The sequence below is a fragment of the Prionailurus bengalensis genome, chromosome E2 (genome assembly GCF_016509475.1).
Source record: "Prionailurus bengalensis isolate Pbe53 chromosome E2, Fcat_Pben_1.1_paternal_pri, whole genome shotgun sequence".
NCBI lineage: Eukaryota > Metazoa > Chordata > Mammalia > Carnivora > Felidae > Prionailurus > Prionailurus bengalensis.
Genome location: NC_057352.1, coordinates 35,197,381 through 35,267,421, shown reverse-complemented (window position 1 = coordinate 35,267,421; position 70,041 = coordinate 35,197,381). Strand labels below are relative to the sequence as shown.

At 51.8% G+C, this 70,041-nt stretch overlaps 2 protein-coding genes across 2 annotated transcripts in view; one reads left to right on the top strand and one right to left on the bottom strand.

Moving 5' to 3' along the window:
• LOC122494264 (testis, prostate and placenta expressed) overlaps positions 1–4,619 on the bottom strand; it is a 7,239-nt gene extending 2,620 nt beyond the window's left edge. The window contains exons 1-4 of the mRNA XM_043599314.1: positions 4,532–4,619; positions 3,551–3,775; positions 329–390; positions 1–63 (exon numbers count right to left, since the gene is read on the bottom strand). The exon at positions 1–63 is cut by the window's left edge and continues 112 nt beyond it. Of these exons, the coding sequence (XP_043455249.1) occupies positions 1–63; positions 329–390; positions 3,551–3,773 (348 nt within the window). The 5' untranslated portion in view covers positions 3,774–3,775; positions 4,532–4,619. The remainder of the gene's footprint in view (positions 64–328; positions 391–3,550; positions 3,776–4,531) is intronic.
• Positions 4,620–9,482: 4,863 nt separating this feature from the next.
• CNGB1 (cyclic nucleotide gated channel subunit beta 1) lies at positions 9,483–59,674 on the top strand. The gene is made up of 27 exons (XM_043599313.1): positions 9,483–9,592; positions 11,626–11,801; positions 13,869–13,926; positions 14,224–14,296; positions 15,109–15,229; positions 15,334–15,376; positions 15,575–15,611; positions 17,240–17,315; positions 17,605–17,644; positions 18,000–18,183; positions 19,656–19,731; positions 21,294–21,330; positions 27,115–27,277; positions 28,193–28,276; positions 34,078–34,165; positions 34,860–34,896; positions 40,847–41,006; positions 43,935–44,042; positions 46,145–46,302; positions 47,353–47,511; positions 48,484–48,692; positions 49,660–49,710; positions 49,973–50,059; positions 51,996–52,060; positions 52,916–53,038; positions 58,091–58,232; positions 58,966–59,674. Exons 2-27 carry the CDS (start codon positions 11,634–11,636, stop codon positions 59,206–59,208), a joined length of 2,790 nt encoding a protein of 929 aa, XP_043455248.1. The 5' UTR covers positions 9,483–9,592; positions 11,626–11,633; the 3' UTR covers positions 59,209–59,674.
• The last annotated feature ends 10,367 nt before the right edge of the window (positions 59,675–70,041 follow it).

The window sequence follows — 70,041 nt, the reverse complement described above, 5'->3', positions numbered from 1 at the left end:
GATGGGTACCAGCTTTCCCTCATGGCACCTGTTTCGGAGTCTCCGGCCGGTTTCGGTGATGTCCTGCCGGGCGATGGGAGTCAGGGCCGCGTGGTAGGTGCCGAAGCCTGGGGGGCGACCCAGACCGCCCCATAGACAGGAGCTGATAACTTGGCCCATCTGACCCATGGGCCTGATGGAGGGCCTTGAAGCCCCTAAAGGAGATGGGAAGGGGGAAGGGCCACAAGCAGGCAGCTGGAGAACCAGAGGTACTTGGGGCTGGGCACAGGCAGGGCCTTCACACCGTCTCCCCTGAGCAAACCCAGGGCCAGAAGCAAAGGACACTCACCAAGCACTGCAGAGGTTTATTGGGGACACCGAAAAGTGTGAAGTAGGCGTTGTCAAAGTCATCTGAAGAAAAAAAAGGAGGGAAGAGGTAGGTGTCTCCTCTACTTTGGACCCGAGTCCTACTTCTGGGAATTTATCCCACATTACAGGTACACAACTGGGAAATGATATGAGTAAAAGATCTACCCATTTCAACATTGTTCATAAGACAAAATGGCCGGGAATAGCTCAAGTGTCTCATTCAAGGACTTGTTAAATACACTCTGATACATCCTCGCTATGCAGCTACTCAAAATAAACAGGAAATTCTCGATACAAGACCTCCAAGGTGCAGAAGAGTATATGCTGTATGCTACCTTTTGCTTTAAAGCACAAAACTGAGGAGATTGGAGGCAGAGAAGAATATACATTCAGGTCATCACCTTAACCATGTCATCAAACTTGGCATCACGAATAGCAGGATAACAACATTATGTGCCTCCTGCTGAAGCACTATGGCAAGCATGCAGGATTCTGGCCAGCGATGTTTTACCTGGTTAATCAAGCCACCCCATCCAGCTTCTCGTTTACAGAAAACAGTCAAGGTAAACAACACCCTAAGGAAACAATCACTCGCATTCACAATGTAGGACTGTCTATCATGTAACTATTTTGAACTCTAAAAAGTCGATATGAGGGAAAAATGGAAAGTGGGCAGACTATTTCAGACTGAAACTAAAGATATGTAACACCCAGTTGCAATGCACAATCCTAGATTGCAGTCTGGTTCCAGAAGGAATTTTATTTTATTTATTTATTTATTTAATTTTTAATTAAAAAAAATTTTTTTTTTAACATTTATTTATTTTTGAGACAGAGAGAGACAGAGCATGAATGGGGGAGGGTCAGAGAGAGGGAGACACAGAATCTGAAACAGGCTCCAGGCTCTGAGCCGTCAGCACAGAGCCTGACGCGGGGCTCGAACTCACGGACCGTGAGATCATGACCTGAGCCGAAGTCGACTACTTAACCGACTGAGCCACCCAGGCGCCCCTTTATTTTATTTTATTTTATTTTATTTTATTTTATTTTATTTTATTTTATTTTATTTTATTTTATTTTATTTTATTGTTTTTTTTTTGTTTTTGTTTTGTTTTGTTTTTTTGAGAGAGAAAGAGCACGTGGGGAAGGGCAGAGAGAGGGAGAAAGAGAATCCCAAGCAGGCTCCAGGCTGCAAGCACAGAACTAGATGGGGCTCAAAGTCACGAAACTGTGAGATCATGACTTGAGCAGAAACGAAGAGTTGGACGCTCAACCAACACCCAGGTGCCCCCAAAAGGATTTTAAAGCTATGAGATATCTTTAGGGGTCATTTGGGACATTTAAATATAGACCACATATTATGTGTTAGGGAATTATTGTTAACTTTCCTAGATGTGATAATGGTATTGTGTCACAGAGGAGGCTGTTAGCAGTGGGAGCTGCTTGCTGAAGAGTGTGGGAGAGTGTGAGTGTGTGTGTGTGTTAGAGAGAGAAGAGTCAAATATGGTAATACAGTACCCGAAGCAGGTGGAAGGCAACCGGTGTCCATAGTATTATCCTTCCAACTTTTCTCTATGTTTGAATACACTCATAGTAAAAAGTTAGGGAGCAGAAGTATATATATTTGTATTTGCATTAATAAACAATGGAAGGATACATTAGGAACTAGATGGACACCTGTAAATCAGCAGAGGTGGAGAGTGGAGGCGGCGAGGTGTTAAAACGTACATTATTACAGCATTTTGAATTTTGAAGCTGTGACTTGATTACTTTTATTAAAAGCATATACTTGCCATAAAATACATATCTAAATCAAGAGCGTTCCCTAAAAATGTAAATTGCTGGTTTCCAAGAGCCTTCCCACGCAGCAGTTAGTGGGAGCCCCGTGGCTGCTCCCTCATAGAGGGACAGGTGGGGGGACCCCACTTCACCTTTCATCCCTCCCTCCTCCCCACCTCCCCACCCACCTCTGGCATGTCCCATCTTGGCCCCTGCAGGGCTCTGCACGGGACCTCTGGAGGTCTCCATGCAGTCTCTGACACCCTCACCCCACCTGTCACCTCAGCTGCAACCTGGGCCTCATTCCAGACTCCCTGCTCTTGCTTGGCACCCACTCTGTTACCAAATCCTGTTACTTTATCTCCTAAATACCTTCCCAAACCCTCTCCTGTGGCCAAGACACTGTCACTCCTTCCTGAAGACTGTCTTCCCTCCCGGTGTCTTAACACCCAACCCCCTTATCCACCTCTGGTCCCTCTGGGCCATCCTCCACCCCCTCCCCACCCCCAGAATGCTCAGACTTCTTTTCTGCTTCAGGTCTTCAGAGGTTCCTCTTTCTCTCCCAAGTCCAGACCCCTGAGCTTAGCAACAAGGCCCTTTCTGAGCTGTGCCCTTCTCCCCTCCCCAGCTCTTACTGTGATCACCAACTTTACCCTTTGGCTCAACCAACCACCCCCCCCAAGTTCACCCAACACCTCCTGCAGCTTTTCTTTCCCAGGCCCCTGTACATGCTGTTCCCTCTAGCTAGGACACCTTTGCTTCCCCGCCGCTGCAGCTCAGTGTCAGGCACCAAGCAAGTGCTTAATAAATGTGTGGAAATGAATGTGTATTCCTGCATCCATGCATGCATTCATGCATTCATTCATTCATTCATTCATTCATTCATTCACAGGCACCCCCACCTCCACACCCAAGCCGCTCAATGGATGAAGACTTACTCCTTGGGCCTATGTGGCCTTTTCACCCCGAAGACGCTCAGGTCCTCCTCCTATTCACGGTAAGCGTGAGGAGGCTGTTCCTCTTTTCCATCTGGAGAGCAGGTTGGGCAGAAGCTGTCATTATTGCTTTTATTATCACTCCTACTACTGCGACAACTGACTTCTGCACAGCTCTCTCTCTCTGAATAACGACCGCCACATTATTGTTGCGCACGTACTATGTACCGGGCACTACGTTAAGTGCTTCTCTTGGCTTGTTTTAATCTCACGATAACCTTGCGAGGCAGGCGCTGTTATCATCCCCATTTTCCTGATAGGGAAGCAGAGGCTCAGACCTAAGCAGAGCTGGGACTAGCCCTTTTAACGTTTTCATGTGCCACCGACGGCCTTGCCCTCTACCAGGGCTCTCCTTGAAACCCTCCACCCACTCCTTTCCCAAAGGCCCAGAAGGGCCGCGGACACCAGCGGCAGCCAGGTGGCCTGACCTTTGCGGCAGTAGGTGGTGGAACGGCAGTGCTCGTCCGAAAGACAGGCCCTGACAGAGTCCATGTCCATGCGGCGCAGGCTGGGCAGGGCCGGGTGGTACAGCTGTCGCTTCACGCCAGCCAGCTGGTTGCGCGTCCGCGCCACCGGCAGCGAGATGGTCGGGGACCCGTACACGTGGGTGGAGCCGTCCTCCCAGGGCACCAGGTCGACGATGCGGGCCATGGCTGGGGAGCAGAGACACCCCGACCAAACACTCTCCTGAGGGGTAGCGCGACCTTGGCCAGTGCGGATTTATCTACTCGCCCAACGGTCATGGATGATGTACCCTCGGCTAGGAGCTCCCCATGTGGTGTTAGGGACACCCGGACTCACGCACGCATGCGCAAACACACAACGTGCTCAGGGCTCTGGCAGGTGAGCACAGGGTGTGTGTGGTTGGGAACAGTCTAAAAGAGGAGGCGTAAGAGTCTTCTATTCTTAAGTAATGATCAGGAAGAAGCAGCAGCAAGTGGGTTCAGAATTTATCTCAGTCTGCCCCTGGGTAGCTAATTATGGACTTCTGGCCTTAGCTAAAGTGCCTGGCATTTACTCAAAATTCTACAGGGAGATATAGGAAAGTTTTAAATAAGGGGAGAGGCATGAACTACAAGAGATATGAACTACAAAAGCATTGCTGGTTACTCAGTGCCTCCCTTTAAAGAGCGGCTATTCCCACAGCCTTTCGGTCATTTAAACGTTAGGAGAATTTGTTGAGCCGGCTTGCTTTCTTCCTGACTCAGTTACAGGTGCGAGAGGGAGGTGGGCGGTAAGTGGGTAGGAGGAGCGAGGACCTTGGACCATGGAGGAGCAGGGAGAGGGCAAGGTGACTGGCCTGAGGAAGCTGTCTCAGGGGGTAGGCCTGCATGGGGAGGATGGGGAATGGGGCGGGGAGAAGTGGGGGGGAAGGGACACACTGCTCCTCACCCACCGACAGTGGCTACCTTGTCTGCAGGGCACAGGCCCCAGATGCACAGGCCTATGAGGGTTTTCTGCTCTTCTGACTACTCAGTGGGGAGAAGAGGCAGGAAGATGGGCTGGCCTCAGAGCCTTATACAGTAGGAGCACAAAGGAACATTCTGCAGAGACAATGCCCACTGCAGCCTGATTGTGAAGACGCCTGCTCCTCGGCAACCCTGGCAACTAACTGTAGGCTCTGAGGAGAGGAGCCAGCTAGCAAGGGTGCTGTGAAATGGCCCCTGCTTTCGGCTTTCCTGAAGGTTGCTGTCTCCCAAGCCTTAGCACAAGCCAGGCATGTTGAGAAATGTCTGAAAGGAAGTGGGCTCCCTGGAGGCAGCCATACGAGGGCTAGCCAGGGCAGGCTGTGTGATCCTGGACTGGTCGCTGTCTCTCTCTAGGTCTCAAGGCTCTGTGTTAGGCAAGACCCTAGGTCCTGCCATGCAGGGAGACTGTGGGCTCTCCTGGAAACCTGAGGGCACTGCCCTGCCTGCCTGCCAGCCCTTGGGTCTCCAAGGGTGGCGATTAGCAGTGGCCAGTATCCAGGGTCAGCATAAAGGGATCAGGGAGAGTGGTGGCCTCAGCAGGATAGGGATTAGCAGGTGATATTCTAGCCCTGGCCCACTGGAGTCCTGCAGCCTCCCTCCCTCCTTCCCAGGAAACAGAGGTCATGAGTGCCTAAGCCCAGCACCTGAAAGCCCCGGGACCTGCCCACCATCCTGGTCACAACCATTGGTGATGGACCCCACATGTGAGGAAATCCTGGGGAGAGTCTGACTTGTTTGCCTGTATTGGCATATGCCCCACATACACCTGTCCAGGTGCTGAGAGTGACAGGTCCAGAGACCCCTCCTGTGAGGTTCATGCAGGATTTGGCTCCCTACCTGCTCCACCTCCAGGGCTCCATACAGCCCCCAGACAGCATCCCCCAAGCCCTGCTCCTCAGAGAAGACTTTCCTGGAGTTGAGTCTACTCACCACCCCACCTCCAGTTTATTTTTCTTTTAACGTTATAAAATATAAAAAAATACAGAGAATGCATAAATATAGAATGTAACTAATAATTTATAAAGCGAGAGCTCGTGTACTATTATTCAGGTCAAGACAAGAGGTACTACTTTGCAAAACTGATTAGCAGTTTCTTAAAACATGAAACATAAAATTACCATATAACAGCAATTTTACCCCTAGGAATCTTCCCAAGAGAACTGAAAATATATAGGTCCAGGCAAAAACTTACATGCAAATGTTCACAGCAGCATTATTTCAAACAGCTAATAAGTGCAACAACCCAAGAGTCCATTGACTAGTGAGTAAATAAATTCCACCATGGAATACTCAAGAATTAAAAATTATTATTGTTTATTAAATTTTTTTATTGTTTATTTATTTTTGAGAGAGAGAGAGAGATACAGAGCATGAGCAGGGAAGGGGCAGAGAGAGGGAGACACAGAATCTGAAGCAGGCTCCAGGCTCTGAGCTATCAGCACAGACACCGACATGGGTCTTGAACCTGTGAACCATGAGATCATGGCCTGTACCGAAGTCAGACGCTTAACTGACTCAGGGCCCCCCAAATTAAAAAAAAATTTAAGTTTATTTACTTATTTTGAGAGAGACAGAGACAGTGTGAGTGGGGGAGGGGCAGAGAGAGAGGCAGAGAGAGAGAACCCCAAACAGGCTGCATGCCACCAGCACAAAGCCCAATGCAGGGCTTGAACTCATGAAACCGTAAGATCATGACCTGAGCCGAAACCAAGACAGATGCTTAACCAACTGAGCCACTCAGGCACCCCGGAATACTCAAGAATTAAAAAGAAATGAGGTATTGATATATGCTCCCATGTGGAAGATCCTCAAAGACATTTTGCTAAATGAAAGAAGTCCGACAAAAAACCAGTCTGCTTGTTGTATGATCCATTTATAGAAAATGTCCAAAAAAGGCCAATTTTAGGGGACAGAAAGCTGATTAGTGGCTGTCGGGAGCTGTGGCTGAGTATGGGGAGTGATTCCCATGAAGCATGAAGGGTCTCATTGGGACAACAACGGCAATGTTCTAGAACTGGATGGTGCAGGTTGCAAAGCTCAGTCAATTTACTAAAAACCATTGAGCTGTACAGTTAAAATGGGAAAATTTTATGGCTTATAAATTATACCTCAGTAAAGTTGTTTTAAAAAATTGATGCCAGCTAAAGAAAGCAAGAAATGATGCCAGCCCCTAGAAGCTTCCACCTGCTCCTCCCCAGTTCCAACCCCCTGCAAGAGGTAACCGCTCTCTGGCTGTATAACATCACCACATGACTGCTGCTTTTCTTTTTCCTCTTACTACCTACGTGTGCAGCCATAGACAAGACAGGCTCATTTTGCCCCTTTTGAACTTTGTATATACGGACATTGGGATCTTTTGAGCCTGGCTTCTTTCCCTCCATACATATGTGCACATGAGGGTCATCCAAACTGCTGTGTGGCCAAAGTTTGCTCATGTTCCTCACCCTAGAACCCCTTACTCTTCCCCCAGTCACATCTGGCTTTGCCCACTCCCCAGGGGCTCCGCTGCCTCCAGGTTGCTCAGCCCAGGGAGGAGGGCACAGACCAAGCCTCACTCATGCAGGGTCCCGTGCCATTACTCCTCCCCCAGCGCCTCACTCCCCTTGGCTTGCAGCATGCTCGCTTTCTGCTCTCCCATGTGCCAGAGGGCTCCAGGGGCCATCTTTGTCCCCTTCTCTTCTTTAGTTGCATTGAATTTCCCAGGGGTTCTGAATCTGGCTTGTGGCTTTACACAGCATGTAGAAGCTGAGCTCATGAGTCCAACATTTCTTTTCTTTTTTAAATTTTTACAGTTGATTTATTTATTTTGAGAGAGACAGAGACAGCATGAGCAGGGGAGGGTCAGAGAGAGGGAGAGAGAGAATCCCAAGCAGGCTCTGCACTGTCAGTGCTGAGCCTGACGTGGGGCTCCAACTCACTGACTGTGAGATCGTGACCTGAGCAGAAACCGAGAGTCAGATGTTTAACTGACCGAGCCACCCAGGTGCCCCTAACATTTCTATCTCCCCAAACTCCAGACACACACGCACAGCCCTCGCCAGCTACTGCACATTTCTACTTGGACGTCTCTCAGACATCTTACCAAAGTAAAGTTCATGATTTCCCCTCCCCTCCAAACTCTTCCTCCCACCTCCCAGCTCCAGGCTTCCTCTTTTGGGTAAGTGGCACCACCTGCCACCCAGTTGCCCGAGCTGCACCCTCAACACCTCCCTTTTCCTCCCCCTCCCCTTTCTCTCTGCCTCTGCCACCCACCAGCCCAAGCCGTGTCACCTTTGCATGGGCCTCCATCCAGCTAGAGGCGAGGGTGAATATCACCGATCTCACCAGCCATTGCTTGGAGGCCGGGCAGAGTTGAAGAACTTGCTGTCCCCAGCCAGGGCCTGGCCAGAGGTGCTGTGGGAGGAGCCCTTATCCCCTGCAGCCTGGCATATTTATGGAGGACACACAGGGGCCACCTTGAGCTCCGTTATTGCTGTTGGCCCTCGCTGGCAGAAAGAACATCCTCCCATGCCAGCCACCTTGGGGAGTTGCATAACAGGGGCCATGCACGAGGCTCTGGGGAGGAGTGATCGCGTGGGACTGTGTGTGAGTGAGGCTTGGTCTGTGGCTCCCTCCCTGGGCTGAGCAACCTGGAGGCAGCGGAGCCCCTGGGGAGTGGGCAAAGTCAGATGTGCCTGGGAGAAGAGAAGGGGGTTCTAGGGCGAGGAAAATAAACAAACTTTGGCCATACACCAGTGTGGATGACCCTCATGTGCATATATATGGAGGGAAAGAAGCCAGGGGTCATCCGGTCATAGAATGATTTGTTGCTCTGCAGGCTCCTGACCAGTGCACATGCTCACCGCATATCAGCTGGACAGATGGTGCCTGGTCCCTGTTCAAAATCATCATGGGCTTTCCTGGTCCGTCCACTAAAACCCAAAGTCCTTACCATGGTTTACGGGCCCTATGTGATCTGTCCTGGCCGACCTCGATCTCATCTCCCACCGGTCTTCATTATACCCACTAACCCTCCAACCCCTCCCTGTTCCTTGGGTGCATCCAGGCTCATTCCAGCCTCAGGACTTTACCCTTGTAGTGTCTTCTGTCTGGAACACGGTCCATTCAGCTCTTGCTTTTCATGGCTTGGCCCAAATCTCCCCCTCTTGATGGAGGCCTGCCTGCCCTCCTCCCACTGACACACTCGTGTCTCTGCCCTGCTTGTGCACACTGCTGGGCACACAGGAGGAGCTCAGGAGATGGTGTGGGTGACCTAGTCCCCATCCCTTGCTGGCTACCCCTCTCCTCTACTCTCACCCAGTTCTTGTCATCTCGCTGAGCCCTTCTTCACTGGGCTGTCGTCCATGTCTCCCTGAAGATCTCTGTCTCCCTGCTAGGGCCGGACCTCAGTTCGCGGGGCTAGCTCACACGCAGTCAGCCATCCCTCAGTCCTTGGATTCTTCCTGAAGGCCCAGCTCTGGGACCATGGCCGACCGGACAGAGCCCAAGGCAGGGGCTACTGAGGTCCTGCCAAGCTGCAGAAGACTCTGGCCCAGAGAGACTCTGCCTGAGTCCTGGATCTGAAGCTGGAGGGCTGGGGTGTGCCTCCTGTCACTGCTGACTGACAGTTGACAAACCTCTGCCACCTAGAGTCTCCCAGGATCACATGGGGACATCAAGCTGTTATTCTCCCACCGGCCACCCTGTGGCTTGGTCAAGGTATGTGGCAAACTGGGCCCCTGGAACCTGGGGAGGTCCCCTGGTGACTCATGGTGTCCCAAGCAGATCCACGTGGGGCTCCTTCCCTGGGACCTAGATCCCTGCTGGCCCCTGGAGGGTTGCTGCTGGCTGCCTGGGCCTGGAGCTCCTATCTTCCACCACCACCTCCCCACCCCTGTTCGGCCCCTGCTAATCCTTTGCACACGGCACCACTGCTGCCTATTAATCCCCTCTGTGTCTGAGAGACCGGCCGCAAGTGTCAGGGACAAGGCAATTCCTGGCTGGTGGTTGGCATCCGAGCAGGTAACTTGGGATGAGGTGGTAGCTGGGTGTGGGGCCTGGTAGGACCCCCCCATGCTCTCCTTCTAGCAAGGCATCTAGACTTGGGGAATAGGGCAAGGCAGGAAAACTGGGCTTCTCTCTCTGCCTGTGGGACTCAAACCTTAGTGAATCTTCAGAGGCAGCTTATGACATGCAGATTCCAGGTCCCGCAGAGGGTTTAGAGGGGCATAGGAACCTGTATTTTCCCTAGCTTTCCAGAAGATTCTGAAAAGCTGGTGATCCCAGCATCATAGTTAACCTGGGCTCTGAAGTCACCCTTCCCACCTTAGCCTCCCTTACCAATGTGGAATCAGCAGGGCCATGCAAATATTTCCATCCTGGAGGAAATGACTGGGTCTGAGGGAAGAAGAAAAATTGGGAGTGGGGAGAGCTTCCCTAATCATTTCCAGGAGGTTCAGAAACAAACTGGGAAAAGGTTTGCAGGACTGGCCTGCAGAAGCCAACCCTGGGCAAATGTCAATAGCACCGGAGGTGGATGTGAGACACCTGGAGTCCAGTGGACCTGAATGTAACTTGGCTTGGCTGCTTACCAGCCGGGTCACTTTGGGCAAGTCTACTCCTCTCTCTGTGCCTCTGTTTCCTGAGCTACAAAGTGGTAACTCTGGTGGCAGGCAGGGAGAACGAGGATGAATGTGATCAAGGGTGGAAGACACGTAGCTCAGTCTTGCCTCATGGGGCTGGCTGGGGCTGGCTGGGGTTGGGGGAATCCTCCATCCTAAACACATGGCCTTGGGCTCTACCAACCCTGGAAATCACTGTGTCTGTGTCCCCACCCAACAAGGAAATGGAAGGCCGGAGAAGTTCATGTCTGGCTCAGGTTCACCTTTTTGGAGGCTGAGTCAGGGATCTGATTTCCCACCCTGAGCTCTGCCCCTGTAGCACAGCCTCTCCCAGGACAGCTGGTGCTGAGGCCAGAGCGGGGGCAGAAGTCGGGGCTGTGAGCAGAGGGCAGGAGGCACAGCCAAGGGGCTGTGGGGAACGGGCACTGGGGCATGGATCCTGGGCCCTGTGCCTGTCCTTTTCAGCCTGGGGCCAGTGTCCTTGGCAGAGGAGGGACAGAGAAGCACTCTATCATATTGGGCATCTCCCCAGAAGGGCCCTTTCAAGGGTGGGAGTTTGCACCTACTGCCCTGTGTGGTGCCCCTGGGCCAGGCCATCCTGCGGGATTTAGTCATAAGAGCGGAGGCCTCCCATTCCCAGAAGATAAATGTTGCCAGAAACTGTACCCATAGAAGGTAGGGCTGAAATATCACAGTAAATCTTGAAAAAGGGATTTAATTGTCATTTTATCTTAAAATTGTTTGAATCATGAAAACAGGTTAATTTTTATGTTAAAGCATTTTCTGTTCATATGCTATTCACAATGTAGTTTTAAAAATCCATGTTGGGATCATGCTGAATGTGATATTCTACAATTACTGTTCTTGCTTGACACCAAATAATAGTCATAGCCATTTGTTAAGTGCTCAGTGTGTGCCTGCCATGTTCTCACCAGTTTATTTTATCCTCACAATGATCTCCACGAGATAGGTACTGTAACATCTCCATTTTACAGACAAGCAAACTGAGGCACAGAGAGTTTAACTGATTTGTTCATTCCTGGAGTCCAGAGTATGTACATCTTTCCATATTAGTTCAAACTGATCCACCTTTTTTATGGCTCCATGGTATTCCATTATCAGATGTATTGTAATTTATTTAATATGCGTTCCTCTTATAGGTGAACATTTAGGAACTTTCTAATAACCAGATCCCTACAGGTAAATATTTGGGTGTTTTTCATCTTTTGCTATGACACTGTTGTGACCAAGCTCTTTATACACGTTTTTGGCCTTAGTATCTCTATCAGGTGAATACCTGGAGGAATAATTTGCAAAAATGTTTTTAAAGATGAATGAGAGAAAAGGGAAATGTGTGACCCACCTAAGTGGCACCCAAATGGTGGGAGCAGCAGTGGACACTCTGGGGAGGCCTAAGGACTCTGTCTCCTACAGGCATCAGGATGTGGAGCTGGGTCCAGAGGGTGCTGCCTCAGCCCCCAGGGACCACTCAGAAGACAAAGATGGAGGAGGAGGAGGAGGGGGCAGAACCAGAACCGGAGGCGGAGCTGGAACCAGAGCCGGCGCCTAAAACAGCTCCGAAGGAGGCCGAGCTAGGGGACGAATCCCTGGTAAGAGGCTGCAGCCATGCTGGCCTTATGGCTCCGGAATTCCCAGCTTGGGTCAGCTGCCCCCCCGGGGACCTTCTACGAGGGGACTCGAGCACATCCAAACTTGCCAGTTCTGCATCCCATCCGTTCAGGAGCCTGATGACAACTAGTTCAGAAGCTCAGTTAAAAAGATTTGATTTAGCATCTAATGGATGCCAGGCCTGTGCACTGTGCTAGGAGCATAATGGTGAATAAGACGTTGCCCCTGGGGGTCAGCAGACAAGTACCAGCCAGGTCATTCTACCAGGAGACAGAGGTGATGAGAGAATTTGGGGAGCTCCAACACTGGATTCAGCTCTCCCCTCCCAGGAGGGCCAAATGAGTATATCAGACAGAAGTATGCGAGCTCAGAGGAGGGAGAGAATCATCTTAACTTTGGAGAGTGGAAACTGGTGGGGTTTGCTCCTAGACACAGAGGGTGAGCCCACTTGTGACTGGAGATGGTGAGGCGGGGCGTGCCTCGTAGAGGAAGGGCTTGTCCTGGGCAGCACGGGGTATATACAGGAAACAGTGACCACCCAGGTAGAGAGTTTGTGTGCATATGTGTTTGCACATGCACACATGTATGTACACATATGTGCATGCCCTGTGTCCTTAAGTGGTATGTCTGTGCATACATATGTATTAGCAAATTGTGTGCACACAAACACATGCACGTATTTACATGTATTTGTATGCACACGTGTATGTCACATGCCTTGGTGTGTCTGTAGGGTGTGTGGGGCATGCTATAAGTGTATGAGTGTGTACATGTATATGTTTCTGAGTTTGTGAATGTATTCATGTGTTTGTGTATGCACGTTTGTGTTTCTGTGCATGCATGTGTGTATGAACATATTTGTATGTAGCTGCATGTTTGTATACATACATATTTTATACATCTGTGCATGCAGGCTCATGTGTGAGTGTTCAGATGCAGACCTTTGTATGTGTAGGCATACATGCATATGTGTGTGCACACACGTTTATTCATCTATGTGTGTATTTGATTGTGTGTTGATGTACATTTGAAATGATGTGTTTGTGAATATGTGTTTGTATGTCAGTGCATGTGTATGCGTGTAGATGCCTCTGCTTATGGAACTGAGCTTATATATATGTGCATGTAGGTATACACAAGTATCTGTGTCTGTGTATATATGCAAATGTATGGGAGTGTGCATATGCATGTGTTTGTGTGTCTGTACACTTGCAGGCATTTGCATGTGTGCATGTCTGCATGCACGCACATGTATATATGAATATTTTGCATGTGCCTCTATGCACATGCATGTGTATTGGGGCATGTATACATACGCAAACGTATATGCACATGTGCTTTGTGTCTTGCATATACACATGCATGTATGAGCAGATCCACTTATCTGTGCATGTGTATGCACACACCACTGTGTTACTGCACGTGTACCTGTTTGTGCTCATGCATGTATGCATCTAACTGCACATATATGGACATTTATGTGAGCTCATACATTTACATGTATAATGAGTGTGTGTGTGTGTGTGTGTGTGTGCGCGCATGTCTGTAAACGCACATATGTGCACGCAGCACTAGGAGCTGCAGCTACAGAGGCAGATGAGAGGCAGATGGCAAATGCTGAACTGCTACCCAGCTGCTCCAGGGGAATGGCAGGTTTGGCCCCCCCAGGAGAGGGATAGCTGGTGGGGGGTCGTCTCCCCTCCCTCTCCCCTCCCTCTCCCCTTCAGTTTGCCTCAAGGCTTCATAACTGTCTCCAGTGTTCCTCTCTGTTCTCAGGCCACTGGAATGGGGCAGCTTCCTGGGGGAGGTGATAGGCTTGGGGCTACCTTGGTAGGGGGGCACCTTGGATGTGGAACCCGTGGTGTTGTAAGGGAGGAAGTGTCCCAAGTAGAGGGTGAAGCTGCTGGGATTTACAGGGACGAATGTGAGAATAGAGCTGTTTGGTCCTGTGGGGTGAGGGGGTCCTTAGTGGGTGGGGTGAGGGCTGCCCCTACCTGAACCGGGCTGGTCTCCCTGAGGGCTTACGTGGAACTGTTTGAACCTTCCAGCCACCGGAGGAGCCATTTGAGGAGGAGGAAGTGGCTACAGCTGAGCCAGGCCCTCAGGGTAAGTGCTGGAAGCCCAGGCTGGCAGGGCCAGCAGCAGGGAGGAGTATGTTCTCTCTCAGGGCTTTGCAGAGTTCATAGGCCGGCAGGCCCATTTCACAGATGAAGAAACTGAGGCTCAGAGAAGTTGAGGATCGGGCTCCTGGGGACTTTTTAGCTGAGCTGAGCTGGAACCCTGGCCTTCTGACTCCCTTGGGGTTCTCCTCTTTCCCCTACCTCTGACTTGACCTCCCTCACAGGGTAGACCTCCCTAGGTACTCTGAGGCTCCAGATCTAAGTATGGGGAATTCTTTTCCAGAAACCCAGGAGGCTGCCCCTACTCCACCCACATCCCTCCAAGCCCAGGTTGCTGTGGTTCCCGAAGTGAACAGGTACCACACCACCCTTCCCTCTCCTCGGGGCCAGCCCCCACCCCCCCAAAAAAACCAGGGAGCCACTTGGGGGTGGGGACCAGCACTGTCTCAGGTCTCCACTCATTCGCTGGCAACTGTCCAGAACATCTTGGGAACTGGCTGAAGGGATCCTCAGGCAGAGGCAAGGATCTCCTGGGCCAAATGGGCAATGTGACCAAGAGAAACAGAGAATAGGGGCTGGAGAATTCTCAGTGCTTGGGAGAAATGCAGATCCAGTGTGGCCAGGGCTTCTGATTTTCCCAATGAAGCCAGAAGTCCAGACTTTCATGTAAAATCTCCAAGTTAGACCATCAGTGCTTATCCAAGTGAGCATATCTTTTGGGGGGTGGGGGGAGCAGCTAGCCTCAGGCAGTGAGTCTGTGACCCTCATATTTAGGCTGCCCAATCTCAGCCACAAGGAAAACGCCCCACAGGAAATCCTCAACCCTTCTGACCCTTCTGGAGCACATGACGTATGCCTAGTGTAGGATGGGACCCCCTGGAGCCAGGCTAAGCAGGAAGCAGGATACTAGAACTTGGCTGCTTTGGACCAAGTATCTGATGGGAGTGGGTTCAGGATGGTACTGTGCATACCTGCCTTGCCAAGGTTTGGTGTCTGCCATTTTCCAGAGTTGGATGCAATCCTTGGGGGAAGGTGACATATCTGAAGCCTCACAGTGGGGAGATAGACATTTGGGATTCAACCCAAGTTCTTTAGGACACCAGAGAGTGCCAGTCGGATTAGGGAGGGGCCGGGGACCTGAGGGCAAACTCGGATCGTTGTCCCTCAGCACTCCCAGTGGCTGGGTGCTGACCTGGCTCAAGAAAGGCATGGAGAAAGTTGTCCCACAGCCGGTCCTCAGCAGCGGGCCAGCCCAGACCACTGCTGCTGGCTTGGAAGGCCCCACCCAGGTACTTGTGGGGGTGGGAGCTGAGGTGGTTTTGGTGGGGAAGGGCAGGGTGGGAGGCCATTGGGTCTGGGCTCTCTGCCCTCACGTGTCTGTCTGTCCTGGCAGGCAGGAGCACAGATCCCTGGGCAACGCAGCAATGGGAGCTCAGGTAAGGCCAGGAGGCAGGATGGCTTTTTGGGGGTGGGACTAGCGGAGCTCGGGCTGGATCTTGCCCCTGTGGAGAGCTCACAGGCTGGGAACTCTCATCTGCCTGGCTCTGGATTCCAACCCTGGTTTGAGTGAGGCTGACCAGGAGACGGGGTCTGGGCAGGTCTCTTGCTGCTGACCACCTTCCTTTCTTCTGCAGATGGACTCGATGTGGCCCCTGGGGCCCAGGACACTGGGTAAGTCCCCATCCCTGAGCAATGGTTTGGCCCCTGAACCTCATCTATAGTGTGTGTGGTTGGGGGAGCTGTGTCCCCAAACCTGAGGACCTTGTGTTCAGGACCACATCACCTCAGTGTGTGACCTTGGACTTGCCTCTCATCTCTTCCGGACCTCACTTTTCTCATTCTTAAAATGGAGCCAAAGGGCCCTGTGCTTCCCATGGTTTTTTGTGCTGATTTCTGGGAGATGCTCTGGTGGGAGGCCATGGGGAGAAGTCATGGATGAGTTCCTCATAGGTGGGCTCGTGTATGTGGGCATTGTATGGAGCCCAGGGGCAGGGCTGGGACCACTGTGGGGGACATAGGGGTACCTAGGTTGGCCTCACAGTCGGCAATAGCTTTGTACTTCTTTGACTTGACCAAGGTGGGTGGCTGTCTTGTTATTAAGGGTGGGTGAGGACTATGGCAAACAGGGGAGGCCATGTCCTTCTCTAAGAGGGCCCCGGTCAGCTCCCATTGCCTCTGTCTGGCAGGAGTTCAGGCCCAGTGTGACCAGATTCTCCAGTTTTTTAGGAGAAGCTAGAAATTTAGGGTTTTATGGAATACTTAAATTTTAGATGTTGCCAACTAACTGAAAAATTTTCAGAATACTATGGGCCCACCAGATAAGCCTGGAACCTCCAGTTTGCAATCTCTGCTGGGGACCCGGAGTCATGTATTCACCTTCATTCACCCCATTCATTCATTCCTTCCCTTGTTCATTTGTTAGACTGCTGGGTTCTTGAGTGCAGGGACTTTTGTCTGGTCACTGCTGAACCCTGGTGCCTGGCACAGGGCCTGCCATAAGGAGGGGACTCAGCATGGAGGGGATGAATGAATGAATGTATGTGATTGCACTCATTCATTCATTCATTCATTCATTCATTGTTCCAGTCACTGTGGTCTATTTCTTTTTGTCCCCTGGAGGCTGCCCAGATCAGGGGTCCTCAGGGGCCACTCGGCTGACTCATGAGACCAGTAAAGCAACTTAGGATGAAGTCCCCCAGAGGACTTGCCAGCTTTCTTTTGGGGCCATACCTGGGGGGATGGGATCCCCTGGGAACGTGGGTTCCCCCTGAAGAGGGAGGGGCTGCCTGGAGGCCAGATGGATCTGGGACCCATTTGCCCCAGGGCTAGCTATATAATTTGCGGGGCCCAATGCAAAATGAAAATGCAGGACTCCTTTAAAAAAATCACTAAGAGTTTAAGATTGTGACAACCGCATGAATATCAAAAGTGGGCCCTTATAAGTATGGGGTCCTGTGTGACTGCACTGCTCACAGACCCATGAAGCCAGACCTATCTGTCCCAGGCACAGGGAGTCCCCCATGCTGCGTTCAGGTCCCCAGGCAGCTGCTGTTTCTCACCTGGGGCCCAGGTGGCCAAGGCTGGGCCTGCTGTTCCAGGCCTGGTGCAGCCATGGGTCAGAATTTGGGGCTGGCAGAAGTTGCCCCACTACCTGAGACCCTTCTAGAGTGTACAATACAAGGTCCCCACTGTGCAGAATGGGACCAGAGGTGAAGAAGGACTGGTTGAAGCCTGGGATTCCAACAGACATTCAGGTCAGGGTGATTAGGTTGCTCCACTGATCCCTGTCCCCTTTGCAGGCCTGGGCCCTGGCTGCTCAGGTGGCTTGAGCAGAATCTGGAGAAAGTGCTGCCTCAGCCCCCCCAGAGCTCCAAGGTAAGTGGAGGAAAAAGGGGGAGTAGGCAGATGACCACCTGGGAGGGTTTCTGGGTCCCAGAAAGGATGTGTGTAGTCCAGCAGGCTATCCCCAACCCCTGGGACACGTAGAGGGAGTGCTGTCCTCCCTGGAGGGTTCTCCTTGATGGAGAGGAGTGACTGCAAAACAGCAAGCAGATTCGTGGGGAAGGAGGGGGCCCCCTGCTGCCTGCCCTGGGCACCACTGGCTGGGGAGGAAGTGCACAGGGCTCACTTTGCTCTGTGACCTCACTCCCTGTCTCTGATCTAGGACTGGGGAGATGAGCCTGCAGATGCTGCCTTGGGCCCAGGTACAGGGAGGGGACTGGGGAGGGCTGGGCTGGGGGTGCCACTGGGGCCTGAGGGATCCTGGAGGAGGACCTTAGCCCTCACCAAGGCCAGGGAGGGGTTCAGGGCTTGTGGGGGCTGGGCTGTTGTGGTGGGCCTTGGAACCCCTCCCCAGTGCAGGCTGGGAAGCCAGTGGTGTGGGACCGTCCTGTGAGGTCTTGACAAGCCCCTTGAGCTTCCTGGGCCTCAGTGCCCTGTCTAATGAGAGGCATAATTGGAGTGGTTCCAAAGGGCTCCTTACTCAGTCCTGTTGGTGCCTGGGATCTGGTCCCCTGTGCCCATGAGGGATTGCATGGAGCCCTGCTTTGTCATCTTTAGACTCCTGCTCTGCCTGCTGCTTAGAGCCCCCAGGACCCCCTTTGGAAAGGGAGCCCATGCTGCAGGCCCCGGAGAGCCCCAACATGCCCACTGCTGGCCCCCTGGAGCCCAAGGAAGAGCCAACTTCAGAGCCCCAGGCCACCTTCCATGCTTCCTCCTTGCCGCCTGCTGGGGACCCTGCCAGGTGAGCCCCCCAAATGTCATGCCTTCCATGGGGAGCAGGATCAGTGCTTTGCCCCAGCCCAACATCCAACACTTCACTGAACATTGTTTGTTTGGTTTTTGTTTTGATAGAGAGAGAGAGAAAAAAAAAGAGAGTGTGAGCAGGGGAGAGGGGCAGAGAGAGAGAGAGAGAGAGAGAGAGAGAGAGAGAGAGAGAGGATTTTTTTTTAATGTTTATTTATTTTTGAGAGAGAGACGGAGCATGAGTGGGGGAAGAGCAGAGAGAGAGGGAGACACAGAATCCGAAGCAGGCTCCAGGATCTGAGCTGTCAGCACAGAGCCTGATGCGGGGCTCAAACCCATGAACCGTGAGATCATGACCTGAGCCAAAGTTGGACGCTTAACCAACTGAGCCACCCAGGAGCCCCAAGAGAGACAGGATCTTAAGCAGTCTCCATGCTCAGCACAGAGCCCAACACAGAGCTTGATCCCATGACCTGAGCTGAAATCAGGAGTCTGATGCTCAACCGACTGAGCCACCCAGGTGCCCCCAGACTAGTTTTTTAAATTTTCAAAGTCACCCATGCACTGGGGAGAAAATTTAAAGGGGTTTCTGGGGTCTCTTCCCATCAACAGCTCTCTGCCATTCAACACATTTTCTACCTACAAACAAGCTGGGAGGACATTTCTCCTTGAAACCAACACACAGACCATACAACAGCAAACTACATACCCTGTTCTGCATTTTGCTTTCTTCACCAAAAAGTACATCTCAGGGGCACCTGGGTGGCTCAGTTGGTTAAGTGGTTCAGGTCGTGATCTCAACGTCTGTGGGTTCGAGCCCTGCGTCGGGCCCTGTGCTGACAGCTCAGAGCCTGGAGCCTGCTTTGGATACTGTGTCTCCTTCTCTCTCTGCCCCTCCCCTGCTCGAGTCTCTCTGCCTCTCTCTCTCTTAAAAATAAATAAACATTAAAAAGTTAAAGACAAAAAACACATAAAAAGTATCTTAGAGGTGGTTTTATCTGGATTGGTCTGCTTCACTCTTTCAACTGTTTCGGAGTACTCTATTATAGAGTGGTACCAGCTTTTACATAACTTGTTTCTACTCTTTCACTGCAATCAGTGGCTTGTACAAGCATCATTTCACTCACATGCAAGTAAATCTGTAGGGCAAATCTGAGAACCTGGCATCGCTGAGCCAAAAGATGCATGCATTTAAAATCGGGATATGTGTTGCCAAATGCTCCTGCCCTGGCAGTGTGTGAGACACCTGCATGCACTTCCGGGGTGGGGGTGGCAGAGTGGGTGCTGAGCTACCTGCTGGGGTCTGAGCGGTACCCAGAGGGAGGAGGGCAACAGTCTTTGGGGCTAGAGACCTGGTTCTGGTCTGCCTTCTGGTGGGCTTGCTGTCTGCCTTGGGAGGGACCTGACTCTGGTCTCCGTTTCCCCGTGAGCCCCACCACTTAGACATGGCCTGCTTTCTCCCATTTGCAGGTTGATGGCTTGGCTCCGGCACAGGCTGGAGATGGCCCTGCCGCAACCCGTGCTCCATGGGAAGGCTGGTGAGCAGGTCTGTGCTGGGCTGGGGGCGGGGCCCTAGGGAGTGGTGGGAGGGGCCTTGCTGAGGCAAGGACTGATGGGCTGGGGGCGGAGCTCAGGCAAGGATCTATAGTTTGAGGGCGGGGCACAGAAGGCACGGAAGGCACCGAAGGAAGAAGGGAGGCTGCAGTGAGGCCCGGGGAAACAGCCTGTGTATCTAGTCAGCTCACGTTTATTCCACACACTTTCCCTGAGGGGCTGCGGCCACGGGGCTGAGAAGTGCTGGCCCAGCGTGCTAACCAGGAGGCCATAATCAGTGGGGGAGATGCTTCCATGGAGGGAGCAGAGAGGATGTGGGGTACAGAGGAGGACCCCCACCACTGCCCCCCAGCATGAAGGAAGGCTTTCTGGTGGAGGTGGCTTGCAAGCTGAAACCTAGGGAGAGGTAGCATGGGGGTGGTGTAGGAAGAGCCGTTCGGACAGAGGATCAGCAGGTGCAAAGGACCAGAGACAAGAGAGACCAGGAATGTTCTGGAAAGAAGTGGGGCTTGGGGCTTATAGGAAGCCAGAGAGCCCTGTGTGCATTTCTGAGAACCTAGGACTCTAACATGGATGGGTGGAGGGAGCAAGTCCTCTGTCACCTCTTCTTCCCCCTCTCCAAGAACCTGGCACCTGGTCCTTCTCTCTTGGGGACAACTGTATATCTTTTTTTAAGGTTTATTTGTTGACTGGTTTTTTGTTTTTTGTTTTTTTAAATGTTTATTTATCTATTTTGAGAGAGAGAGAGAGAGAGAGAGCATGTGTGGGAGGGGTAGAGGGAGAGGGAGAGAGAAAATCCCAAGCAGGTTCCATGATGTCAGCACAGAGCCCAACATGGGGCTCCATTCCATGAACCGTGAGATCATGACCTGAGCAGAGATCAAGAGTCAGATGGCTTAACCGGTTGAGCCACCTGACAACTGTCACCTGGAACTGGGAGGCGAGAGGCCTGGTCCCAGTCCTGGCTTCGGTAGGAGGTGGGCAGAAATCTTCAGGGCCCCCTTCCCTGCAGGCCGAGCCTGCAGGCTCTGTGTCCATGTGGCCTCTGCGGGTGGCTGAGGAAACACAGCTTTGGAGTTTTCCAAGAGGATGAAAAGGGCCTGGTGGCAGGAACATTCTGTGGTGAAGATGCCCCCACAGAAAGGAGGGGCCCCCTCGAGTACGGGGCTGGGGCAGGGGAAGGTGTGGTGCTTTGGGGAGAGGCCTCTCCTGCAGACGCAGCTTTGAGACAACCCTCCGGGGAGGGCTGGGAGGAGGTTTTCCCTACATGGAGAGTGGAGAGTGGAAGGTAGGCCGCTCAGGCAGGGGGCCCAGCCTGGGCAAAGGAGCTGAGGTGGGACCAAGTGGTGACCCAGGGAGGACAGTGCCTGGAGCACTGGGCGAGCTCTGAGAAAGGAGGGGGGGAAGCAGACCAGAGAGGAGCCAGGAGCCACGGGACCTTCTGCGGGTGTCCTGATAGGGGTGAGGAAAGCCCTCTTGCCCCTGTGTGTGCCGGGAGGGGTGGTGGAAGCAGGAGGCCGGTGAGGAGGACACGGCATTTTTCTCCCCATGCAGGAACCTGATTCCCCTGTGGCGTGTGACGTGCAGACCGGTAAGTGACACCTTAGTGGGTCCTCGTGTGTGTCTCCGAGAGGGTTGCTTGGTCTGAGTGCACAGTGGGGTGGTTGCTGGCCAGGCCTGAACTTACTTGGGGGCTACGTTTGGGGCCTCCTGACCTGGAGCTGAGAGAGCCCATGTCCTGCAGGCCTCATCTCAGGTCAGCCCGGCCAGGTAGCCAGAGCCTGGCCCAGGGCCACATGGTGGCTGGGGAGAGACGTGGTGGGGACCTGGCTTGCCTTCCAGTTTCTACCCAGAGAAAACAGTTGTGAGGCTGAGTCGGATGGATCCCCTTCCTCTGGGAACACCTAAAGAGAGCTCCCCACTTCCCCCTGGGCCGGTGGGTTTGGCTAGGCAGAGTCCCGGTGGAGGGATGAGGGGAGAGGCATGGGGTCTAGATCCCATAACTAGATCCCATAAACTCCAGCTCCAGTGAGGCAGGAGGGTTCCCCTTACCTATGGGTGGGGAGGGTGGGGAGGTGTGTGCTGCCTTTTATCCCAGCCCTGCACTAGTACTGAGGGATCGACTGAGGCTAGGAGGAGAAGGCCAGGGTCCAAAATCTGTTCTTCCTCCATTTCATGGCCTCGGGACAAGCGTGTGGTGTACAGGGCATTCATTCATTCATTCATTCATTCATAAAGGTCATGGAAGGCCTGCTATGTACCAGGCCTGTGATAAGTTCTAGAGGTGAACAAAGCAGAGTTGAGGGCCAGTGGGTGGTGGCCCTATTCCACCCTGGACACAGGCCCTCAGACCATGGTGGGGTCCCTAGGACCCATGTCCTAGGCTAGAAAACCCTAACTCTGCCAGGCTGATGGCGGTCTTTATGAGCACCCTGAGGGTGAGGATGGCCACCATAGCCTGGAGCATGGACAGACCAGTTGACCATGCAGCGGAGTCTGGCAGAGTCTGGCAGAGTGGCCATGGGAGGAGATGGGATTTGTATAATGGTGACAACGTTGTAAGGGGTAGGCTTCAGAGCAGGGTTTGCTCAGCCTCGTGGAGTCTGCGCAGAGCAGGGACCCCCATGGCTGTTGGGGCTGACAGAGGTACAGGGATTTGCCCAAGGTCACAGAGCAAGTTGTCACAGAGCGGCGACTAGCATCCGCTGGGCCTGGCAGCAGTTGTCAAGGTTAAAGGAACAGAAAATTCCTGGAGCACAGCTTCCAGAGTGGGGGCCACTGAGAGCTCTGAAGACAGAGCCCCTGGCCCTGTCTCCTCCTCCTCTCTGCTCCTCTGGAGGAGGCAGGGTGCTCAGCTGGCTGTGGACAGGACCTCCCCGTGAACCCGGAGTGTGTGGCTTGTGGGTGGGCACTGGGGCAGCGGGGCCAGGAGCCCAGTGTGTTAGCTCCCCAGGTTCTGACAGAACAAAGGACCACAAACTGGGTGCCTTTGAACAGCAGAAATGTGTTCTCTCACAGTTCAGGGTCCAGAAGCCTCAGCTCAAAGTGCTGGGGGGTCGGCTCCTCCTGGTGCTCTAGGGAGAAACCATCCCATATCTCTCTCCTGGCTTCTGGTGGCTGCTGGCAGTCCTCCGGGTCCCTTGGCTGCTAGCTGGCCTCCCATCTCTGCCTTTTCCTCCGTGTCTGTCAGATCTTCTCTCCTTCCTCTTATAAAGACACCAGTCATGGATTTAAGGCCCGCCCTAAATCCACGATGAGCTCATCTTGAGATCCTTAACTAATGACATCTGCAAAGATCCTATTTCCAAATGAGGTCACATTCACAGGTTGTAGGGATCAGGACTGAATATATATTTCGGAGGGACACGATTCAACCCACTCTATGGGGTGACCCTAAGGGGCTGGGGCAGGAGTTCCCTCTCCTGCTGCCAGCTCTACCCCCTGCCTCCCTGCCCTTTCATTCATTCATTCACGCACCTGCTCATTCATTCCCTCCGCCTGCCCACCCAGCCACCCACCCTTCTGTCTTGTTTCAGGCGTGGCGGCAGCGGGGGGCCTCTGAAACAAGAGAGAAGGGATCCTGGGAGAGCGCAGATGGACAAACGGACAGATGGATGGAAGGAGACAAGGGTGCCCTGAAGACCTGCAGGGAAGGGGGAAGAGGTGGCTGTTGACCCCATGCCCTCCTTGAACAGTGACCCCCCTGCCGCTCCCCACACTCCCAGGGTAGGTGAAGGGAGCCAGTCCCACAGCTCCTTCTCTGAGACCAAAGCCGGCGCCTTTCCACGGAAGCAAGAAGGGCAGCCAAGGGCAGCCTGTGGGACTCAGGCTAGACAGCAGGAGATTTTCCCACCAGAAGACTGTGGGGAAGCCCATGGAGGACTCTCTTTGAGAGGTCGCCTGCACAGCCCTCAGCGTGGTGCCTGACACACAGGCGGTGCCCCAGTGGGACACATTTTCTCCCAGAAGAGGATCCCCTTAGGCTAGGCTGTGTTCTCTCCCTCGAAGAGTTTGGGGTCCAGCGGTGGACAACAGCACATGACTTCGGTGACATTAAAAAGCATAAATTAGCACATCAAAGCTGCGATTGCATGATATATTTGCTTCAGATGAAGCTAAAATGAGTACTTAGGTTTGAAAAGTGGTTGAGTTAATGTGGCCCATGGTACTGGGGTAGCAGGAAGGAGGAGTTTGCCAGGGATCTTGATCCCCAGCTGGCCCACAGATGTCTGTGTTTGGGGCAAGGAGTGATTTTAAATATTAGAATTAGTTGCCAACATCTAAAAACAAGGTGGCTTTGCATTGGATAAGTCTGGCTTCTCTATAGCAATTATAATAGACCCATGCTGTGCTTCTGAGGACACTCCTGAGGGCAGGCGGCACATGCCCCCCCTTCACCTATAATACCATCTCCCTGGCTACCTAAGCCTTTGACTTTGAGACCCTTCAGGTCCCCAGTTGGCAGTGAGGGGAGGACAACCCAGGAGAGGGAATAAAGTGAGCAAATGGCTAGAGGTGGGAGAGGGAGAGTGTTGGGTACCTCAGCAAATCCCAAGTTTTTGATGCAGAAGTTAAAGCCAGAAAAACTGGGGCCTGGGATGCCTGGATGGCTCAGTCGGTTAAGCATCCAACTCTTGGTTTCAGCTCAGGTCATGCTCTCACGGTTTGTGAGATTGAGCCCCAAGTCAGGCTCTGTGCTGATAGCTCAGAGCCTGCTTGGGATTCTGTCTTTCTCTCTCTGTCTCTCTCTCTGCTCCTCCCCCATATACATGTGCTCTCTCTCTCAAAATAAATAAATATTGGGAAAAAAAAAGGTAGGGCCTGATCTTACAGGACTAGGCTATAGACAATGGGGAACCACTGAAGGTGGTTGAGCAGGGGAATGACTTCACAAAGACTACCCTGAGGCTGAGCAAGCGTTGGAGGCAGAGAAAGCAATGGAATCAGGGTTCTTGAGCTTTGGGCCGCATCCAAAGCATCTAGGACCCAGGCATGCCAGGGAGGATAAGCCAGAACTTGGGCTTTGCTGGCAACCCAGGGTCTGGTGCGGGCCTTGACCTAGATTTTATGCCTCCCGCCTCCCTGTTTGCTGATCTTGGAAATAGGAGCTCCTTCCTCAGATGCAATTGATGACCTTCACTCCTGGAGCCAGAACCCCATTCAGTTGCCCTGAGGGACATCCTAGGCTGGCAGAGAATGCTGGCCAGGAGGTGGCGGGACAATGAGGGGCTCCAGGAGCAAAGTTTCAGCCCCAGATGGAGCAGGAGTTTCCGTATGAGCTTGAACACCCACAGTGCTTCAGTGGCCCCATCTGGACCCAGGGGCAAGGCCCTGAAAAAGCCAGGGAGCTCTGACTCCGATGCCTAACGAGAGGGTCTCAGGGCTCCACCAGGCCTGCAGGGAGCTCTGCCACTGGATCTGTGTGGCCGAGTACCCCGTGCCTGCCCTTCCCCTCTGGTACCCTGGCCACCAGCCTCTTCTCAGAGCCGTAGAATCTCTGGCTGTAAAATGGGGATTGTATAGGGCATGGCTCAGCGGCCTGGCCCAGAAATGAAAGGAGGAAAAGCTTGTAAAATGCTTCCTCACTAAAACAGTATCTAAAAAGAAAGCGAGGATGTAAACAAAGACGGCATCAACTCTTCAGGACACCAAAGGCTGGGGTCATGCAGTGCCCAGCACGGAGAGGCCACCCATGCCAGGAGGCACTCAGGGGCATGTTTCTCGCCTGGGGTAGCACACCAGGGAATCGGGAGTCAGGAGACCTGGCAATGCCTCTGACATCCTTTGTGGCCTTGGGCAAGTCATTAGCCTCTCTGAGCTGGCTCTGTGCTTTATAAAATGGCGAGTACTATTGTCACCATGCTGTCACCATGCAGGGTTGCTGTGAAAGCTAATGAGCTCACGAGCCAGGGGATGTTTGTTCTGTCTCCCGTATGCCATTTGGGGACTTGTACCCCAAGTGGCTGCTCAGGGCAGAGATGCTACACTGTTACTGGATGGCAGTCTAGAATGACACGTGTGACATGTCCCACCACTGGATTCGGGGCCACGCTTGCATGAGCCTCCCCGGTCAAACCCCAGGGGTGTTTGTAGGGCTGGAGGGGCCAGGACCCGCGTGGAAAAGCCTAGTTCAGGATGCGTGTAGGGGATTTCCCTGGAGGGCAGGCGGGTGCCTCTGTGTGAGGCAGGATAATGTCTATACCTGGGAACCAGGAGGCAGGAGCAGGGGAAGACAGCTCTTGGAAAGTGGACATCCCTGTGCCTGGCACATGGGACACACCTTGTAACAGAAGCTGTGAACCTGTGTCTCAGTTTGCTCATCTGTAAATGAGGAAACAACATGAAAGAAGGAAAATAAAATGGGGGGGGTAACAATTATTCCCACCTCAAAAGGTTGGTTTGAGGACTAATTGAGTTAATCCATGTATATCATTAAGCACAGGGCTAGGAACATATAAGTGCTCGATAAATGTAGCTGCCATTATATTATTATTATTTTTTCTACACCATGAGCAATGCTTTCCAAAGTCACAGGATAAGACTTCAGACCAACTCCCATTTAAAGTCACTATTCATAATTTCATGCTTGGCTTAAGGATCACCAAGATCCTGGAGCTTTTTGGGAACACCTGATATCTAGACAATCTCCTCTCTTCTCCCCTTCGTCTTGACTACGGGGGACTTAGGTTCCTGATGGGAGTCCCCTGCACCCACTTCCGCCGAGCTCACAGCCCCACATTGTTTGCACTGTCAGGGACCTGAGTATGTGGAGAAATGGTGAAAATGACAGATCCTATCTGAAGGTGGGACCATCTCTGCCAGAAGGTCAATCCCCGCAGAAGCTATAGCCTCTAGGCCCAGGAGGGAAGGACTGCTAGAAATGGGTGCTGAGGTTATGAGCATTTGGTATGCTGTCACCAGTGGGCGGCATCTAGAGAACATGCAGGAGACAAGCTCTCTCTGTGTTCCTCTGGACATGTCGGGTCACCTTGCACCTGGGTGTGCCAAGGCAGACCCCAAGCTTGGATCTTCCGTATCTCCTATGATGCTGTGGTTAGAAGCATTATTTCTGCTTCTGCACAAACCTCCAAGAACGGGGGCCCTAAGGAGACACAAAAGCTAACTGTAATTGAAGCTCTATCTCAAAAGGAAAAAAAGGGGGGAAATGACCAGAAGGAAACAGGGTGAACGATCATGGGCTTCAGCCTGTCACTTTAGCACTGATCTGGCTGCTAACGGTCCTGTGGATAATGGTGCTGTTTCTGCTGCTTGGCTGAGAGCTGGCCCATGGCTGGTGATGGCCAAGGCCCCCTGTGTCGTCCCTGGGACTCAGAAGCCCAAGCCCACTCTCCCCTGTGCCCTGTGTCCCCTGCAGTCTGCATCCTCCCTGGAGGCCAAGAGGAGCCCGATCTCGTCCTAGAAGAGGTTGACCCTCACTGGGAGGAGGACGAGTATCAGGACCAGGGCACCAGTCCGCAGGGCTCAGAGGCAGCTCCAGCTTATGAAGAGGAGAATGAGGCCATGGAGGAGATGCCCAGGTGGGAACCAGAGAAGGCCCTGGAACAAATGATCATTTGGAAAGATAACAGGCACATGGTACAGAATCTCAAAGGTATCAAAGGACATAGAACAGGAGCCAAACCTGCCTCTACTCCTTCCTCCTCCTCCCTCCCCCAGACATCCAGTCCTCTCCCTGTGAATAGAGACAGTAGCTGCCAGTTTCTTCTGTGCTGGTCCAGGGAGCATCTGAGCATTTACAGGCATGATTCCTTTTTTTTCCCCCCCACAAGATAGCATATCACACGCACCTACTATCTGCAACTTGCTCTATTCATTCAACAATATACCTTGAGGTGTTTCCACCTTCAGTGCATAGAGATCATCCACAGATTGTTTTTTAACAACCGCATAGTATTCTATTGTGTGGATGTGCCAAGATTTATATACATTTGTGATTGCGAAATTTTGTTATTGTAAACAATTTTGCAACAAACACTCTTGCACATGCACATGAATAGGCCTGCAGGATAAATTTGCAGAAGGGGGGGTTCCAGGGTCATTGGGCATGGGAATGGGTACTTAGGGTAGTGATTACCCACTTGCCCTCCGTAGGGACATAATGATCTTTGTTCCCTCTAGCGATCTTGGTGATAACCCCTCAAGCTGTCAGGTCCTCAGGCCCATGACATACACTGTAAAGGTGGGGAAACTGAGGCCCAGAGAGGCTCAGAGGCTGACCCAGGGTTGCCACTAGGATGGTGGAGGCTGGGCCAGGCCCCTCATGCCATGGAGAGGCCTTGCTGCTAGAGGGAGCCTGAGGTTGCTCAAGTGGGGTTCCCCAGGTCAAGTCTTGGTTGAGATTTTCGGGTCTGGTTTCAGGGGTCATGGGACCTGAGGTGGACTGGGGGTGGGGCTGCAAGTGGGCTCACCTCCTGCTTCTGACCTCAACTCAGGGAGCTGCCCCAGATTCAAGAGGAAAGAGAAGATGAGGAGGAAGATGGAGAGGAAGAGGAAGAAGAGGAGGAGGAGGAGCCTAAGTAAGGCACTTGTGTGTTCTCAGCCTTCCCACAAGGGATGGCCCAGGGAGGGGTTACAGTGTGGGACGGGGGGGCTTTCAGGGTGGGGGAGCTCCTTCCTTTGTTCTGTGCTGTGTGCTGCTGCGTACTGACCAGGGAGGCTGGGGAAGCTGGGGGTCCCCCCCAGCACTCATAATGACCCGAGACTCATATTGCCCACCCCTTAACACCCTCCCAGATGCTTATACACACACACACACACACACACACACACACACACACACCAGAACACAGCCTCCTCGGGGTGGGGGGGGTTGTTGTGCTCACTCCCATGTCCCTAGATCCTACAACAGTGCCTGCTACAGCAGGCGCCAAATAAATGTCGGCTGAACGCGTGGATGGATGAGTGAATGGGCCCATGCGGGAGGCTCACAGCCCCTGTAATTAACCAAACCAAGGCATAGGGCTGTGTCCCCCTCCACACCGTCCATGACGGTCCCATGGGTGCCTTTGAAGGCTGTTCTGGATTCTGCTCTTCTGCCCATTAATGGTTGATTCTCCACCCACATCCATAAAGATTTCAACAGGAACACACAGAGAAGTCAGTTAAAAGAAAGGAGATCAGAAACCACTAACAGTTATAATCATCAAACTACATCTTAATTATTGAAACCACTGACAATCATTCTGTGACACGATAGAGGTGCTAATTAGCACAGTGGCAATCATATCATAATATATAAATTCATCAACCTGACATGCTGTATGCCTAAAGTTCACACAATGTTATATGTCAAACGTATTTCAATAATTAAAGACTGAGAGGAAGGTGTTCAGCAGTGCGGGACAGATGGGGAGGGGGGTGCGTGGGGAGATGAACAGCAAGCAGGCAGTTGGGCCTGAGCGTGGAGTCGGGGGTGAGAGGTTGGAGAATGAACGTCGGGAGTCTGGTCGTGTGGATGGAACCAGAAACCGCGGGGCTGGAGGAGATGCTGGGGGAGCCAGTGTGGACAGAGGAGAGGCCCAAAGGCCAGAGCAGAGCCAGGGAGATCCGAGGAAACAGAAGGGCCTGGGGAGGAAGTGCCCATGAGGAGGAGGGGGGGACAATGAAGAGAGTGGGGGGACAAGAAGAGTGTCCTGGGGGTTTTGAACAGGGGGGAGTGGTTTGCTGCCTCAAAAGCAGCCCGCATGTCGGGGGGACAGTGACACTGCAGCTGGTGGACATGGTGGGGAGATGATGCTTCAGAGGCTGGGGGCCAGATTGTGAAGACCTGGGACTTGCTTTCTCAGGAGCAATGGGGAGCCATTGAAGGTTGTTGAGCGGGGAAATCCAGACGTGATCTGGCAGCTGCACTGTGGGGAGACTGAGGCAGGGAGAGCCGTGAAGAGGCTGTCATCATGGGGCAGGCCAGACTGATTGCATCTGTGCCTTGCATTATTCCCTGTCCCTGTCACTCTGCTCTCTGTGGTGCCCCCTGGCCCACACCCTTCTTCGCTGACTTGTCCCTCTGGCCCTGGCCTGAAGCACGGGCTCTGCTTCTCCTGGCAGAGTGACCTGGGCAAGTGCACACTGCACAGAGCTTCTGCCTCCGCGTCTGTGGAACGGGGATACTAACACCTCTGTGAAACGGTCATGGGCCAGCTGTGTATGGGGCATATTAGGACCCTGGTCGCAGTGAGCGCGCCATCAAAGGTCATTGATGTTCTCATCCCCGCGGAGGGTTACTTTCAGTCCCAGTTGGGAAATAGTTATACCACGAGACAACACAGGACTTCAGGGCTGGAGGCCTGCTCCGTGTCATCTGCTTTTAGTCCACCTATCCCTTGTTCACATGGAATTTTTTCATCCTTGGCAGGAGACCACATGGCTACTTGTTTGCCTCCAGTGATGGGGAGCTCATGACCTCTTGAAGGCTGTCCATTCCATCCATATACACCTCTGATTATGAGATGACTTCTTCCACCAAAAATAAACGTGTCTCCCTATGGTTTCTGTAATGTGGTCCACATTCTGCCCTCTGGGCCCCTCAGAGCCAGGCTGCTCTCACTGACCTGTGATAGCCCGTCTCCTGGGTGAAGACTTAGGTGCCGCCTAGCTTTGTTAGTGCTGGTTTGTTAGTGCTCATGGTGGGGAGTTGTCCCCCGACTAAACCTGTGTGCCCAACACGGAGGCCTGAAAACCCCTTTATATGCCACTGCTCCTGAACTGAAATACCCCCCGAACACCAGTGATTTAGTGTGCTCGCACACATGCACTAACTACATGCATGTTCTCAGTGCACGGTACACGCAGGTACATGCACACGTATCTGCTCATACACACCTACACGGACACAGACACACGGGCTGGGCTGGGCACACACTTATATGTGCGGGTATGCACACAGTCATACCCACACACAGCCTGCATACGTGCACAAGCACATTCAGCACACTTGTTCACATGTCCACATGCACAGGCACATTGGTACATGCTTGCACATAGGCACGCTGTGCCCTGTGTGCATGCTCATGCACACAAACACACGTGTACAGTTACCCACAAGTGCTGCACACACATACATATTCATACAAATGTTTACCCAGAGTTTCAAACTCAGGGGACTTTTGGGCTCCGGGGCCCTAGGCAGGGACGCGGGCACTGGGTGAGAGAGCTGAGTGATCCCAGGGCCAGGACCAGAGGGTGTCAGGTGTGGGCAAGTGGACTGAGCTGTCACTGACTGGGGAAGGATGCTCTTGGCCAGCTTTGCAGAGGCACAGGGGTTACTGATGACGTGCGCGCGGGCCCTGGTAACAGGCAGATGGTCGCCTAGCGACCTGGTCTCTGCCGGCAACAGCTTGGCTTTTCCTAGCAACCACAGCCTTTTGGTCCCCACCTGCCCTCCCTGGGGGCATTTCTGCAGAGTTCCCCACCGCCTGCACACTCCCTCAATCTGATTAGAAGCAGGAAGGATCAGTAGCTCATCTGCTACCCGAGCCACACTGGCTCCAGAGCTGGCCTGGCAGGCTCGGGGGCTGGACCGGGGCTCTCCAAATTGTCTACCTGTGGGCACCCGACATGGGGCTTGGGATGAATACCATCGCCCCCAGCTGAACTCCTGCGTCATGGGCATTCTTATCGGCCAAGACAGCGAGACCCAAGTAGGTGGCTGCTTTGTCCTAAGGGCTCCCCTTCTTTCTTTCAGGGTGGGGGTGCCTGGTGAGGACCTTAGCTTAGGGGCACAGCCTGCCGGGGGACTTGGGGGAGGAGGAGCAGGATGGGCAACTCTTAGCTACTCCCTGCACTTTTAACTTGGATAGCTGGGTGGGGAGGTTCTCCGGGATGCCCACCTCAGCGAGTCTGTGTGATCCTCCACTTGGAAATCTCTGGGATTTAGGAAGTTTCTAGAAGTTGATGGCCTGCTGCTTCTGGGATGGGCAAGAGGGGGCCTTGGGCAAATCGCCGACCGGGAACAACATGACTTTGGGTACATAGCTCCCAAACAACCTCTGGTGGTCCTGACAGGGCCACAGTAGGGCTCATTAGGTATCTTGATAGCTGGAGATGTTTGTACAAGATGCTCCCTAATCCACGTGGGTGATTCATAACCCTGCAGGACGCTCCCTTCTCTAGTGTTAGTAGTAGTCATGGCAAGAACAATCGTGACTGCAGCTGCCATTTGAGTAACACTTGTTTGCTATGCCAGAGTCTGGGCACCTATTATTAATCCCATTTCACAGATGGGAGAACTGGGGCTTGGAGACAGTACCCTGTATGTCCAGGGGTGTACTGCCGGCAAGGGCAGAGTTGGTACCGAAGCAAACACTTGGTGGCCCAAACGAGGGGAATTGCTCGTTGGTGTTGATAGATGGAGGACCAGGAACAACACCAGATATGGGAAGTCTTTTCTGACTTTCATGAGACTCTCACTGGCCCTTCTGACCTCACTCAAATCTGTCAGGCTGTGCAGCCTGGGCAATTCCTCCCTATTTGACAGATAAGCAAACAGAGGCAGCCCGAGGGCTTCCCAGTGATGTGTTCAAGGCCATACAGTGATTTCCTGGCCTGATTCTGGAATGAGCAAGATCTCACTGGACTGTGGTAGTTCATTTGCCGGGCCTCTGTGTTCCGAGAACTGGGAAGGATGTAGTTCCCACCATACTTTTAGGGGCCTTCAAGAGCATTTTAATTTTTTAAAAAATCAGACACCAAAATGAACTTTTCGATGGAAGAGAATGTTTGAACATATGAATCTTCATATAAATGCAGTTACGGAATATAATTTTTATTTTACTTTTAAGGAGGAAGGAGCCCACAAAACCTTAAAGTGCCCAGGCCCCGTGAAAGTCATCATGTGCCTTGCTTTTGTGACTCAAATCTCTTTAAGAAAATCTGTTTCTTCCTGGACAGAGTGGGTAGTATGATCCTGACAGTTGAGGCCCCTTTTGATGGAAAGAGCTATGTAATGAAGGGAAATGAAGTGAGTTGGGTGCTCAGATCTCAGGACCCTGGACTTATTCCTCCGTGTCACATGGAGCAGAGGCAGGCAACCAAGTATTACGGACATGGCCTTGAGGGTCAGAGACACTTGTGTTTTATCCAGGCTTGCCTTGTGCCAGCTGTATGACCGTAGACAGGCCATCTGCCCTCTCTGTGCCTTTGATTGCTAAGCTAGGACCAGTCACAGCCCCGGCCTCTCAGTGTTGTTTGGGTGAGGATATGGGGAGCGACAGCCCATGGGGGCTGCTGTGACAATGTGATTGCTGACTGATTCCTGCTGCGGTCTCCAAACCGACTGGGGCTGCAGTTCTGTCCCCACCTCCTCACCCACTTCAGGAGGGCTGAGGCTTGGCCCTCTGGGGAGAAGGTAGTGAATCCAGGTTTTCTGGATGCCAGAGAGAACACCCTCTGTGAGCCCTCGCTGACAGAGGTTGGGTAGGGTGGGCCACTAGGAACCAGGATCCAATTCTAATTACAAAAGTCACATTGGCTCCTGGTTCTGAGTCACCATTTTAACCCAGAGGCTGCACACAGGCATCTAAGGGTCCAGTTTCGCTTGTAGACCAGCTCTTTTATCTATATATTGCTATGAATATATTAATTTGGATTAATTATCAGCACTTGAAGATTGGAGATTCTACCTTTAAAACATGTAGTTCAGGCTCCTCTTGAAAATCAGAAGATTTTTCTAAGCCAAGTGGGGTTGCTGACTCAGATGAGCACAGATTCTCTAACCATAGCCCTCTCTGCACCCCTGGCCCCTGTCACCCATGTACACCTGGAGCCTGGGCCAGGGACCCCTGAAACCTTCAGCAGCGGTAGTGTGGCTCTGATCTCATGGCATGGAAAGAACCAGGGCCCGCATTCGAGGTTTGTGTGGTATAAGACAATCTGCAGTGTGATTTTGGCCGGGTCACATTACCTCTCTGGGCCTCACTTTTCTCGTACTCCCTGCCCTGCCTGCGTCACCAAAGTTTCCTGGAGACTCACAGAGGGGAAATGCCTTTGTGCCCTTTGGTCACACCCACCCAGAGGACAGTTCCTCAAACCATCCACCCTGCTTTTCCTTGTACGTGCTATTCCCCCTTCCTGGACCCCCTTCCCTATTCCTCATGGTCAACTCATCATCCCTGAGGTCCAGCTCAGAGGCTACCTCCTCCAGGCAGGCCTCCTTCCTAGGCAGAACTGGTCAGCCTGTCCCGTGTGGGGAGCCTCATGAGGGTGAGGACCTATTCTTGGACATCTTTGTGTACCAGCTCCCAACACAGGGCCTGGCTCTCAGCAGGGCTCAGGAAATGTCTAACACTCCTAACGCTAGCCCTTTCCTCCCCCTCGGTCGCAGCGTCCTGCTGGATAGCTGTCTGGTGGCACAGGCTGGCGAGCACCCGAGCGGAGTAGGCAGGACCCAGCCCCAGGAGGCCGCCCACCAGGTATGGAGCCACACCAGGCCGGGTACCCAACTACCTCTGAAGCCTGGGTGGGCATCAGCAGAAGGGGCTGGGGCTTTGTCTACTTTGTTTACAGGAGGAGTTTCAGCTGGCAAGGTGCCCACTGGACCGGGGAGCAGGGTGGTGGGTACGGAAAGCCTTGCTTATGCCGGAGGTCAGTGGTATCAGGAAGGGCCTGGGGTGACGGGCCCGTGGGTGGGGAGCAGCTGGACCTGGACACCGAAGTCCTCACATGGTTGTGTGACCCTGGACAAGTCACCTCCCCACTCTGGGACTCAATGGCCACCTTTGTAAAATGGGGTTAACATCCCCTCCCTGGGGTGTCGCACACAGTTGTATACTGTGGAGTGCAGCACCCAGGTAGGGAGTGCTGTTGGTGGCCGCTTTAGTTGTTTGGGCCCCACCTGTACAGGGCTGCGTGAGAAGGCCCCCTGTTATAAGTCACCGATCCAGGTGTTGGGGCCCAGGGCTCCTGTATGCCCTACTCTCCACACAGTAGAGGCCACCTCCTGGGATGCCCCAGAAGGTGGGGTGGCAGGGCCTGATGGGTCAGGCAGGGTAAGGAGGGGAATCGGGGCCCATGAAGACTCTTGAATACAGATCTCCCAACAGGGTCTGGGAGGGCCGGGAGGAAGGTTGATGGTCACAGCTTCTGTTTGCACTTCCCTGTTTGCAGGAGCCACAGGAGGAGGCCGTGGCTGCCAGCCCAGAAGGTAGGTGTGTGGTGGGGGTGGGGCGCACAGAATGTTGAGGATACTTTCAGGCTGGGGATGGCCTGGCCAAGGGCACCCATCCCTTCTCCCTCCATCCCTACACCTGTCTCACCTCAGGCCACATTAGCAGAATTTGGTGATGTATTCCAAAGGCCCAGGGGCGTTGCCGGAGGCTCCCAGGACTCCAGGAGGCCTGCAGAAACCCCGCTTCTAGTCAAGCCCTCCTGCCACCCCTCGCTGGGAATGCAGCTCTCTGAACTGCCATCTAAAGAGGGTTTGGCAGCAACGGAGCATGTCTGAGTGGGAATTGGCACCCAGGCTTGCTAAGGGCCCATCCTAGACTCCACGTGTCTTGATGAGCTTTTCTTTCCTGCTAAGATTCCCAGGCTGTACCCAGCACTTTGCTATTATTTACCATCCCCACCCCAAGCCTGAGAACTCCAGGGAGGGTGGGGCAGAGTGTAGAGGACCCGAGGATAGCCAGGCTGGGGAGCCCAGAGCAGATGGACATGGAGCCCTGGCCTCATAAGGCTCCGTGTTTCTTAAGCCAGCCTGTGAGGTAGACAGACCATTTTACAGATGAGAAAACTGAGGCTCCAAGTGCTCAGGACGTGGCTGAGGGACCACTCAGACCTGCATTTCACTCTTGGCTCCTCCCTCTTCCTTGCTGTGTGACCCGGAGCCAGGTGTGTGACCTCTCTTAATTGTGGCTCCAAATCAAGAAAGACAGGGCAATAATAGTACCCACCTCACAGGGCATTTGGGCAGAGTAAGGCGGACAGTGTGTCGAAGGTCCCCAACACCGTGGCTGGCACTGAAGCAGGTGGCCATAACGGGGACCATGATGCTTGTGTCCCAGGCAGCCAGTGACTGACACGGGACTGGACGCAGGTGTCCCAAACTTGCTCCCCACCTGGTCTTTGAAAAACTTCTTCTATTAACTTCAACACATTATCCGTAGGAAACCTACTAAGTCTGCAGCCCACGTGGATGAATAAGACCAGCGTCACTCGGGTGCAGACTCAGGTTCTGTGGGGCTTGTTCCGCCCCCTCCCCCCAGTCATCTGGAAGCAGGTGGCCTGGGAACCACACTCTGAGAAACACTGAGGCATGACCATCTGTCTGTCGCTACTCATAAGTGTGGAGCTGGAACCGGCAACTTTGGAGGTCACGAGGGAGCTGGTTAGAAATACAGAATCCCAGGCTTCACCCCAGACCTGCTGAACCAGAATCTGTGTTGTAACAAGATCCCTGGTGGTTTGTTTGCACATCAGTGTTTGAGAGGCAATAGCCTTGAGCCCTGGTTCTCAAACGTGTCTGCACATCAAAATCATTTGGAGAGATTTTAACAATCAGACATTTCCAAATGTCCCCAAGTGATTCCAATGTGAGGCCCAGGAGACGTTCCTGCTTCTGGTTGGAAGTGAAATTCATTGAGCTCCAGAGTTTCTTTGGGATGGGAAATCCTACTGGGCCAAGGATGTTTGGCCAGTCCAGGAGGCCTGGATTCTTTGATTTTAACTTTTTCTGTCTGAGGTGGGAAATGCTACTGGTGGTCAGTTAACAGAGAGAGATAAGAAGCTGGGGGGGGGGGGCTCGGCACTGTCCCTTAGAAGTGTCATGTAGACCAGCCACATGACTTGATGACGTTTTTGACGTTGGGTCCAGGGACACGAATGATGTTCTAGGCTTTCGGTGTAGCTGCTACCAGTGCGGGTGGGCACTGGGCTGGTGTGAGTTGGCGCTGGAGGGTAGGAGCCTACCTACGTGCCTTCTCTGACCCTGTGTTCGTTGTTGCAGTGCCTGGGGTCCCACATCTGCCTAAACCCCTCTGGCCCCAGCACCATGGCTAAACCAAGGCAGGATGTGGAGCTGAATCTCCTGGTCCAGGACCAGCCACCTGGTCAGATGGCCCCAGGGCTTGCTCCCCCTACCCTGGCGGAGCACCTCCCCAATGTGCCCAGCTACCGCCCCTCAATCACCCGCATCCCTGTCCTCATCACCCGGAGGACAGCCTTGTCCAACTCCAGCTTCGCCAAGGAGACCAGGAGATCCATCCGTCGCCTAGGTAGCGTGATCTCGTGCAGCCGGCATGCTTGTGCCCGTGATGTGTGCTTCCGCATGGCTTGGGCTGTTTCCTGCATGGGTGCCACGATCAAGGTGTGGGACTACCAGTTGAATTCATGGAAAACCACCCTCTTTTCCTGTTGATCATTGCCTTCATCTTGCTTTGTGGTGACTGAAGGGGTATTTAGTCCCCTTATCTCTGTGCCTAAAATCCCACAATTAGCAATTCATTTCTTTGGGTTAAACTTTGCATTCTGTAGATCATCATATTTTTTTTTTTACAGGTAGTCAATCACAGCCTAGTTTAAACAAGTTACTAAGAACTCTAGGCCAGGAGACCTGAGTGGAGGAAGAGAATAAATTGAGGGGGATGGGGCATAAAAGGAATGTGGGGGCCCATTTCAGACAGAATTCTACTGAGCTTGAGGATTTTCTGGAGGTGGACTTTCTGAGGGTTGTTGATATCCGCCTAGCAAATTCCATTTCAGGAAAGGAGAGGCCCCCAGGTGTCTGCAGGCAGACCGGGAGGAGAGGCATCCTTAGCGGCCAGCAAAGAAGGAGGGCCTGTCTGGATCTGTTTAATTGTGATGAGGTTCCTGCAATGGCCTTTGGGCTGGGCTCCCGTGGCTTGCTTCCTGATGACAGAGTACTCAGGGACGTCCTGGCGCCTCTGGACCAACCCCTGTCACTTTCTGCCTTAACTCAAGCCAGACCTGCCCACTTTCCCTTTTCATTTGTTTATTTTTGGATGATACTGTGCAAGGGCACCTATGAGGTCAGTAGACAGGTAGAACTGGACATTTCATGAGACTAGATCCACCACTGTCCCTCTCTCTTCCTGGCTTGTGATGGACAGAGAGTGGAGGTGAGGTGGCACGCAGACCATCCCCACCGCCAGGGATGACACCCCCCAGGAAAGACCGACATCTACTCACTCCAAACCATCCCCCATCTTTCCCTCACCCCCGACGGATCCCTTCTCGATGTTTGCTATATTCTGTGCCAATTCTACTTTTATTGGCTTGCTAATTTTCTTGCAGTGGATTCATTTTTTAAAAATTAAATTAAGTCTATTTAATCAGGAACCTTTACATTACCATTCCAACGGGAAACCAGCACTGCTTGCCATCAATAGAAGGTGTAAATAGAAATAACCACGAGTGACCTGAAAACAGAGTCGTGTCGATAGTTGTAGTCGATAGATCTGTGGGCTGAGGGCTCACAGCTGAGGCCCACTCTCTTTGCCGCAGAAGGGAGTTAGGATGTGTCAGAGAGGGGTTAAGGCCATGGGAGCCCCAATCTGAGACTTCCTCTCTGTGCATTCAGGATCTCGAGAGAATTGAAATGGGAGGGATGTCTTCATTCTCCATTTCCTCTGCCTCGTCTGTGCCATCCCAAGTCATCTTGTGTCCTCCCTGGTCCCTGGGAGCCCCAAACTTGGGGAAATAGTCCCCCCTGACACGTTGTAACAGTGGACTGATCCAGCTGTGGTGAGACCTGCGATGATTTTAGATGCTGCAGACAAGACATGGCAGGGTGTAGCAAGAACATTATTCCCATCTCAATGATGCTGCTTGGCACGGGGTGGGGTTTTGTTTAAACAGAGGGAGGCCTGTATGTGTGTGCTGGTCACCAACCTCAGGAGGAAGTAAGAGTCTAAGAGCTACAGCCAGGCTGCCTGGGTCCAAATCCTGGCTCGGCAGCGGGTTTCTTAACCTCTCTGTGCTTCGGTATATCCACAAAGTGGGGATGGTGATAACAAGGGCCTCCCAGAATGGCCAGGAAGGAGAAAAGAATTAATGTATATAAAGCAGTGGGGCACTTGGGTGGCTCAGTGGGTTAAGCATCCGACTCTTGATTTTGGCTCAGGTCATGATTTCACGGTTCGTGGGTTTGAACCCTGCATCAGGCCCTGTGCTGACAGTGTGGAGCCTGCTTGGGATTCTCTCTCTCCCCACCTCTTTCTGTTCCTCCCCTACTTGTGCTCTCTCTCTCTCTCTTTCTCAAAATAAATAAACTTACATATATCTATATATATGTATATATATAGATATATAAACACTACGAGGTTACTAGAACAAATGCCTGGCAGGCACATAGGAAGAGCTTCATAGTAAATATTACTCTTCTCTAAACCATTTAATCATACCATATTATTCTTTCTATTTTTAAATAATATTATTCTATAAAAATGAAACACTAAGGTTAGGGGTTTCCCCTCCTTTCCCGGGGCCCACTGAGGGTGCAGAGTCCTTCTCAGGGTGAGGCAGGGGTAGGGGAGCATCTGCCTCCTCCCACGCTCCCCGAGACAGCGTTGCAGATGCCCAGGCCAGGGCACTTTCTGTGGCCCAGGTGCCATGCTGGAGGCAATCTGGGGCCCTCACCATCCCTGACAGACTGCCCTGGTCCTGGCTGTCCCCCATACCCTGCCCCACACCCAGCTCACCTCTAGAGGTCTGCGGGGAAGCAGGGCGAGGCCTCTCCTCATGCTCTCTCCTGCTTTCCATAGCCTGGAGTATCTCTTGTTAGTCTGGCAAAACTTCTTCCTTGAGTTTTTAAAAACTTCTTCATTCTGGCTCATCCTCTTCCTCTGAGGGCTTCATTTAAGGCTTTAGTGGAACAAGTGCCAACTGTCTTGCTTAGGTCCCCTCTGCCAAATTTGGGACACCTGGGTGGCTCAGTTGGTTGAGCATCTGACTTTGGCTCATGATCTCATCGTTTGTGAGTTTGAGCCCTGCATCGGGCTCGCTGCTGTCAGCACAAACCTGCTTTGTATCCTCGGTCCCCCTCTCTCTCTGCCCCTCCCCTGCTCATGCATGCACTCTTTCTCTCTCTCAAAAATGAATAAACATTTAAAAAGAAAGAATAGGTTCTGTCTGCCAAATTCCACAAGTGCTGGCTTTTCCCATGGTGGCCATTTAAAAAGAAAGTCATCCAAGCATTTCGACATGCAACCTCTCTCCACTTTGGGTGGTATGCACCTGCCTTGCTGGTGCCCAGGCTTGTGGGGCTGCCTTTGAGTGGTCCGACCCAGGGGTGGTGGGGAAAGGACACATCATCTCAGCCCCTCAGCATCCTCTGGGCTTCACCTCAGGTAGACCTGTCCTCACAGTCTCCGGGTGGGTGATGAAGCCTGAGGTAGCGCCACACCGAGACTGGACAGGGAGGACCGGTTCTGGGGATGTGAGACATGGCACAAGCCCTCTCAGAGGTCAGGAGAGGGGTTGGGGTGCTGAATTTCAGGGGCTCCTGGCCTGTACAGAAACAAGGAAATACCAAAACAGATTTCCAAACAGGGGTAGCATACACTATAAGGACAAACTGTTATCCTTGATTATAAGGAATTTCCAAACATCTCCATTTGAGGCCCTTCAAGAGTGTGAGGCCATGTGCCTTTATCACCCTTACCTTGGGATGGAGAAATTGAAGCCCAGAGAGGGGAAGCAGCTGAGGCTGTGCCAGGCCAGGCCCTGGGACTTGGGATCTCCTGGCCTCCCCATGCCCTCTCTGGGTGCCGCCACCCAACTCCCCGCCCCCCAACCTCCCCACCAAACCCCAGATCCTCAATGCTTTCTAAGCAGTCTGAGCTTTGGAGAGCTGGACTCCAGGCAGCGCTCAAGAGCTTCTGTGGCTTCTATGGTGTTCTGGCTTCTTTTGCATCTGCTGGGCTGGTGTTTGGGGTGGCCAAGGCCCTCAGAGGCCCCTGGGCTCTGCATTCTTGGACCCCCTGCATGGAGCTCTCCTGTGGGCCCTGTTGGGAGGTGAGGCTGCCAGAGGCCCCTCCAAACGTGCTTTCTGTGCCTTTATTCAAGAACACAGCAAGGCCCTTGGGACCTGGCTTTCTCTCTGTCTCTCTGACTGTCTTCTCCTTCTTCTCTCCAAGTGCCTGCTACAGAAGAGCACCCGGAAGTGCAGGTGGAAGATGCCGATGCTGACGGCCACCCCGTCATCTTGGAGAACCCTCCCTCACCCGAGCTGCCGCCACCTTCTCCTGCCAAATCGGACACCCTTACGGTCCCGGGATCTGCCGCAGGGACCCAAAGGTCACCTTTTATGCTTCGCTTGGGCTTTTCACTGCACTGTGCCATCTGTCCATTTGGCAGATGGGGAGACTGAGGCCAGAGTGGGAAAGCAGCGGGCACAAAGTCACTCAGTGAGTTGGTGTCAGAACTAGGACTATGGCCCCACTTCTGGGTCCTAATCCCTGGCTTTGGACTCTATAAAGAGTTCTCCAAGGAACTCCTCTCCCAAGTACCCTCAACTGTAAGTTAGAGGGGGTAATTAATGTAACAAGGCTAATTTCCACCCCCTCGTTTTAGTATCAAAATAATGGAATGGAGATACCAGAACACGCTAGAAAAACAAGCATCCATAGTACGACTGCACTAGAAGGTGATTTCGTTTTGCTTCCTTCTCTTCCATATCTTGTTTGTGGGCCCGTGCTTTTGCGTGGTTTCATCTGAAGGGGTGATTTGGATCACATCTCATTTGAGACCACGTCTCATTTAGTAACCCCTTTTCCATAGTGTTAGGCTGTCTCCCTAGCACTCATTTATGGTTACTATGTGACATTCCTCCTGCTCCTTGTGCCAGAACAGACTTAACAAATACCTCTTGTTAGGCACTGCCCATATGGGGCTCTTAACATCTATGTGGGCTTCTTCTCTGTGTCCTGGGGCTCCTTTCTCAAAAGTGGGAATCCTGGTCAAGGTTGCACACGTCTTTATGCTTCTTGATGGAAATTTGTTGCATGATTAGAGTTGGTTTTGAACAACCTGAGCCAGGTAACTGAGAGAGGTCTTGCATTCAGCTGTAGGCAAACTGTGAAGTGCAGTACAGTGCTTTGTGAACAACTGCATTTAAGCTACAGGGGGGCTGCCCGTGCTTCTCCTGCAGTGGTTGGATTGGGAGACAGTTCCTTTTTCTTGGTTAATCTTGCTCTCACCCATGGGTCCTTGAGTAAATTTCTCAGCTAAGGTAAAAAACCTGCCATAAGAAAGATGGCTAGATGTGACCAATTGAGGGCTCTCTGATTTTAATGTAAAGAAAAGAGTCACGATCTCATAACGCCTTGGAACACAGCTCACCATACCATCAATCCTCATGTTTCATTCATTGAGCCACGTGCAGAACACAGATAGCAGAAGAAATAGAGCCAACATTGTTGCAGACATCTGGTCTACCTCCCTCTGTTCCCTTTATACAGGCTGGATTGGGGGGTGGATACCTGGGAATAGAGAGGGGACTAGGCTCACTTGGGGATAGAATCTAAGCCCCCTGCCTTCTGTTTATGAGCTGGGCCTGTGAGGCTCCTCTTGTCCCTATCATTCACTCACTCACTCACTCATTCATTCACAAACATTTACTGAACATCTTTATGTGTCAGACTCTGTTCTGGGTTTTGGGGATGCATCAAGGAGAAGCCTGACAGGGGCCTGCTATCATGGAGCTGACATTCTGCTGGGGCTGAGATAGACAATTAACAGGGAATTGAATAAGCAAACAAGATCCAGAGAGCACTAAATTGAATATGACTGCGAGAAACCAGGGGAGTCTCTGCCCGAGTTGGCCCCGAGAGGGGAGAATTCTGATACCTGACTTGAGAGGCCAGTGGGGCTGCCCCTGGTCAAGGGTGGAATGAGCATTGTGCAACCAACAGGCACCAAAAAGCCATGGAAACCACAGACCCTGCCGGAGGGGCGCACAGGCAAGGCCCTGCCTCACAGCTTAGTCTTGGTTTGGGGTGAGTCCCAGCTCACCACTTACCGATGTGAGGCTTAAGGCAAGCCATGTAACATTCCTAGTTCTCCACGTTCCTACTATAAGGTGGGGATAAGCATACCACCTGTCTACTAGATTGCTGGAAGAATTCAATAAGCTGACTCATGCCAGGTGCTGTGCACGAGGCAGGACTGGGGGAGCCTGAGATCCACACTCTGGGGTCTTGTGCAGCATGTGCTCTCCTGGGCACAAGAGAACTGAATTTGGGTCCCACCTGTGCAAATTCTGGCCTTTGTCTTATCGGGTGTGAATTTTAATTAGAGTGTGAAAGAGGTGAATCCATGAGTGTTGTCATCCTCGGTGAGCTGGCAGAAGGTAATGAGATAGTTTCAGAGCCTTCTGAAATAAAGGCAAGTACTGCACACCCCTCCGTATCCCTCTAGAAGCCTCTGGAATCTGAGTTGCAGTGGTTGAGGATGGGAAGAATGACAGGTAGATTCAAACCCAGACACCATCAGCCGGGACTCCAGTGGCTCCAAATGCAGTGCCCTGTGGCAGACTTGGACTGAATGACAGGGGGCCCAGGGACGATTTAGTCTTCCTTCCTCAGACAGGGAGCCTGGAGCCTGGGGCTCGCTCCAGGTCACTCCATGGGCTGGAGACCAGACTCCATGGACCATGGATGTTTACTGTTCTGGCTGGTGGCCCAGCTGCGAAGGGAGGGAGGTGGGGCTTCCAGGAGAGTTAAGGCCTTCTCTGGCAGCTGAAAGGGTGGTGTGAGAGAGAACGCCGGGGATGTGCTGGGGACACTGTGACTGTTGACTGGAATGGAAGGGCAGAAGAACATTTAAGCTGAGGCCCCACTGAGTGCTAAGTATCTCATTGAGTTGGGTAGATCTAGTCCCATTTTACAGAGGGGGAAACTGAGGTGGTTCAGAGAGTTTAAGTAACTTGCTGAGGTCACACACTGGTAGAAGGCAGGACTGGGAGGCAAGCTCGGGTTTGCCTGATACCAAGTCAGTGTTGTTACTTTTACACTAGGCCATTGAACAGATGTGGGGACTGAGGTCCAGAGAGTGGCTGCTCCCCTCTCTTCTCCCTTTTTGTCTTCCTGCAGGCAAGTGGGGACACTTTGGCAGCACCAACCACCTCCTTCCCATTCCATTCCCAGGGTTGAGCTCTGGGTGATCTGCAGGGGTCAAAGTCAGTCACTTCCCCCTGTGACCCCTTCCATTTCCGTGTCCTTGCAGGAAGGGGCCGCCCTCCCAGGATGATGAGGCTGAAGAGCTCAAGGCACTGTCACCAGCTGAGTCTCCCATGGTCGCCTGGTCAGACCCGTCCAGCCCGCAGGGCACTGAGTGAGTCCGGGGTTTCAGAGAGTTGGAAGTCTGGGTGGGGATGAGCAAGCAAGAGGAAGTGAGTGGTGGGAGGGAGAGTATGGACATTTTTAAAACCCTCCACGATAGCTTTGCCAGTGGCTTCCGAGCAGTAAGACAGGGCTGGGTCTCCTGTCCTGGCTGCTCCTGGCTGGCCTAAGACTTCGGGAAAATCTGCAGAATGCACTCGGACTCTGGTCCCAGCTGTGTTCACAGCCAGCAGTACCCAGAGAGGCAGGTGTCTCTGCACAGACACCTCATTGTAAAGGAGAGGTTGGCTGCTGGCAGGAAACCCCTGAGAGGGTACAGCAAGGACCACAGGGACCTCCAGGAGTCTGAACACAAGGAGCTTGTTAAAAATACAGATTCCCAGACCCTGGAAAGACCTGCTGGATCAGAACCTCAGACAGTGTGCCCTGGGGGATTCACATCTTCACAAGCCTCCAGGTGATTTGGATGTACTGACCTGTGGGACAATGTTTAGAGGCCATGGTAAGGGCATTGGGACCTGGGTCTCTGACATCTAACTATTTCAAGGACTGGGACAATGGGAGATGTTTTCCTGAAGAATCTGAGTTGTCTAGTTGATGATGAGTACCCTGGCCCCAGGCTCTGGCCTGGAATCTCCAGCCTGTCCCACCACAGCTCCTGGAAAGGCCATAGGAGACACTGGGCTTCTCTTCCAGCCTTTTTTTTTTCACCCACAATTTTATGGAGTTGGTTTCACAGAGTTGTGGAAAGTTCAGAAAAGTTAAAGAAGCAGGAAAAAAACCCCAAACCTCATCCAGAGTTCAGTGGTCCATTTTAGTATGGAGTCACATCTTACGTAGTAGGGTAGGGGTAGGGTTAGAGTTTAGTATCAAAAAACAAGGCAGAAACCAGGTATAATAATAAAAATTACTCTTGAGGTCTCTTAAGAAGTTCAATGTGGAGATCCATGTATTAGCTAGGTAGGCTAAGCTGCTGTAACAAATAGACCCCACAGATTCAGTGGCATAAGTAACAAGATGTCTCAGAAATCATAATCATGTCACTAGACACATGTTTCAGGTCAGTGGACCTGAAACCCCCATGCAGTCATTTAGGGACCCTGCCGACAGCAGTTTTGCCACCTTCATGTGGCTTCCAAGACCCTGCTGGTCACCCCTAGAAGGGGGGAACACCAGACAAGAGGTCCAGGAGACCCATGTAGTATGTGCATCATATCCCCCCGATGGGAGCTCGCCTGGCCACACGTGGGAAATGCAGTCCCTGGCCAGGTGTCTACATTCCAGCGACTACTCTCCATGGGAGAGAGCAGATGTTGGCAAGCAACTAGTGTTTCCACCATACCTGCACACTGTCTATTGTCAGGACCCTCACACTGCCTGTCTCCAGCCTGCTTCCTCCAGGGAGCACAAGGGGAGTAGCTGGCTTGAGTTCCGGGGCCTCAGTGTATGAAAACAAATAGAGGTGAAAACACTCGTATTACACTCAACTCAGCAAGATGGTCACAGTGAGGCTACAGCCGATTCACAGCCTGTCTCAACTCAGCCAGGGTGCTTGCCTCACCCGATCACCCAAGGGGGGTGTCAGGCAGACTCGCTCACGTTCATTCCCTCTCTGCCTGTCTCTCTGTCTCTCTTGCTGCAAGTGCATACAGTTTAAATTCCTGTAAATTAAAAGGATATCTAATGTATCTGCACCATTTTTTCCACCAATATTTCCTACGCCCTGTCCCCTCTTTGATCTGTCCCAGACACGAATCTCATGTGAGCCCCAAACTGGTTAACAGCCCTGACCTGAGTTCCAAGAGTTTCCCCCTCAATCACGAGTGGAATCAAACTTTTCTCAGAACTGCTCATCTGAGGCAGACCCTGCGTGGTACATTCTCTAGAAGCTGGGCACTTGGGGGGTAGCCCCAGACTGAATTTCCTCCCCGGAGCCATTAAAGTGGATTCAATGTTTCTGATGTCATAGGGAAGCTGGGGGCAGTCTTTACCTCCTCCAGGCCAGGTGGGATACAGATGCTGTTCAGTTCTCGCCCAGAGGCACAGGGGTCCCGTCCCGTTCAGCCCACTCAGCTTTGGGTGGTGTTTCCACAGTGGCCAGGACCGCGCAACCTCCACGGCCAGCCAGAACAGCGCCATCATCAATGACCGGCTCCAGGAGCTGGTGAAGCTTTTCAAGGAGCGGACAGAGAAGGTGAAGGAGAAGCTCATCGACCCCGATGTCACGTCTGATGAGGAGAGCCCCAAGCCCTGTGAGTCCAGAGCTGGGATGGCTCACTCGGCCAGAAACAGGCCCCTCTTGTAAACTCATGGTGAGGGTGGCCCCAGGGAATGGTTGGGCTGCTCAAGAGAAGCCCAGATCCCCACTGTCTGGAATTTTGAGTCCTTATATACAGGTTTAGCTATGTACCCAGGGGAGGGAGTAAGGTCACAGTCCTGTCCGATGATCCAGTTGTACTTGGCTCCCCTCCCACAGGGCAAGTACCTTCACTGCTCCTTTCCCATTGGTAGGCAGGTGGTTCAGCCTGGGATGCATCTCATGGCCTTATACTCAGATAGTGTCCACAACCCACTCTGGAACCCGTCTTCTTTTTCAGAGGCCCCAGCTGCAGTATTCTCTTGGGGCTACCTGAAAGTTTCCTGTTTTCAAGATTTCAGGAGGAGTGAGAACTCTCTTGCCAGGGAGGTTTTCCAGGTCTTCCAAAAGGAGGACTGTGCCTCAGAACTCAGGGTGCCAGTGATGGACCTCACAGGGCCTGACTCCAGTCCAAATGCTAGAAAGGCACATTGCACTTAACAAAAGTCAATCCCTGGGTCACCAATGACATTACCTTCAATGCACAGGGAGACTTGGCCTCATTCAGTGTCTGGTTTCAGAGATGTAGGAGCTGAGGTTCCTGCTCTGAAAAACCCAGAACAAGATTTCTCTAGTCTCTGGCTCCGGGTGGCAGGAGGCTGGGGGTATTAAATGCCCCCAACCCTCCAGAGGGACCCAAGGGGGTCTAAACACAGACGCCTAGACACCTGGTGGAAACCTCCAGCCTACCCAGAAACACCTCATTCTGGGCAGCTCCTGGGAGGCAGTTCCAGACTGGTAGCTGGTAAGAGAGTCTGGGCGGGTGCCCAGGGTGCCCTGATCAGGAGCTGTGCAGTTTGTTGCACGCGGAGCTGACAGCAGGCTGTGGGGTGGGGACAGGGTCCCCTCGGCTCCAGTCCCGGAGTCTGCGGTGGGGAGCTTTCTCTCTGCATCCTCTGCCTGAGCCTCAGGGCTGGGGTAGATGGTCACTGGTGTCATTGCACAGCTCCAGCCAAGAAAGCCCCAGAGTCGGCCCCGGCGGTAAAACCCACCGAAGCGGGACAGGCGGAGGAAGAGGAACACTATTGTGACATGCTCTGCTGCAAGTTCAAGCGCCGCCCCTGGAGGACGTACAAGTTTCCCCAGAGCATTGACCCGCTGACCAGTGAGTCTTGGGTGTGCCCGGGAACTGCCACCACGTACTGTGTGAGGGCAGGAGAACAGGAGGGAGGAGGGGGGGAAGGACAAGGGCAAGGGCACGCCAGAAACAAACAAAAAGCCCCTGAAATAGGAACCTACGATCACACCCACCTTACAGACAAGGAGACTGAGGTACAACTAATTAGTGGCAGACCCAGGAGCCCTGACTCTTAGCCGAGTCTACTCTCTACTTTGCTCTTGCTGGCTCCTTCTTGGAGCTGTTGCTCTAAGCAGAGAAGGGCAGAAGTTCCTCTGACACCTAAAGTGACTTCCCCTCACTTCCCTTTCAGCCCATGTGCTATTCCTCAGGAATGACAACCCTTCCTATGGCGCAGCACTTTACAGTTTACAAAGAGTCTCCTGGCCTTTCTTAGCTGAGTTCCCTGGAGAGGCAGGCAGGTGCCTGAGACAGACTTTCCCAAGGTCACACAAGAAGTCCTGTGGGCGCAGGACTCCAACCCTGGTGTCCACTGGGCCTCTAAAGTGACCGGGTGACCTACGGTATCTATCCATCCATCCATCCATCCATCCATCCATCCATCCACCTGTTCATTCCACCTGTTCATGTGTCCATGTGTCCATCTTCTATGCGTTATTTACTATGGTGTATTTACAAGCAGCAAATACATTTTTGGAAATTTTTCAACAAGAATGAGAGTAAAAGTATATTCTAGTTAGCTGCCTGTTATGAAATAATGCCCCTATAGTCCCTCCTCCCCCTCACTGAGTACTCTGATTTATTAGGGCCTAGCAGTGATTTATGTTTAAATCAAAATAGTTTTACACACACACACACACACACCAGTTACAGAAGCACCACATCTAGTACTTGCGGGAATAGACAAGTGGAAAGGGAGAAGTCCCACCCTGAACCTACTGTGAGGAGCCCTTCTCCAACTGACATTCTAGCACATTCCTGCCCCCCACTCCCCTGCAGACCTGATGTACATCCTGTGGCTGTTCTTCGTGGTGCTGGCGTGGAATTGGAACTGCTGGCTGATTCCCGTGCGCTGGGCCTTCCCCTACCAGACGCCAAACAACATCCACCTCTGGTTGGCGATGGATTATCTGTGTGACCTCATCTACTTCCTGGACATCACCGTGTTCCAGCTGCGCCTGCAGTTTGTCAGAGGGGGAGACATCATTGTGAGTCCCGGGCAGGTGGAGGGGGCGGCCGGGGCCTCAGGAGAAGGCCTGCCCCCCTGCTGCTGTGGTAGACGAGATAGATGAACAAGATCTCAGAAACGTCCACCCATGCTTGTTCAAATCACATGCTTCAAATACTGCTCATGGGTGAAGTGGTTACTGGACCACCCGATAGAATTAAAGATGGAGAAGCGGACCAGAAAATGACCTTCAGGTGGACCTGGTTCAGATCCCAGCTCTACCACGACCAGCTGAAGCACCCCTCTGAGCCTCAGTTTCCTCATCTGTAAAATGGGGGTAGTAACTGTTCCCACCCCACAGCGTTGCTGTGAGGGTGGATCGAGATGATGTACGCAGATTGCTCAGAGCCTAGAACTGCTGGCAAATGACATTTCCTGGGGGTCCCGCAAAGAGCATGCCGTCTGAACCGGCTTGAGACCCTGTGCACTGGCGCAGGCCCCATTACCGGGGAGGAAACTGAGTCCCGATTCTGACTTGGCGAAGGCAGGGGGCCCAGTCCCTGTCTCCCTGTGCAGGTCACTTTCCAAAACGCCACACTGGTGGTGCCTGCTCCTCTGTGTGCAGGCAGGTTAGGGTTGTGTCTCTTAAACGATTTCGAGGAAAAAGAATTCCATGGGCAGTCTTTTTCCAGGCCTGATCCAAGCAGTTGCCAGTTTCTCAGTAAACAGGGTTGCAAATGGTCCAGTTAGGACCAACATGCTAAGACAATAAGCCTGATACTGACTTTCCAGCTAGGAAATGGGAGTCTAGCTGGGTGACCTTGGACAACTCCCTCCTTCTGGGAGCCTCCACCTCCCTACCTGCAGACGCCGAGGCTTTCACGGGAGCTCCCAGCGGCTTCTCTGAGAGGAAAGCTGGAGGCTCTGCAGGCATTTCCAAGCTGCTCCCACGGGGTCAGAGATTAAGGTCTCGGGCCATTTCATGGTCAACATTCCATTTCTTTCAGACGGACAAGAAGGAGATGCGCGATAACTACCTGAAATCTCGTCGCTTTAAGGTACGTGCCAGGAGTGCAGATCCCAGTGGGTCTTGGAAGGTGGTTTCTGGGGGCCCTGGATGCTTTGGGGCTTGTGTGACGCGATTCCCACCAGGATCGCTCAGGGCAGGCAAATGGGCTTGGTGGCGGAATGCTCTCCGTCCCTTCCTGGGGCAGTCTGACCTCCCCTTCCCACTGAAGGTAGAGACCCTGTCACTCACCTAGCCCCAAACCCTGGGGCTGCCTGTTTTATACACCCTGTGCTGTCCCACTGGGATTGCAGATGGACGTGCTCTGCCTCCTGCCCTTGGACTTTCTCTACTTGAAGTTCGGTGTGAATTCCCTCCTGCGCTTGCCCCGCTGTTTGAAGGTAGGCTTCCCATCCAAGGCCTTCAGCCCCTCCGTGCTCTGCGCCGGCACTGACATCTTAATGTCTGCCCTGAGCGGCACCAGGGAGGGGGCTGGGGGTCGGGGGAGGAAACCAGGGTGGTCCGAGGGGAGATGGGAATTTCCTTACAATGGTTAGAGCTTCTTAGTTGTGCTGCGTGTTGGGTATTGTCCTGGAACTTTAGAAGTACTTACGCCTCAACCCCATGAGGTGAGTGTTGTTAGTACCAGTATTTCACCAGAGAGGTTACATAACTTGCTGTAGGTCACACAGGTAGGAAGGAATGGCGTCCGGGTTCGAACCCAGGCAGCCTATCTCCACCGTCTATGCTTTCAGTAATTACAGAAACACAACAGAGGAACTTCCGCTTTACGAGGGCCTGCATCTGAAAGATGGGAGCACTGAAGCTTGAAAAGCTTGAGTGACTTGCCCAAGGGCACAGGAGCCAGGAAGTGCCCAGGGTGGGTTTGGATCTGCAGCCCTATCTATACCTGTTTCCTTGGTTGTTGCTCAGGGTCATTACAGCCGTCCCTCCCGCCACTGGGGCAAAGGGCCCTGTGTCCCAGTGAAGGTGACACAAGGTAAAGTAGAGACCTGGTCGCTGTCCTTTAATGTGACCGGGATAGACAGCCAGAGCACTTGGGATCCCCAAATGGGTTTTCCTGGCAGACCCATTAAATTCAGCTCTCTCCTCACGTGATACTATGGCCTCTTCCCCAAAACAGTAATGAGGGAATTTACAGAAGAGGCAAACACAATGACCTCAATAACTTGGAGAAACAGGGCAGAGGAAAATAGGAAGCATGCAAGTCCTCTGATGAAAGAAAGCACATCTTGCTGGGATTGAGCACGGATGCCGCTACTGGGCTTCCCGGCTGCCAAGAGGCAGGAGGAAGGTGGAAGTGGCACCAGTCCTCGCTGACACATGCCAGCCCCCTGGGGCTGCAGAGGCAGGTTGCTTTAGAGCTCGACACCAGAGCAAGGAAGGCTGGATCCACAAGCCAAGTTTTCCTCCACATGTGGCAGCGGGATCCATCCCTGGGTTTGCAGGGTGGTTGTGAGCGTGCGTCACTCGGCTGCCTGATGTTTACCACGACTCCGGACAAAACTCTGAGCCTAAAGGGAGAGAGATCCAAGCCCACAGCCCCCTGCATCCAGTGCAGACTCCGGAGGGACACTGGAATGACCACCGGGAGGATGACCGTCACATCCCTCAGGGAATTTCCCTCACTGCCATTTTCCAATGTCAAACAACATGTGTGCAGTGTAGCGTAAGGGAGGGAGCTTGCGGCTTTGAGTATGATCTGGGTTCAAATCCTGACTGTCACCCAGCAGCTGTGTGCTTTGGCCCGGTGGCTCAACTTCTCTAAGTACCAACTTCCTCTCTGTAAAAGGAGAATGACAACATATACCAATGAGTAAAAAAGGTGATGCATATAAAGTGCAGTCGTCGAAGGTGCTCAGTAAAGAAGAGCAGTTACTATTACACTTTTATTGTTATAAACAAGTCTTTTAAGGATCTAAGTCAGGGGCATTAGAGATGCTGTTTCTTTATAAAATGTCTTCCTTTATAGGTAAATGTTGAAAACGGGGTCCTTAACCCGAGATGCGTGTATCCCTAAAAATTTCATGGCAGGCTTCAGAAGTCTGGGAGTCCCCTGACCCCCATGCAGACTGTGAGAGCATGACTGGGTGTGATTTCTAGGGGAAGAGGGGCTATTGTTTCCAGCAAACTGGTACATGGAGTTCTTTGCCCCCACCCCTCTCAAAGGGCTGAGGACCCCTGGTTTTGAATGCACACTCTCTGCCCTCCCCCGGGGGGCGCTGCAGAGACAGCCCTCTGTTCTGGGAAACAGACCAGGAGAGTAGAGGGCCACCCCCACACACGGGCTGTCCTGATGTTTTGCCTTCTTCCCAGTACATGGCCTTCTTCGAGTTTAACAGCCGCCTGGAATCCATCCTCAGCAAAGCCTACATTTACAGGTGAGATGCCCTACACACACACACACACACACACACACACACACACACACGACACAGGCCATTTGCAACAACTATAGAGCTAGGCATTCTCTACCCACATTTCTTCTCCTTTCAAGCCCCCCTAGCCGTGCAGGCCCCAGCACTACCGGAAGCCAGGCCTTTTCCTGGCCCTTCTCTGAAGGGATGTTTGTTTTTTTTTTTTTTAGAGAACCAGGAATGTCCCGTTTCCCCCAATTGTGAGGAGGGCACACGTAGGTTCAGATGCACTCACCCGAGGTTCAATGGCTCACCCGTGTTTCCAGGGAGCCGGGCCTCATTTTGGTCTCAGCTCAGGGAACTGAGCCCTGAAATCTAGCTCAAACATGGGGGAATGGTGGCCACCTCTTGGATGTCTGAGAACGGGGCACAAGACCAGCCAGGCCACGCTCAGGGACAAAGCTTCCCCACATTGCTCACGGAGTGGCACTTCTCTGCACACATCTGTCCCTTCTCTGCCCCTCTCCAAGGGTACATCCCTGTCTGGTTCTTCACTCCCCCAGAACTATCTGCACATGGAATTCGGGGTCATTCCAGCCCCTGGCCTTGACAGCTGGCTGTTCACACACCACCGGCCTTAGCTGGCGCAGTCTCAAAAGAGCATCCGCTTGGTGCAGTCCGGCCACTGGCTGGGTCCCCGCAGCCAGATGTTCATCCTGTCAGGCAGTGGGGCAGGGCTGTGAAGCTCCAACAGGGTGATGTCTGAGGTGGGCGTTGGGGGAGGTGAAGGTGGACTTGTTCCCAGCAGTCCTACCCTTGGGGTGAGGTGTCATGGCTGCCCTTCCTGCCACTGTGTTCATGCTTTTCCTTCTTTCACAGGGTGATCAGGACCACGGCTTACCTGCTCTACAGTCTGCATTTGAACTCATGTCTGTATTACTGGGCGTCAGCCTATCAGGGCATCGGCTCCACTCACTGGGTTTACGATGGCGTGGGAAACAGGTGAGCCACAGTCTTCTTCCTGGGCTGTAATTCACAGTCCTAAGAGTCCCGGAAGGGAGTCCCATCGCCACCATGTTACTGAGGCCACCTTGCTCCCAAGCCACCATTGACATGATAAAGCTTGAGGAGCACGTCTCCGTGTCCTCACTGAGCTAACATTTCCTGAGCACCTGCCAACGGGCCGGGCAGAGGCGAACACAGACGTGAACAAGGCTTGCTAGAAAGATCCTTTCAGCCTCCCAAAGTGTAGTAGAGTTGGCAAATTCACTTCACATGTGCGTCTACCCTTCTACCCCATGGTCACGTCCAAGTGGGAAGGAGGCCAGAGCACACTTCTCAACATTACTTCCTGGCTAATCACCAGCCGTGCAGAAGCTGGCACACAAGGCGAACCTTCCTGCCAATCCAGAGAGCTGCCTTACATTGTGGGACGTGCTCAAATAATGATGATGGCAATGGTACTGCTACTAATAATAGCGACAAGCACTTAGAACAGACAACACTTACTAGGTACTGTTTGAAGTACTTACCTAGCAATTCACTTAATCCTTCCAGTAATCTTCCAGGACACGAGGTAGGTACCGTCATCATCTCTGTTTCACAGATGAGGTAACAGACATGAAATGATCTCCCAAGGTCACACAGTGACTTCATAAGTTCAAGAGCTGGGATTTTAACCCCGGCAGCGTGGCGACAGTCTACACTGGCGTACCATCAGCCCGGTGCTGGAGAGGTGTGGAGAAGGTGGCATGGGACAGTCAATTACAAAAAGTTAAGTTTGATTTTGGCCTCGGTAGGTGGAGAGAAGGGACAGAGAACCCCTGGGGGAGGGAGCGGCCCATAGAAAGGTGTGGAGGTGCAGAATGGTGGCATCAGGGCACTGGGAGCCATCTTGTGTGGTAGAGAGGATGGTCCAATACTGTGGCCACTAGCCACATGGGGCCACCAACTACTTGAAACGCGGTGTGACAGATGTGAATTACACGCAGGTTCGGAGGACATGAAGAAAAAGTCAACTGCCTTATTGCTAATGTCTAAAATACTGGTTATGTGTCAAATATTGATTTTGATATTTTGGGTTGACTAAAAAACATTACTGAAATTAATTTCACCTGTTTCTTTTTACTTAGCAAAAAAGTAGCAACTAGAACATTTTAAATTACATTTATGTGGGTCGCATCATATTTTTATTGGATGGTGTGGTTCTAGGCAATGGAGAACCAGTAGAGAGTTCTTTTTTGCTGTTCTTTGTTTCATATATCTTTATTCTGACTATAAAAGAAAGATCAGGGAGCACCTGGGTGGCTCATTCGGTTAAGTGTCTGACTCTTGATCTCAGCTCTGGTCTTAGTCTCAAGTCTGTGGGTTCAAGCCCCATGTTGGGCTCCGTGTGGGCATGAAGCCTACTTAAAAAGAAAGAAAGATCAGGAACATACTTTACTATATTTCTTTGATTCTAAGATTCAGTTAATTATATGATACAATATTGAGTCAACACAGCCTTTTGGAAAAAAAGAAATATTACAATAAATGTACACATATTGTAAGATACATCCTAATTTTAGAAATGTGAAAATGTGGAAAAGTATGTAGCCCACAGGGATATGCATTATATCATGCATATGTGCCCATCACTGAATTGTTTTCAACCCACTGTCTACACCCGCCCCCCACTGCCCCGCTGTACAGAGAGGCCAGCATCCCTTCAACCATTCCATCATCATTGGGCGTGGAAGGTGTTTCCATTTCTTCTGTCTGACACGTGATATCGCAGTGTGCATCTTTGTATATGAATCTTTGTCCTCTGGCCTGATTGTTTCCTCACACTGAATTCCTAAGGGGAGATGGCAGGGCCAAGGATATGAACATTTTTAAGATTAAAAAAAATATTATTATTTTAATTAGTACACTATGTTTTTAGAGCAATTCTAGGTTTACTGAAGAGCCGATGGGAAAGTACAGGGAGTTCTCATATGCTGCCACATTTTTTTAATGCTTAAAAAAATTTTTTTTTATTTTGGGGACAGGGAGGTGCAGAGAGACAGAGAGAGAGAGAGAGAGAGAGAGAGAGAGAGACAGAGACAGAGACAGAGAGAGAAAGAGGGAAACAGAGAATCCCAAGCAGGCTCCACACTGCCAGCACAGAGCCCGATGTGGGGTTCGAACTCACAAATGGTGAGATATGACCTGAGCTGAAGTCAAGAGTTGGACGCTTAATGGAGTGAGCCACCCAGGCGCCCCTGCCACATTTTCAAAGGTCGGATGGATATGGAAAGCTAGCCGAGTTACCCTCTCACCTCTTGCCTCAAAACCTTTTAAGCAGGGGGATGACAAGACCCTGGGGGATCTCAGAAAGGGGACTCTGCTGGTTTTGGCGGAGGTGGGGACAGACATAGAGGACAGGAGCAGAGGAGCCAGTTAGGGGGAGCAACAAAAGGCCCAGACAAAGGGTTTCTGTGATCGAGAGAAGGGAGGGCAGTGTGGGAAGGAAACCAGAAGCACGTGAGGTCCTGACCAGGGGAGTGAGCCTGGAGATCCAGGGCACAGGCTTTAGGGACAGGAGGCCAGGGTAGGAAGAATAGAAGCTGTTCATTGAAATTAGCTCAGTGACCTTGGCCGAGGCCCTTCCTTTTTCAGAGACTCAGTTTCTCCTCTACAACATGAGGATAGTCTTGTATTCAGATTTCTCGTGAGGAATAATAAACTAATGTGTGTAACACGTCCAGCTCGTGCCTGGATGGGAGTCAGTGACCACCTCCTGGCTACACTCATTCTTATGGGGAAGCCGGCATACCAGGAAAGGGGTTCCCAACCTGGGATCCAGAGATATAAGGGGGTCCCACTCCCAACCCTGGAAATTGGAGCCCAGTTTTGAGAACTTGCTGGCTTCCCTAAGGAGAAGATTGCTAGCTTTCCATATCTATCCATCAAAGGGGTTTGTGCCCCAACAAACTTAAACCCAAGTCCCAGGAGCAGGCCTGGCAGGCCCATCATGGGCAGGCCCAGGATGGAATGGCAAGCAGGGAGGGGGAGGGCAGGGAACAGCTGTCTGGGACTCCCTTCTGCAGGGACCTTGGAAGGGGCACACTGTCTTGGTCACACTACTCTTCTCCAAACGAAATCCTACAGGGAACCCCCAATATGTGCCACAAAACCACAAATGGTAAAGGATTCCTCCAGAAGTCCAATATCACGGGTAATAATCACTTTCAAAATAGTGACCATTTGTTGAGTGTCTGCTGTGAGCCAGGGGCTTGAGGACCCAAGTTCCCACAGAGCTGGGTCCTTTATATCCTGCTCTGCTTCTGCCTGGCCTGGAGCATGTAGGGGTCCCCACAGGACACAAGGACTTCAGGGAGGCCTCAGAAGTGCCAGGGCAACAGCAGATTCCTCCAATCAGATAGAGTGTGGGGAAAGCTCTGGGGATGTTGCTCATGTTGCCTTTCTGTCGGGTGGCCTGGCAGCCCCCCGCCCTCCCCCTGCCCCCAGCTCCCAGCCAGAGGTCAGCTGTGTCTGTGCTTATGGCTGCGCCCTCTGGTGGCTGGGACCAGTATGATGGGGGACTTAACAGGGGAGGCCTGTGTTGTCCTGGGATCTCTGTGTGTGGGGGGGGGAGCAGGGCTGCCCAGAGCCCTGCCCCAGGCCTTGTAGCTAGTAGTCAGAGGCAGAGCACCCCCCCAACTTCCCAACAACCTCTGCTTCCCCCTCCCTGTGCTCATTGCACCATTTCTTGCCTGCCCCCACCAGGGGGTGAGTTTCTTGAGGACACAGGCGAGCCTGTTCCCCACTGCAGGCATGCGGCAGGCACCAGGCACCAGTAACAGTGAAGGCTGTGGTAGCTGACGTGTACTGACAGCCCGTCAGTTCTAGCACCTCATTTCGTCCTCACGATCACCCTGTGAAGGATGTTTCACTGCCATCATGCCCATTTTAGGAGAAAGAAGCTGAGGCTTGCTGAGACTGAGTAATTCGTCCTCATCACGCAGTTAGGAAGTGGCAGAGCTGGGTTCGAGCTGGGCCAGTCCAGCTCCAGGGCCCGTGTTCTAACTATGACTCTGCATAATTAGCTGGTGAATGGAGCTCAGGGGAGGACCCGTTTGGGGCCATCCTCAGGCTGGATTATCTGCTAGCGAGATCATGTTCTTGATTGTGGAGCTGTGCAGGGACCTTGAAAGTGTGCGTGTGTCAGGACACGGGAGCCAGGGCAGGCTCTGGATGCCCTGGTAGGAAGATAGGAAAGCCAGCTGGGATTGCCCTGTCTTTAAGCTCTGTTGACCTCACCCATTGCTGACCCCTGGGAAGGCATAGCCTGAAGGCGTGAACAGGTATATGAGGGACTCTTATTTCTTTGTGATAATGAGATCAGCTTGGGGCATCTCCTATTCCTTTTACCACCAAGTGGGACCCCATCACCCATACCTCCCTTCCCTGGATCATGTGCCTGTGTAGAGTGATTACCAACAGTGGGGTGACAGCTCAGAGAAACAGATGGCAACCTGAGCTCTGATTCCAGCTCCAGACCTTGCCAGCTGGTGACCCTGAGTGTTTCCTTTCCCTTCTGGGGCCTCAGTTTCCCTGTCTGGAAAATGGATGGACAAGGGAGAGGGTCAGAAAAGATAGCCCTCAAGGTATCTTCCAAGTCTGATGTTGCTCTTGCTTTCCATGAACCAACATGGTGGGATGGCCAAGGGAAGTTGGTGGAACTTGAAAGAATATTGAGGGAGCCCAGGCATCAGGAGTCAGAAGACCCTGGTCTATCCTCCTGCCAAGTATTTTGAGCAGTCTCCCAGAGCCTCAGTTTCCACATCCGTAAATGGGGGTGATAACATGCCCCTTCAGGGTTGGGGCAGAGCCATGACCCAGCAAGACAGCATCTGTGAACACACTCCAGAAAGTGCAGAGCACTCTATGCATGTGCGGCTGTTTTCCTTGCACTTAGAAGGTGTAAAGGGTTTCCTTTTTTGCACAACGCACATCTGTCAGAGCAGGACACCCAGGCTCAGCACGGTGGGGCCTTTGCTGACCGCGGTCCCCTTCTTCTTCTCTCTCCAGCTACATTCGCTGTTACTACTGGGCTGTGAAGACCCTCATCACCATTGGTGGGCTGCCTGACCCCAAGACACTCTTCGAAATTATCTTCCAGGGGCTGAACTATTTCACCGGTGTCTTTGCTTTCTCTGTGATGATCGGACAGGTACCTGGGTCCCTGGTCTGGCTTGCCACGCACCTGCCTGCGGGGCCCGTCTCCTTCCCACTGCTGCCACAGATGTCACCATCTGTGGCCATTTCTTTTGAACTAAGCCCGGGAAAGAGCACAGGACCTCGAGTCAGGAGGCTGGAGCCCTGGGGCCTGCCGGGTGAAGAGGATGGTGCAGAGGTCTGGGTCCGATTCTTCTCTGCCGTTGCTTCCATTTGAAATGTCGGTCCCTTTGGGGAGTCTTTGGAGAGCTGGGCCGAATGGCTTTCTGCAAAGCCTGGGGATTTGGGCTGTTCCCTTGGAGAGAAACCTTGAGAGTATCTATTATGCTGGGGGTGCATCTCATGTTCTAATCAGCACATGGGGCCGCAATCAGCCGGCCTCAAAATTGCCTCTAGGGGCCCTGCCCTGCAGGGCAGTACACTGAGTTATTTCCTCCAGTAAGTTCAAAGTGGTCTCTGGCACCAAGGGGCCATGTCATACCAGAATCAGCCCAGCCCAGCGAGGCATCTTCTCCTGGTGGGGCCCTAGGGGCCCTCACGTCCCATGTCCACCCTGGAGGTGGAGTTTCCCTTGTCAGACAGTCCCCTATCTCTGTGTGTAGACATGGGTCTCCCTGTCTCCTGATCCCCCTTCCTCGAGCACCCCTGGTCAGTGTAGAGTAAACATGCTCATGACCCATGTCCCCAGAGCCCCACTCTGATCCTTGACTTTTCCTCCCCGGCCCTAGATGAGAGACGTGGTGGGGGCCGCCACTGCAGGGCAGACCTACTACCGCAGCTGCATGGACAGCACAGTGAAGTACATGAACTTCTACAAGATCCCCAGGTCCGTACAGAACCGTGTCAAGACCTGGTACGAATACACCTGGCAGTCCCAAGGCATGCTGGGTAAGACCAGTGCCCCGGCTGCCAGGCAGCTACCCCCTGGCCACCTCCTCCCGGGGCCCTGCCTTTTTGGTCCCAACCTTTGACCCTGTGTCCCTGAGGTCCTGAACACTTACTTAAGTGAGAGGGGCCTAGGGAGGCCTGTGAGGTGCCCCAGGCTGGGCCGTCGAGAGACCCCTGAAGACTTGAGAGCCATGTCTTCTGGATGCCCTGCCCCCTCACTTCACCTGTTTTGAAATACATCCCCATCAGAGATGGAAGTACAGTTGAAATCAGGAGAGAAGGAAGACCCCCCTCTCGCTTTCTCTTTCCATATACACACATACACATATATTGTTTGTCAACTTTGTGATTTTATGCTTTCCTTCTGAAATTATTTGGCTACAACCATGCATTTCATTCACCACTGTTTCTGCCTTCTTGTCAGAAGAACTGGGATGTGCTCAGGAATTCTTGCAAAAGTGGGAGAACCTTAACCTGTACGTTGTTTTCAAATGTAGTGAAGTTTTTGTGAATTCTAAACGGAACCCTTCATAAAATTTGAATATGCTATTTATATGTTGATTTATTTACAATTATGTTTTTTCCAGTTTCTTTTTTATCTTTGGGAGCTACTAATTTTGTTTTCAGAGCGTAGACATCATTTTGGAGCCCTCTGACAAGCCTCTGGGCCACTGACTGTGTGCCTTAGAGCCCCCTCAACTCTCTCAGCTAATTAAGGAGCCCCCCACTGCTTCCATGGGCTTCCCTCTGGCCTTGAAGAAGCTACACCTCAACTCCAAGCTCTCCTGAGCTGAAGGTGTTGTCAAATCTGTGAGCGTAGAATCTTCATTAGCGTCTGTTGCTACTGTACTCACTCTACACAAGGCACATTCACATGCATGGCCTCGTCTGTGCCAGTGATGGACTTGTGACATCTGAATCATTGCCCTCTTTCACAAGGGTGCACATTAAGGACCAGAGAGGGCTCTGACATGCCCAGGGTCATACAGATCAGCTCTTGAGCCCATAAATAATTGTGGTGGAGTAGAAGGGAATCGGGATTGGGGTCAGGTTGTGCCTTTCTTGTCCCCAGTACCAACATTCATTCTGTGCCAGGCTCCCCACTGAGCACTGCAGACCCATCATGGGGAAAAATAGACAGGGCCCCTGCTCTCCTGGGACTGGCCTTGGAGCCCCACGGCCTGTGTGGGATCTGATTCTATCCCCCTGGGCTGCGAGCAAGTCACTGCCCTCCTGAACCTCCCTTTCTGTAAGGTGGGGGTTATAGTAGTGGGCACCTCTTGTGTTGCTGGGAGATTTAACAAAACCATCTCTGTAAAGCTCTGTAAAACAGTGTTTGAAATACCTTAGTTCTTGCTAACATTCTTAGAGCATGAGGAGGACAGACTAGTATTAACAAACCATTGCAATAAAGAGTGTGATCAGCGTTGCAGCACAGAGACTGCTAACATAATAGTGGGTGGGGGAATCTCAAGAGAAGGCTTCTTGGAGGAGTACTGGGTTCTGAAGGATGAGTGGAAGTTACCTATGGGGGTGTTTCCTGCAGAGGGAACAGCATCCAAAAAGCCCAGAGAGGGTACTCTCCCAGTATAGAATGGTTCTAGATAGCAGAGGAATGGTGTGGCTGGGGTCCCATGTGGGGGGAGTGGGGGGTAGAGGCTTGGATGTGTCTCTGACCATTGCCAGGGTCTCCTTTGCAGATGAGTCAGAACTGATGGTGCAGCTTCCGGACAAGATGCGGTTAGACCTCGCCATCGATGTGAACTATAACATTGTCAGTAAAGTGGCTCTCTTCCAGGTATGGCCCACCTAGCGCCCTCATCCCCAGGGTTCTGGGAAGCCCCAAGCCCCCACCCTCCTCTAAACGGGCATTCTTTCCCCCTCCTCCTGGGGACAGGGCTGTGACCGACAGTTGATCTTTGACATGCTGAAGAGGCTTCGTTCTGTCGTCTACCTGCCCAATGACTATGTGTGCAAGAAGGTGAGTGGCCCGAGGCAGCTGCAAGGCAGTCTGGGATTTAGAGCGCATCTCCCTGCTAGGAGCTGTGCTGAAGGGGGTGCCTCTGAAGGCCCAGGGGGTTTGCAAGCCCAGGGAGAGCAGAATTGCTGGGGAGGGACAGGGACTATAGCACCAGTGAGCTGACCCCAGGGCTCCTGGGTTGTTTGGCATTGAACTCAGGTGTGCCTCAGGCTTTGCTCCTTTTGACACAGGACCAGGGGAATCAGGACGAGGAACCCCACTTTCCAGAAAAGGAAAGTGACCAACCTAACGAGAAGTAGGTCCTTGACTGTGTAGATGAAACTGCTCCCAGGGTCTTGGTCTTCCTTTCAGAAAAATGGGGCAGCAGAAGGGCTGGGATAGGTCAGAGGTTGCAAACTGATGGCCTTTGCATAGCAGCCAGCCCATTCGTTGTTTTGTGGGGTTTTTTTCCTAATCCTAAAAAAGTGTTGAAATAGTCCCCAACCTTTAAAAACTTGAAGGTTTTGGGGTGCCTGGGTGGCTCAGTTTTATGAGCATCCAACTTCAGCTCAGGTCATGATCTCACAGTTCGTGGGTTCAGGCCCTGCATCAGGCTCTGTGTTGACAGCTCAGAGCTTGGAGCCTGCTTCGGATTCTGTGTCTCCCTCTCTCTCTCTGCCCCTCCCCCACTAGCACTCTGTCTCTGTCTCTCTCTCTCTCTCTCTCTCTCAAAAATAAATAAACATTAAAACTTTTTTTTTTAATTTGAAGCTTTGCATAGAAAGTCAGATTTCTGGCTGAAAACAGAAAAAAATCTGTTAGCACTGAGCCCTACTTTCCCAAATAGCAAGAGTCCCCATTGCCCTCCCTCCTGATGCCACAGGCCCCACCCCTCCCCGCTGCCCCATACCAGGCTCCCCTCACCCCTTAAACCACCCCTCTGATCCTGGAAAACATTTGGATTTGAACCCAGGGCTCCACATGTCTAGGGCTTCTGCTTCCATTCTTCAAGGTGAGACCAAGGTCACCTGGTGAGTGAGTGGTTAAGGTGGAAGGACAGGAACTCAGGTTTGAGTCCTCTTGTTCCCAAGCTGTCAAGACAATGTGTGTACAGGGGTGAAAAAAAAACCCAAGCAACCCCTGTAAGACTCAGGAAACCAGCCCAAGAAGGCCCCCATCTCCAAGTTGTATGCTGTGCAGCAGTGAAGTTTCTGGAAGCAGAGAGCCCAGGGAAATGAGGAAACAGTGTTACAGCTGGTTGAGAATTTAGAGAGGTAGCCCTAGAGGCCAAGGGGTTTGGGAGCAATAGAGTGATTTGTCTGATGCTGGAGCTGCTTCCTAGCTGTGCAGCCTTGGGGCACTGGCTTCCCCTCTCTGACTCTCTCTCTTCTCATGGGTAAAGTAGGGATGTTGAGGGTACCGCCTCATGGGATGGTTGTGCAAATTGAGTAAGTTGTGCCTACAGAGTTTGGCACCGTGCTGGCACAGAGAAGGTACCATTGCTGCTGTTATTATCCTTGAGGATAATGTAGAATTTACTGCAAATGAGGAAGCGTCAGCCAGGTGGTTGGAGTCGGCAGGTGGAAGTGAGCCCTTGATAAGCAAGTGCGAATGGCAACCTCTGCTGTCCAGTTTTGCTCCATGATGATCTCTCTGAGACACCCCTGGGGCACCGCCCCCTCACCGCCCCCCCAAACAGGGCTGGTTAGTTAGGTGAGGGTGAGCTCTTTAGACCCTTCAGTCCGTGTCAAATTGAACACAGAAACAGGGAAATGAAACTTCCCGTTTGTTAAGAAGCTCATGCACGTGTGAGATGTCCAGGAAACGTTTGTCAAATGAATCAGAAGTGTAATCGATTTACCTGCCCTTGATCTCTGTCCTTTCAGGCGTGACCCACAGGAAGTAGGGGTCTGTTGGGGGCATGAGGATCAGAAGGTGCATAACAGACGGGGTTTCTGATGGCAGTCCAAAGCAAGCTATTCATTCATCATTTGTTTTAATTTGGGGTTAAGACCATTGAAATAGTTTGCTACAGCTTCTGTAACAAAGGACCAGAGATTGGGTGGCTTAAACAACAGAAATGTATTGTGTCACCATCCTGGAGGCTGGAAGTCCAAGATCAAGGTGTCGGTAGGGGTTGGTTCCTTCTCAAGGCTGTGAGGAAAGGATCCGCTCCTCTCTCCTTGGCTTATAGATGGCTCTCCCCTCCCTGGGTCACTTCATGTTGTCTTCTCTGTATGCCTGTCTCTGTCCAAATGTCCCCTCTATAAGAACACCAGTCATGTTGGGTGAGGGACTCACCCAACTCCAGTTCGGCCTCATCTTAATTTAACTAATTATATCTGCAATGACCCTCTTTCCAAAGAAGGTCATATTCTGAGCAACTGGGGTTAGGACTTCACCAAGTGAGTTTGGGAGGGACACAGTTTACCCCACAACAACCATAAAGTCTGGAACCAGACCGCCTGGGTTCAAATCCCTGCTCTCCCCTGGCCTAGCTTTGTGCCCTCAGGCAAAGAGTTCGTATCCCAGAGCTGTTGGGGATTAAGCAGGCTCAGACACATATAACACTTAGAACAGTGCCTCGCACAGACGAACGTTGTACAAGGGCCAGACAACATGACTGATGTTGTTCTCATTCCTATTTCAATCAGCCAATGCTTACCAAGCTCCTGAAGTGGTATGTGCTCGGCACAGGTATCAGCTTATTGTATGAACCACTGTTGGACTTTCCATGCCTCTGGGCCCTCCACTGGAGTGTATCAATGGGAGTTTGCAGAATGCATTGCACCTGCACCTCCTAGCTTACCTCAAATTTTGCTTTCCATCACACCACTAACTCCCCATATAACCCTGTCAGGCAGGTTCAGGGTGGCCACTCTCCCCAATCCACAGATGGGGAGACTGAGGCCCCAGAGGGGAAGCGACCAAGTTGGTGGTGGGGCTGGATGCCGGCTCACATTCCTCTGTGCTGTGCCACCAGCCTCTGGGCCCAGCCCTGCTGCCTTTATGGTCATTTTGGGAAAGGACAGAGGGGCTCACCCTTTCTCTGTTTCAGGGGGAGATAGGCCGAGAGATGTACATCATCCAGGCAGGACAGGTGCAGGTCCTGGGTGGCCCTGATGGGAAGGCCGTGCTGGTGACGCTGAAGGCTGGATCTGTGTTTGGAGAAATAAGGTCAGAGGGATGCTGGGGTGAAATGAGGGGACGTGGGCCCCAGCTGGAGGGGCGGGTGGCCAGCGGGTGGGACTTCGTCCTCAAGGGCTATGGATCCTGACATATGCAGGGTCGGCCCCGGCTCTCCGCCGTGTGGGGCCGCCACCGTGCTCCAGGCAAGAGGTGGAGAGGAGCAGTTTAGTGGGATCATAGCCACAGCCTGCCACATCTCACCTCCCTCCCTTTTCTGCCCCAGCTTGCTGGCTGTTGGTGGCGGGAATCGTCGCACCGCCAATGTGGTCGCCCACGGGTTCACCAACCTCTTCATTCTGGATAAGAAGGACCTGAATGAAATTTTGGTGCATTATCCCGAGTCTCAGAAGTTACTCCGGAAGAAGGCCAGGTACATTAGTTTTATTTTAAAAAGTCTGTATCCACTTCAGTGTGCATTTTGTAAAGACTAAAACTTTCGCTTATATAACCATTGTACCTTTATCAAAATCAGGAAATTCAGTATTGAAATGATGCTATTATCTCATCCCTAATCCATCTTCAAATTTGATTACTTGTCCCAGTCGTGCCTTTTACGGCCTTTCCTATCTTCTTTTCTATTCCTGAATCCAGTGGAGGACCACCTGTTCATTACACTGCCTCGTATCTGCAGTCTCCTTCGATCTGGGTTGGTTCCTCAGACTTTTTCCATCTTTAGTTACTTTGAAGAGGACAGGTCAGTTATTTTGTAGAATGTCTCTTCATTTAGATTCAGCTGATGTTCTGATATTTTCTCATGATTACCTTCAGGTTCTGCATTAGGGCAGAAATTACTCAGAAGCAATGTTGTGGGGGCGCCTGGCTGGCTGGGTCGGTAGAGGATGTGTCTCTTGTTGTTCAAGCCTCATGTTGGTTGTAGAACTTACTTTATTATTTAAAAAAAATTTTTTTTTACGTTTATTTATTTTTGAGACAGAGAGAGACAGAGTATGAACGGGGGAGGGTCAGAGAGAGAGGGAGACACAGAATCTGAAACAGGCTCCAGGCTCTGAGCTGTCAGCACAGAGCCCGATGCGGGGCTTGAACTCACGAACTGCGAGATCATGACCTGAGCCAAAGTTGGACGCCCAACTGACTGAGCCACCCAGGCACCCCGAGCTTACTTAAAAAAAAAAAAAAAGGGATGTTGTATTCTTCTTAGTGCAGCATATCGAGAGGCATGGGATGCTGGTTTCTCCCAGTATTGTTGAGGATTTTCCTTTCCATCACTTGGTTAATTAAGCCTTCTGGACTCTAAAGTTAACATTTTTCTCTTTGAAATTGATAAGTAATTAGTGGGGAGTCACTCTGAGGCTATCTGGACCTCCTGTTCCCCATCAAGCCTTCACTTGCTACTTCCAGTGCCCATTGAGGGTTCTTGCTAAATCAGTGATTGCCGCAGGGGTTTGCCAAATGGTAATTTTTGACTCCTACGTATTGTGCCTTCTATGTTTATTAGTGAGCATTCTACTTTAAGGAAGAGCTTTCTCTTCCTTCCCATTTATTGGTTTATTCATTTATCTATATCAATATGGATTTGTTTTGTTCCATAAATATCATGTTACATTGTTTTGGTGTCAAATTGCACTAAATTTGGCCAGCAGGCGCCTCTTCAGGCTTGTTCTTGTGACTCTTTGTAACGTCCCCAACACGTTTTAGCACTTTCTTGCTAACAGCCACAATAAGATGCTCTAGGGTCATCTTGTACTTTCCCTGCCACATCCCTGGAAATGGCCATTTGATTCCTTGTAGGTGGAAATGGTTTTTAGAAACCAACATTTGAGCACTCCATGTGCTTATTGCTACTGGGGTGCTACTAGGCTCTGAAGTGGGCAGAGCTGGGAAATACACCCACATGCAAATATACATAAATAAGTGTAGGAGCACCTGGGTGGCTCAGTCAGTTGAGTGTCCGACTTCAGCTCAGGTCATGATCTCATGGTTCATGAGTTCAAGTCCCGCATCAGGCTCGCTGCTGTCAGTGTGGAGCCTGCTAGGATTCTCTCTTTCCCTCTCTCTCTCTCTCTGCCCCTCCCCCACTTGTGTTTTCTCTCTCTCTCTCTCTCTCAAAAATAAAACAGTAAACATTAAAAAAATAAGTGTATCTATATATGTGTATATATCAACATCTATTTTTCTGTCTATATCTGTGTCTGTACCTAACGATTTCAGTCCAACACCATGGAAATCCTTCTAATCTGTTCCTTTCCCATATTTGGTAAATTTCTTCTCCAACCCTGAGAAATTTAGCTCTCTTTACCCTCATTACATTAACTCCTTTGTTCAGTCCTACCACATAGAGAAAGCAGTTTCAGAATTGCTCTCCCATACCACTGGGGTGGGGGCTGGGGAGAAGCCTTCTCAGCAGAATTCAACATTTGGTGCATTTCCTTTGGTCTTTAGCCTGAGTGTCTACGATGTAAGTGTTGTGTTCAGAGTTATTTGGATTCATTTCTTTTTTCTCCCTTTAGTGTGGGTGTTCTGTTCATGTGAAATACACCCAGGTTTGCATCCCATTTTTTATGATTCCTCTCCCCCAATCCTTGTTGATTTTTTGTTGTTTTGAATATGTCAAACATTAACATGGCACCCAAAGTCATAATGCAACAAAATGGGATGCCCGGAGACTGTCCCAGCCACCCCCCAACCGGTTGCCCCTATACAAACCCAGGCTCATTAGCTTCTGCTGCTTCCTCAATGTGTTTCCTTCTGCAGAAATGGGCAGATGGGTGAATATTTTATTTTCTTTTCTGTCTCACACAAAAGGTAGAATACTGTAGACTTTCTTTTGCACTTTGCTTTTTTTCACATGACAACAAATCCTGAGAAGCCTTCTCTATCAGGCCATAGACCCATCTGCATTCCTCTGATGCTTGCAGACCATTTCTATGAATGGGCGTTTAGGCCATTTCCAATATTTTGCAATTCTCAACAGTGCTGCAGCGAACCACCTCATGTATCTGTGTTTTGTACTGTTGAAGAATAGGTAAGTTTTTAGAAAAGCAGTTTTTTTTTGTTTGTTTGTTTTCAAACCCTTCAGATCAGGTTTTGAGTTGAGTGATGGAGGCAGCAGGGTGTGGTAGAAAAATCCACAACAGGCTTGGGAAGTTACAGGGCTCAAACCCTGTCCTTGTGAGGTACTGGATGTGTGGTTTTAGAGAAGTTACTCAACTTCTCGGGCTCAGTTTTCTGCAGTTCTATAAAATAAGGGTAATCCCCTCTACTGTGTTGTTGGGAAGATTAAATAAAATAGTGTGTATGAATGTCTCCAGCAAGGTACCTGGCATGTGGGAGAGCTCAGTGAACATTAATAATGGTTCCTATTTATCCATTAAATCCTCTCTATAATTTTCTCATTGGATAAAGCCTTTTCAAATCTATATATCTGGTTTTGCCTCCCTTGCCTTTTATCATATATTCCTATTTTCTACCTCATTCTATGAAATGACACCATAAATAAACTGCCTCCATTCACAGCACACAATAATTTATTGAGTACATAGTTCTAGGCCCTGGGGACACAGCAGGGACCCAATAAAGCTTGAATTCTAATAGGGGAGACCAACAATGGAGAAATGAATGGTTATGCGATATCCCCAGCTGGGCACAGGGCCATGAGGGGACACAAACCACATCGAGGAGACAGAAGTGATGGAGGGAGTTACTTGAGATAAGTTGGCCAGGAAAAACCATTCTGAGGAAAGTGGTATTTCAGCCGGGACCTGCACAGAATAAAAGCATGAGCAGGACTGCTTGCAGGGAAGAGCATTCCAGCCAGAGGGAATAGCATGTGCAAAGGCTCTGCGGAGGAGCAAGCTCAGTGTGTGCGTGGACCAGCAAGAAAATAAGAGTAGCTTGATATGGGATGGGAGAAGTCAAGGGGATGAGCTTGGGTAGGGCCTCGCAGGTGACGCCTTGCAGTGGCTTTGGGTTTTATTCTGAGGGAGATGGCAGCTGTGTGGGGTTTTACACAGACAAATGATTTGACATGACTTAAGTTTTAAGAAAACCCCTTCGGCACCCCCAGGTGAATGGAGGCTGTGTTGATGTTGGCCCATAATACATGCAGGATGTTGGGGTCCCCTGAGGAAGGAGGCCGCCCTGTAACCCAGCTTCCCTGTTTGCTCTTAGGGAAGCCACTGGGCCCTTCCAAAGGCTGGTCTGTCTGAACTTCTCCCACAAAATTTGCCCATTTCCTCCTGCTCTCCCGAGGAACAGGGAAATATAGCCAATCCTCATTAGTCGCGTATTTGCGATTCTGTGTTTGCAATTCGCCTACTCACTAAAATTTATTTGTAACCCCGAAATCAGCACTCACGGGCATTCCCAGTAATCCGTGGATGTGTGCAGACCAGTGAAAACTTTGAGTTTCCCGAAGTGCACGTCCTGGGCAGAAGTTGAACAAGGTGACGCTCTGCTTTATTGTTTCAGCTCGTAAGCGTCTGAACACTTGGAAGCAAGCGTCCTTTTGTGGTCTGTTTAGTGCCACCTTTTTCACATTTTTGTGATCCTTATTGGTGATTTTGCTATTTAAAATGGCCCCTAAGTGTAGTGCTGAGGTGCTGTCTGTGTTCCCAAGGGCAAGAGGGCTGGGATGGGCCTTACAGAGGAAACACGTGGGTTAGACAAGCTTCATTGAGGCATGACTTTCAGAGATGTTCGTCGTGAGTTCAATGGTAATGAATCAACTGTGTATTACATAAGATGTCTGTAAACAGAAACACACACAAATATTGATCAGTTGATGAAAATGTTGTCATGAGAGGCTCGCAGAAACTAAGCCTGTGTTTGCCCCAGAAACAATGACTCGGTGTTCACTAATTCAGTGTTTGCAGGGGCTCTACAGAGCGACACTACCAGGAATAGTGAGAATCGACTGTTTATGTCGGAGAGCGGGCTCCAGGTCTCCCTACCCTGCCTTCTTCCCCCAGCAAGAGGAGCAAGGCCCAAGAAAGCCACCCATTTCTTTGGCTAGGTTAGGTGAGAGTGTGGCAAATCAACTAGCATCCCGCAGAGGCTCCTGACCACGTGTGGTGAGCCTGTGCCTGGCACTGGAGGAGGCCGAGGGGCTGAGGTGCTGGCCCGGGGTGGGGAGCAGCCAGAGAAAGGAGTTGCTGATGGGCCTTGCAGCACAGAGGCCCTGGGACCAGAGCTGTGGCATGATTCATCAGAGAGGTGGTTCTCTGGAAAGGCAAGCTTGAGGACAGAGGCAGGGGATCATGTGGGAGCTCTGCCCATCAAAGGAAAAGACAGTCTGAGAGCCACAGAGCCTGGGGATGTCTGAGTTGGTGACAGCCACGTGCGGGATTCTGTCTAAACTACCTGCTTTACAGATAGAGGACCGGAGGCCCCGAATAAGTGAAGTGCTCAGCTCTCTGGCTTGGCCGCTCCAAGAAATGGGGCAAAAAGGTCTCATGTATGCTACTTTCTCCAGGGATGAATGTGCGATCCTACTTATAGGAAAATGCGTCATCGGAAAATGAGGCTGAATTTCCTTAATCTGGCAATGTCCCAGAAGCCAGCTCAGTGTCTCAAAAGAGAGACAGCCCCTTAGCAATCAGAAAAGGTCCCATAGATAGTTCTTTTGTGTCATTTTTGTACCACGCCGAGCCTTCCCACAGACTGTCATGCTGTGAGTTACGGACTAAATGACACAGGTGACAGTGCCAGGCATGGAGAGGCCGCTGATGAATTATCATGTTTGTGTTCTCCTGGGGGAGTCCCAGCCGGAAAATGCAAGTCTTGGGCAATTAATATCAATATGCACAAT

What these genes read in the sequence shown, in the direction of transcription:
- CNGB1 (XM_043599313.1), top strand. Translation starts at nt 11,634, where the DNA reads ATGTGGAGCTGGGTCCAGAGGGTGCTGCCTCAGCCCCCAGGGACCACT. An exon ending in CGTGGCTGCCAGCCCAGAAG is followed by an intron (nt 34,897 to 40,846) that starts GTAGGTGTGTGG and finishes CTTCTCTCCAAG; the next exon opens with TGCCTGCTACAGAAGAGCAC. An exon ending in AGCAAAGCCTACATTTACAG is followed by an intron (nt 52,061 to 52,915) that starts GTGAGATGCCCT and finishes CTTCTTTCACAG; the next exon opens with GGTGATCAGGACCACGGCTT.